Genomic DNA, 60,948 nt, shown 5'->3' with positions numbered 1-60,948 from the left:
GTTTTAAAAATTCATTTCTTTCCCTCACATACTAACAAACATAAGATCACTTTACCAAATAATATGGACAGAAACTGTGCTAGAAACTAAGAATGCTCAGTACAACGTGCGAAGGCAATCCCCTAACTACAGTGCCGTAAGAAGTGTGAGTTAAGACTTGGATGATCCATTTAAATGGATTTCACAGGTTAAAATAAAGGTTGGACAAGGAGCTGTTAGTGAAAAATTTATCGTGATATGGCAATTTATGATCTTGGTCTCTTTTCCCAACTCGGTACAAAGCCAATAAAGAAATGTGAGCTACTCTGACAACCTTGAAACAGACTCCAGGGGTGTTATCCAGAGCATGACCATTATGACCAAAGCCTAGGGTGAAACTCAGGAAATTCATATATACAAAGATACACAAATTGGTCTAGTTATCCAGTAGGAACTGTCTGTCTGAGCTCTACCAAACAATAAAAGGGAAAAACTCCACATATTTGAGGCATTGTGTTTCCTTCATGAAGTTTAGATTTTTGTCAGAATATCACTAACTAGTGTTTCACTATTTCCATATAAACACACAGAAACGTACTGATCGTGTAATACTACCCCTTTTCCCTTCAAACGGCACAAAACAAAAGCTCTTAATAAAATACCCACGTGCATTTATGCCGGAACTGGCTAAGTCGCTACCTGTAAGGCACTGTTTACTGTTCGGCAATGGGGTAAATCTGACAGGAGCAGTTTCATTTAGAGGACAGACTGTTTTTCGGATTTCAGCTGTGCCAATTGCTTGGGCAAACTATTTCTAAAATACTTAAGAGCTAGCTTTTTTTTTTTTTTAAAGATTGGCACCTCAGCTAACAACGGTTGCCAATCTTTTATTTTTCTGCTTTTTCTCCCTGAATCCCCCCAGTACATAGTTGTATATTCTAGTTGTGGGTCCTTCTAGTTGTGGCATGTGGGATGCTGCCTCAACGTGGCTTGATGAGTGGTGCCATGTCCACACTCAGGATCCGAACCAGCGAAACCCTGGGCCGCCAAAGTGGAGTGCGCGAACTTAACCACTCGGCCATGGGGCCGGCCCCAAGAAGGTTTTGGGCCTCTGACTTGTAAGATGAGGTGGCTAGACAAGGTTAGTAAGTGGGAGAAGCACTGGGGTGGCTATGTAAGGACCGCGTGAGAGCTTGTCAGCAGACAGATTGCTACTGAAATACCCTGAAGACTGTTTCCCAAAGGTCGGGAGTATCTGTAATCTAACAGATGCCTTAGGGAATTCTGACAGTCCCCAGATTTCAGAAACACAGGACTAAGGGATCTCCGGATTTTTTCTGCTCTAACCATTTCTGATTTGTTTGGGTTTTGCTAGGCAAATATAAGAGGTAACACAAATTAAACTACCCATTCACAATTTTTAACTTTTTAATTTATAAATAATTTGACTCATGAGAAGTTTCAAAAATAGTGTATAGTTTGTACATAAACCTTCACCCAGCATTCCCAAATAACATCTTTCATAACCAGAGTATATTTTCAAAACTAGGAAATTGACATTGGTACAACACTATTAACTGAACTACAGACCTTACTTGTATTTAACCAATTTTTATATGCGCCTTTTTTTGGTATATGGTACTATGAAATTCTGTCACAAGTATTGATTTGTGTAAACACCACCACAATCAGGACACAGAACTTTTCCATCACCACCGTGAAACTCCCGCGTGCTACCCTTTTATTATTAAGACTCTACCTCAAACCTTAATCTCTGGCAACCACTAATCTCTTCTCCATTGCTGTAATTGTCATTTCAAGGGTGTTCTATAAATGAAATCATACAGGATGTATGTAACCTTTTGAGACTGGCTTTTTGTACGTAGCATAATGCCATTGAGATCCATAGAAGTTGTTGTACATAACAATAGTTTCTTTTTATGGCTAATATTTATTTACGGATGTGCCAGTTTATCTGTTTGTCCCCTGAAGGACATTTAGGTAGCTCTTGGCTATCACAAATAAAGCTGCCATGAACACATGTGTACAGGTTTTTATGTGGGCATACCTTTCATTTCTGTATAACTACCCAGGAATGCAATTGCTGGATCATATGGTAAGTATATGTTTAACTCTATAAGAAACTGCCAAGCTTTTTCTGGGTGGCTACCATTTTATATTCCCACCACCAATTTATGAGGTATAGTTGCTCCAGCCTCACGAGTACTTGGTATTGTATTTTTAATTTTAGCCTTTCCGATGGGGGTATAGTGATATCTCATTGTGATTTTCATTTGTATTTTCCTAACGGCTAATGATGGTGATCATCTTTTCACGCGCTTTTTTGTCATCTCTCAGGCAAAGTCTGTTCATTTGCCCATTTTTTTTTTTTAAAGATTTTATTTTTTTCCTTTTTCTCCCTAAAGCCCCGCAGTACATAGTTGTATATTCTTCGTTGTGGGTCCTTCTAGTTGTGGCATGCGGGACGCTGCCTCAGCATGGTTTGATGAGCAGTGCCATGTCCGTGCCCAGGATCCGAACCAACGAAACACTGGGCCGCCTGCAGCAGAGCACGCGAACTTAACCACTTGGCCACAGGGCCAGCCCCTATTCATTTGCCCATTTTGTCATGGGATTTTTTCTTTTCTGACTTCTGAGTTTCAACAGTTCTTTATATATTTTGGATACAAGTGCTTTGTTGGGTGTGTGGATTTGCAAATATTTTCTCCCAGTCTGTGGTTTGTCTTTTTATTCTCTTAATGAGATCTTCTCAGAGCAAAAGTTAATTTTGATGAAGTGCAATTTATCCATTTTTTCTTTCATAGAACATGGTTTTGGTGAAGAATGGAAGGACTCTTCACCTAACTCATGCAGATGTTGTTTTCTTCTACAAATCTTACAGCTTTCCCTTTTACATTCTATGACCCATTTTGAGTTAATTTTTGTATAAGGTATGAGATTAGGTAAGGTGTAAGCTTAGGTTGAGGTTCATTTTTGCCAGTGGAAGTGCACAGTATTTATTGTAAAGACCAACTTTCCTTGAGTTGCTTTTGTATCTTTGTCAAAAATCAGTTGGTCATATCTGTATGTCTATTTATAGACTCAATTTCATTGATCTCTCTTTCCCTCTACTATCACACCATCTTGATTACTGTAGCTACTTCAGCCTTAAAACCAGGTTTTGTGATTCCTCTTTCTTCACCTTCAATATTGTTTGAGCTATTCTAGTTGTTCTGCCTTTCTATACATAAGAATTAGTTTTTCTGCATCTACAAAACAGCTCCTGGGATTTTGCTTAAATTTTGCACCCCAATTGAGCGCCTCATTCCTCACTCTAGGCACAACAGTGACAAGCGCACACTCCACGCTGGACCTACAAATGAATGGGTGTTAAGTCACCAGGTGTCAGGGGAGTAGGGGGCAGGGTAGGAGGAATGCACAGGAGGCAGAAGGAATGGAGATCAGTTTCAAACTCTTGGGTTTCAAGCGCTTGAGGTGGATTTATGGGCCAATCTGTCGCTCGGCCATAGGATGACAGGTGTCCCAGATGCACCCAGGAGACAAGTGCAGATCTTTGGTGCAGGGTGTCTCAACACCTTCTGGGCATGTTGGCCTTTATAGGTTTGGCAGAGGTCTGAACCCTCCCCTGCAAGCCATGCGGCCCTCCTGGCCTCTTCCTGTTCAGGCCCAGTCATCTCTGCAGAGGGCGGGTGAGTTAGAACCATCTGAAAGCATCAAACAGCCAGTGTCTCCACTCTTGTGGAAAGTCACACGATCACTTGCAGCAAGTGTGCAGGGAGTTTGGGATCGGTGAGGTCTGACGGGAGGAGCAAGAGGCGACAAGCAAGGCCCTCTAAACATGGGGAATGGAAGCGGGGAAGCTGGATGGAGAATGCAGGGACCAGACAGCACTCGGGGTCTCCTGTGCCACGGTAAGGAGCCTAATCATGACCCTGTGGGAAATGGGAAGCCAAAGAATTCTACTTTCCAAAGATCCTAAAGATAACCTAGGACTAGGCTTTGATCACAGCAAATTATACTTACTAACACAATCAACAGCAGCTTCTCAGACCGCAGATTTAAATGAGGAGGCTAAGAAGCCTCATTTTATACCAGACTTACCTTTTCTTTCCTAAGTTTTGCAACAAAATTTGTGGACGATGAACCCCCATGTACCCAACACCCAGTTTTAAGAATTATCAAAACACAAGTCATCCTGACATTTTCTAATCAATCTCTCCCATTACTTTGACTCTGGCTAGAACTGCAACACTGATTCTTTTACTCAAACATCAGAGCAGGGAGCAACCTGAGGGTGGTATTTATTATACTGGCTCCCAAGGGAGATGGACGCAAAAATGTACATCTCCAAAGGCTCCCAAGATGATTGCAGCCCTCTACACGGGAATACCGTACATTTATTCATTCCAGATTTACTTATTTTTAAGGGAAAACTTTGTCCTAGGTTATAAATCCCATTTACTCTAGAGAATCCCGAATTAACTCTGTTCTCCCAATCTCCTAAAATTGGTCAAGTGTACAATGCATTTCTGTGGTGAAGAAAAATAAGACACAGAACATAATTTTGGCATATGAAAATTTATTACTACCACGCTTTCACCATCCAAACTTATGATCTTGGTCTTTCCTTCTTGCCTTTGTATAAGGCCAAAAGAGAGACATTGGCTACTTTGACAACCTTAAAGCGGACTCCAGGAATGTCACCAACAGCATGACCTTTGCGACCAAATCCAGCAACCAGAACTTCGTCGTTTTCCTGGAATAGAATCAACAGTTTACTTCTGGTGTCGGTGGCAATCACTAAAAATACCCATTTGTAAAATAAAAACTAAGGAAACCATTCCAAGAACAGAAGCCACAACAGACTCACCTCAATGAAATTCAAGCAACCATCATTGGGCACAAAGGCTGTGATTTTTTTGCCGTTCTTGATCAGCTGCACCCTGACACACTTCCTGATGGCAGAATTTGGCTGTTTGGCTTCAACTCCTCTGAAACAAACAGCAGAGCAGAGTGAGCTGGCTTTCTGAAAAGGGTACATTTTAGTTCAGTAAGCATAGAACTCACTAGAAATTGTACGTTTCTACCTTTTCAATTTAATCTTAAATTGTAAAGTCCTGTGATTTCAACCCAGTTTTCCCTCAGCCTTAGTTTCATTAGCACAATGGGGGAAAACTTCCAGCCCCCTTACAGTTGTAAAAATTCCTCAAACAGTTAAGAATTAGAGCTAGAAAGTCTCGGTTCAAATCCTGACCGCCACTAAATTTGACTGGACCACATGAAACTACCATTTTGTAAAGTCGGAACAGCTGAGTAGTCGGCCTTCCGTTATCTGTGCACTGAAAGGCCTATGATGGTGTGTACTCAACACGTAGATTTTTTTTTCCCTGTCATTATGGCGTAACAACTATTTACATGACATTTCCATGGCATCAGGTATTATAAACAATCCAGATGATTTAAAGTATACGGGAGGATGCGCCTAAGTCTTCTGCAGCTACTACACCATTTTACATAAGATAAAGGAGCATCCCCGGATTGTGGGATGGGGGTGTCCTGGAACCAGTCCCCTGCAGACACGAGGAAGGACCGTACTAGCAAACTCACGTGCCTAATCTCAGCTGTCTAACCCCAGGCAAGACACTTCTCTTTACCTTAGTTTTCTCAAACACAAAAATGTGATTGCCAAGGTTTAATAGGTGGGAGGTGCCAACTGCTCAGAAGGGTTCGCACACAGTAAGCTCATCTATGCCCCTTACTTCACTATTGTTCCCATCTCCCCTCCAACGCCACTCCCCTCAATTCCTCCCAGGCTGACGTTAAGATGTTCGGAGATGAAAAACCTTTGATGTAATCCTCAAGTTACCAACTTTCAAACAAATACAGCTACACCAACACCCAGAATTCACATCACAACTTCTTCAAACGTGTTACTCTCGAGGGACCAGAGTAAAATAAACCTCGACGGGAGCAGCAGCAGACATTCACTTACACTTTTTCCAGCACAATTCCCTTCGCATGGGAAGCGCCTCCGAAAGGGTTGGCCTTCAGGGCTGTGCCCAGATGGGCTTTCTTGTACTGCTTATCGTGCCACTTCTGATCTCGTCGGTGGCTGCGGAGCTTCCGGGCCGTACGAAGACCGCGACACTTGCCTGAAAACCAGATCGCCTGAGTCCCCCCGCAGATACACCCCAGTGGTACTGGGCATCTCCTCCGACAGTGGCCCCACCTAGACTACAGGCCGGCGGGTTCTCGCATCACACCGCGGCAGGCGGGCCAGACCTTAGTTTCCCCGGAACCAGCTTAAGAGGTGGACGTCGACGCTCCAAAGGGGGCGTCGTCCAAAGGGAACGAGACCCCACGCCACCGCGGAAGGGCAACTCGGCCACCGGCGTCCCTCGGTGGCGAGCTCGGCGCCGCATGGACCCCTTCAGCGCTGGGCCATGTGCCTGCGAGCAGCGCCTCGCCGGGCTCCCCTTATCGGGTCCTCCCCACCGGTGGCGTCCTCCTACCGCTGTGCTCCCATTCGCCCACCAGGCCCCAAGACCCCAAATCCCGCTTTCCACCCCCTCCGCCAGGCCCGAGACAGCTCACCCATCCTGCCGGCGCCACGGGCCTGAGCAAAAGAGGGAAGCCCTACAGGAAGGAGCCACAAGCCACCGCGAGCAAGCCCCGCCCAGCCAAGGACCCCTGCGGCTGTCTGCGCCGCGCCTGATCCGCGGCTGGCGCCTCTCGTTTGAATACGACAAGTTTCCACTGCTTTTCAGAACCTACAAGCCAGAATCTGCGTTTTATTTAATTTGTATGAAATTCAGAGATATCTAATTTGCATTGTTCTTTCTTTTTACGTGAATGCCGGAGACAGAAGGAATGTGAACTACCAATCCCAGAACTCTTTGCACGAGACCCGCCACGGCGCAGGCGCTCTCGGCAAACCCCGGGGCGGGGCTTAGTGGAGCCGGTGTTAGGAAGGCGCGGCGCTCGTCTGGGCTTACGTGTGGCGGTGTCGGCTCCTGCTGGTGGTTTGGGAGGTTAGAGTTCCGAGTCGTTACTCCTGCTCACAAACAGCGGAGTAAATTGAAAAAATTGAAGTGAGGCAATGTGATGTAGTAATTAAAGACCCAGGCTTTGGAGGTAGACCAGGCCTTAAACCCCACAGCTGCCGTTTAGTGGTTGTGCGACCTTAGGGCGAGTCATTTAATTAACCCTTTAAACCTCAGTTTCTCCTGTAGAATGAAGCAAATATGAGAGTTTTCTAGGATGTTGGTTCATTCAACAACTATTTTAAAAAATACCTTCTCTATGCCAGGCACTGTTCTAGACACTGGGGATACAACAGTTAACAAGAGAGTCAAGTTTTCTGCTCTTAGAAAATTTATATTCTAGGTGTGAGGAGACAATTTATATATTTAAAAATAAAAAGGTAATTTTACATATTGGTAAGTGCTATAGAGAAAATACAGTTTGTATTGGTCGTAGCTTGGGGTTGGGGTGGCTAGCTTGGATAGGGTGGCTTAGGAGGGCATCTCTGGAGGTTACCTCAGAGATGAGATGCTAAAGAGAGGGAGCCAGTCAGACAAGGATGTGGGGTAGAGCCTTCCAGGAAAAGGGATGCTCAGTAAGTGGAATGGGCTGGTGCTTTTGAAGAACTGAAGGATCAGAGACCGGCAGCTCTGAGAGTGGGGAGTAGTGTGGCAGTAGATGAGGTCTGAGAGGTGCACGGGGACATGTGGCACCTGCAGACCATGGTGAGGACTTTGTTTACTCTTCAGGTGATTTAGTGCCGTTGGAAAGATTTGAGCAGAAGAGTAACAAGATAGGATTTATACCTTTACAGGATCGCTCTGGCTGTTGTGAGGAGAAAAAACTCTTAAGAGATGAGTCTGTGTGGCTAGTTGAAAGGGTGTTGTAATAGTCCAGTTGAGAGATGATGATGGCTTGGACTGTTAGTGGAGGTGGTAAAAAATGGTTGGATTAGGTATACTGTTTGACGCCAGAGCCATCAGGATTTGCTAAGGACTGTAGGATGTGCCAGAGGAGTTAAAATTACCGTTTTTGACTTGAGCAATTGGATGACTGTGGTGTTATTTACTGAGTAGGAAATACTGGGAGAGAAGCAGATTTTGAAGGAGAAAGTGAGAGTTCTGTTATGGCTGTGTTACGTTTGCGATGCCTGTTAGACATCCAGGTAGGGATGTGAAGTGGGTAGTTGCATATATGAGTATGGAGTTCAGAGGAGTCATCAGTGACTAGATAGCATTGAAAGCCATGACTGAGAGCGCATAGAGGATGACTGTGGGTAAACAGAGAAAGGTTAGATGGCCTGAGCCCTGGCACACCAAAGTTTAGTGATATGGAAGAGAGGACAGGAGAAACAAAATAGACTGAGAAGGAGTGGTCAATGCTATACTCTAACCAAGGTCAAGTGCAGAAGGTGGAAGTGAGCAAGTGTGAAAGGAGAGTCAGATGAGGACTTTTGGGTTTGGCAATGTGGAGGTTATTGGTGACTTTCTCAAGTGGGGATCCCATGGAGTGGTGAAGATGAAAGCTTGATTGGATTGGAGTCAAGAGAATATGGGAGAGGAGGAAGTGTAGACAGCAGCTATAGACAGTTTTGCAAGGAATTTTGCTATAATGTACAGAAAAAAGGGGCTATATTTGGGGAGGATGTGGAATCAGGATGGGTTTGTTTAAGATGGCAGATTTTATGACATTTTTGAGTGCTGATGGGATTGTTCCAGTGGAGAAGAAAAAATGGATAATTCATTAGGGAAAGGAGATAATTGCACTAGCAAGTCCTTGAGTAGACTCAAGGGGTGCCCAAGTGGAGGAATTGACCTTAGGAATAGTAACAATTTACCTATAGTAATAGAGAAGGCACAGTATAGGGGTACAACTGCAAGTGAATTGGAAGATTTGTTGATGGGAAGATGTGGAACTTCTCTTTTGACTGCTACTTCCTCAATGAAATAAGAAGCAAGGTCATCAGTGAGGACAAAGAGTAGGGAAAAGAGGTTTGAGGAGAGGGAAGGGTGTAAAGTCACCATCTAGGATAACAATACTAGCATTCACTAGTACTTCCTAGGGGCCACCGACTATTTTAGGTGGCTTACATTTATTAACTCATTTAATTCTGGTAACCCTGAAAGGTAAACACTTTTATTACCTCCGTTTTGCTGAGGGATAGTCTTAGTCCTTTCAGACTGCTATAACAAAATACCATAGTCTGGGTGGCTTATAAACAACAGAAATTTATTTCTCACATTTCTAGAGACTGGGAAGTCCAAGTCCAAGGTGCTGGCAGGTTCAGTGTCTGTTGAGAGCCCAATTCCTGATTCTTAGGCAGCTTTCTTTTTGCTATAGTTTCAAATGGCAGGAGGGCCAAGGCAGCTCTGGGGTCTCATATTTATTTTTTCTTTTGTTTTTTCTTGTCTGTTTGTTTTTTCCATTTTTATTGAGGTATAATTGACATATTGGGGTCTCTTTATAAGGGCACTGATCCCATTAATGAGGGCTCTACGCGCTTGATGTAATCATCTCCCAAAGGCCCTGCCTACTAATGGCCTGGTACTATCACACTGGGAATTAGGTTTCAGCGTAGGAGTTTGCCTCCTAATCTAGAAGTGGGAAGATAGATTGACAAGAGGATGTAGGATTGTTGAACAGTTCTGAGGGTCCATTTGGAACTGTAGTTATATGGTTGTAAAGTTACATCAGTCAGCATGGTTTTGTGTATTCTTCAGATTCATTCAGTGTAGTGACTGAGCAGGTGGTGAGTTGGGCTTTAACAGAGCCAGGGGTGGGATCTAGTCAGGTGAATGTGATGGAGGACGGGCAAGGGAGTTGAGAGTAATTGCAAGGAAAGGATTACAACAAACTGTGAGATTGAAGCTGGAGGAGTAAAGAGTGAGGAATAGCCAGAACCCTTCTGAAGGCCTGCCCTACCAGATAGGAGAAATTTCTATGAAGCTAAGTAAGATAGTGCAGTATTAGTGCATAAGGAAATAAATTGACCAATGAATGCATTAGAAAGCCCAGCAAGGGACTCATATGAGTATTAGTAAATGAGAGAATTCGATGTCAGTTCCGTGTATAAAGGAAGGGCTGTGAAACAGATGGAGCAGCACAAAAGTGGTTACCCAAATCAAATTGGATCACTGTCTCAGGCTGAAAACAAAAGTCAGCTTCAGACAGATTGAGGGCCTAAATGTCAACAACAAAATTTTAAAATTCTTAATAGAAAAGAAAGGTGAATGTCTTCTTGAATTTGAGAAAGGAAAATATTTCTAAACAAGATAAGAAAAGAATGATAAATGTGACCATATTAAGAACCTATGTTCAGCAAAAACACCTGAAAGAAAGCAAAAAGACAAGTTACAAACGGAGTTGCTATTCACAAGAAGTGTTTATATAAAATTGGGATGATTTGTTTTCTAAACTTTCAAGTTTAGTAAAACAGCCTGTAAAACCATCTTGGCCTGGTGTTTTTTTCGTGTGTGAAGATTATTAACCACACACTAAATCTCTTTAATAGTTACAGAACCATTCAAAGACCTGTGATTTCTTCTTGAGTCAGATCTGGAAAGTCATTTTTCTAAGAGTTTGGCGGTTTTATCTAAGTTTTCAAGATTGTTTCACAAAGCTGTTATGGCAGTCTGTTATGCATGAATGTATGTACGTTTATATATATTTGTATGTTTGTTGTTGGAAGGTTTTTAACTATGAATTCAGTTTCTTTAGTAAATGTCGTCCTGTATAGGTTATTTATTTCTCCTTGAGGGAGGTTTGGTAATGTGTGCCTTTCAAGGAATTTGTCTGTTTTGTATAAGTTGTCAAATTTATAGACATAAAGATGTTTGTAATATTCCTTTATAATATTCTTAATATCTGTAGATTTATAGCAATGTCTCCTCTTCCACCCCTGATATTGGTAAGTTGTGTCTTCTCTCTCTTTTTTTCTCTTGGTCAACTAGAAGTTTGTTAATTTTACCGTTCTGTTCAAAACACCACCTTTTGGTTTCACTGATTTTCTCTATTATTTTTCTGTTTTCAATTTCACTGATTTCTGGTTGTATCTTTATTATTTACTTTTTTCTTCTTGTTTTTAAATTTGATTTAAATGTGTTCTTCTTTTTCTATTTTCTTCAAGTGGAAGCTTAGGTCATTGATTTTGTTCTTTTCTAGTATATTTAATGGTATAAATGTCCCCCTGAGCACTGCTTGAGCTGCGTGCCATGAGGTCTGCATGTTAAATTTTAGTTTTAATTCAATTCAAAACATTTACTAATTTCCTGTTTGTTTGCCTTTTTGACCCATGGATTATTTAGAATTGCATTAATTTCCAAATATTTGGGGATTTTCCAAATATCTATGTTATTCATTTCTAGTTTAATTCCATTGCATTCTAAGAACATGCTTTTTTAATTTCAATTTTTAAAAAATTTGTTGAGGTTTGCATTATGGCCAGAATATAGTCATTCTTTTTTAAAAAGAGAGTATATTCTTCTGATGTTGGGAAGAATGTTCTATAAATGTTAATTAGCCCAAGGTGGTTGATAGTGCTGTTCAGGTTTTCTGTGTCCTGTATTCAGGATGGTAGTGACATTAGGTGGTGATCATAGTTGGATGGTAGGTTATGGTTTACTTTAGGTAGTGGGTTTAATTAGTGTGTTATGAACCAAGGACTTTGATTACTATAACTAAGAAAACGGAGAAGAAAGTACTTAATTTTTGTTTTTAGAGCTTTGAGTTTTTCACTTCCTAATGAGGAACTAACTACTTAATTTGGAGCCTGAAAGAAGAAGGAATTTTCTTGACCTTGGGCCCTAAGTTTCCTAAAAGGGCCGGTAAACAAGAGTGAGCTTGAGGAGTTAGAGGAAAAGAAAAAAAGTTGCCATGGCTGAAGGGTAGTGAGCCAGAGGGAAAATAGAGGAAGGTGAAGTTAGAGAGGTGGGCAGGGCCTGCTCATGTCCAACCTGTAGGCCAGGATAAGGAGTTTGGATTTTATTCTGAGTGTCATAGGAAGCCATCAGAGAGCTTTGAGTAAGAGAGTGACAAGATCTAACCTACATTTTTAAAAAATCACTGTGCCTGCGATGGAAGGGCACTATAGATGGGCAAGAGAGGACTTGGGTTAGCCAAGGAGCGGTTGTTGCAATAATACAGATAAGGGATTGTAAGTAGTTACATTCGAGGTGGAGAGATGTCTTAAGATTCAGGGTATAATTTGGAGTTAGACTGTGAAAGAGAGAGCAAAATCATTGACATCGCCATCATCACCACCACCACTGTCTCTAACTGGTGTTGAGTCCTATTTAGGTGCCAGGAGTAGGACTTCACATGCATAATTTCTTTTAATGCCCCAACAACTCCTATGTGGTAGGTGCTATTATTAGCCTCATTTTGCAGAAAGGAAATTGAGACTTAAAGAAGTTAACTTGCTTAACCAGAACATGTTTGTTGGTTTTCAGATTAGTTATAAGGCAGAATTTTGATTTTTAATGAGTTTAGAAAAGCTTTTAATGAATGTTAAGTAAATAAGGTACTTATTGAATGAAAGTAATTTTCTAGACAGCAAAACACCAGGAAAACTAAGAGATGTCGTTGCTAAGATTAAGGTGTTCTTGCTGTAAGTTGTAACCTGATATCCATGGGTTACTAGAGATATATGAAAACATAGATACTTTGTCACAGAAGAATCCTATTTGGTCATTATTGAAATGTTGGGGGAGTGGAGGCAGGAAGGAGAACAGGTTTTCCTCTTTCTTAGTAATTCCTTCCAAGAAAAAGGAGTTAAATTAGTGTAACTCCTTGTTTCTCTGCCAATTTACTCTTTCCAGGCCAGGTGAGGAGGGGTGACATCTGTGGCAAATTTGGGAAAAATGGTCTAGGCATGTTCAGCTCTTCGTTCTTTCCTTTGTCAACTGAAATAAGCAGTCTAGTTAAAGGTTAAATGAAGGAATTTATTCGATAATCAAAGTGAGGAACTCAAGTCCCAGGAAACAGTCCAACAGAGTATTCTGAGGAACTGCTCTGAGGTCTACAGTTTTGTGGGGTTTTTCTACTTGAGGAAGATTAGCCCTGAGTTAACATCTGTGTCAATCCTCCTCTATTTTTTTTCGTGTGGGACACCTCCACAGCATGGCTGGTAAACGGAGTAGGTCTGTGCCCAGGATCCAAATTTGTGAACCTGGGATCCCGAAGTGGAGCACGCAGAACGTTAACCACTCAGCCACCAGGCCAGGCCCTGACGTCTACAGATTTGAGTGCAGTTTGTATACTTTTTAACGAAGCAGTGTTCGTGCAAGAATTGGCTTACACACCTAATAGCCATCTACTTCTAGGATAACAAGAACTTTTGATTATACATCAAACAAGGCTTGTAATGTTGGTGTTATTTGTGTATGGAGGGAGGCAAGGACCAGGGTCCTTACTTTTTCCTTCAAACTCTAAGAAATGTTGCTGGGAAGTGTGAGCGAGTTACCCTTTATCTTGTCTGGTTGTGGATCCATCCAGCTGGGGGCTTCAGTCATGAGGTGAGGGGTTGCAGAGTCATTCTAACACAAGCTTATGAGGCCTGCATGACTGCTTCACAGTACGGAATGGATTTTTATTGTACCAACTTTAAGCCTATACAGCTTGCTCGCTAGATTTGCCTGTTAGACCAGGGAGAGGGGTCTCGAAAGTTTGTTCACCCGTTTTTGGGACCCAGCCTGCCCACAGAGCCTGCATTTCCCCCTATTTCTCCTGGGACAGGACTCTCTTCCCTATTGAGAGCCCAGGGCTGCCATGATAGGCTGCCATGTCTGTTTTCTGGGGACAGGGGTTCAATTACAATACATTTTGCTCCTGCACTAAGCTTTGTCCTCCATCCTGGCCTTTCTCAGTAATAAAGGTGTTATTTGGGCCTACATTTGTCCACTCCGATGATGCAGAAAGGTGGTATTATTTGACTTCTCTCAGAGCCCCCCAACTAGGAAGAAAGATTGGTCTTCATAAATTAGATCAGTTATCAAAGAGATTTAGATCAAGGGTGGTGCTGATTCTTTGCACGGTATCGGGGAGAAGTTAGCTTTTGGGGAGGAACAGCCAACGGTTTCAACAATGTTGACAACTGATATTGGAGCATTTAGAAGGGTTAGAAATGATTCCTAGTGCTTTAGCTATAAAAATTGAGGCATTAGTTGCTATGGAAATGTGACAAGTTAAAATAACAGCTTTAAGTGAGAAAGAAGCAGCAGTAAGAGTCAGACTGGTGATTGCATGCTCTGTATAACTACTACTGATGAATGCTGAGTGCTTCATTTTACCTGATTAAATTATTTAACACAATTTTTCCTTTATCTAAAATGAATGAGATTGGTTATCCTCTCAGTATAGCTACCTTTTGGTGTAGTGATTATTTCTTCTCATATCTGTTCCAAGGTGGAACTAAAGAAATATGCGTGTATTGCCATATAATCTTACTAATATTCAGGACTGTTGTTTAAAATCTTTGTTATTGTAATTAAACCTCTGTGTAGGATCTAGGGGGAATTGACAATGCTGTTCTTTGATGCCCTTTGTGAAGTTCCCGGAAGGGAGTTGTCATTTTAATATGCATATTAAAAGTTATTCTCCAGGTGTTCTCTCACTTGGCTGAGAACCAAACAGAAAATAGGCTTCTCTTTCAGCAGGGACCTTTGAGTTATAAGAAATGAAAGATAATTTTTCTCACTAGGAAAAGAAAGATAATTTTCTTCACTCAATGGAAAAATAAGTTTTAGAATTTCATTCCCTGGAGAGGTTTGTGAATCTGGTGGATGGGCCAGACCTGTGCTGTCTGTGGGTTCAGTGGAGACCAGTTGATCTTTTGTGGTGGGCAGTGGCTGGGGGCCACTCTTTAAGCCTGTGCATTCCACAGTAAAATGAAGATTTACCAGGATGACTTATAGATTATTTAAATGTAATAACTTGTAAATTATTATAACATATAAATGTAAAAGCTCCTATAAAAGTAGATGTGCAAAATTGTGATTATTTTATATTACTAAGACTTTATTTCTTAAAGGACTTTAAATAAGGTAAAATGAATTTTTTTCCTTACATTGAAAGAAAAAAGAACAAGAGAGAAAAAGGAGTGAGAAAATGGAGGAGAAGAAGAAGAAAAGAAGAAGTCAAGGGTTCTTGGATAATATAGCTACACAAAGGACAGGAGTAATCTTTCCATTGATTTAAAACATTACTTTTTGATCCTGTTGGTTCCATTAGTCATTACTGATTATCAAGATTACTCAAATGAATGGATCTGTTACCAGTTCATAGGTATGGTGATTTTTCTTACTATGGAATAATGTGCTCATTGATGCAGGATCGGTGAGCCAAGGAGTCGAAAGAAAGATTTCTTGGACTCTCGAGATCTGGCAGTAGTGCTCTTTTATTTAGAGAATAGTGTGGAATAGCATGGGGACAGGGCCCATGGGCAGTCAGAGCTGCTGCTGCCCTGAGTTGAGGGTTAGGGCTAATTTTATAAGGCATAGGTATGTGAGTTATCTCTTTACAAGACAAAGGAAAGAATATGAAAAAGTTAAAATGGTATCAGTGCAGGTGGGGTCTGGTTATTGGGTGATCCCATGACTTATAGATAAGAATCAAATCGGATTAAGTAAAAGTCAGAAGCCACCACCCTAAATCAGTTACATGAGATTGCCAACTTAAGTTCTTGCCTTTGGCATTGATTAAGAGTTTTGAGAGATAAGGCCATCCCCCCTTCCTCCTGGTGCAGAGAGGGAGGCATGGAGATTTCCTTCACAAATGCAAATGTCTCTCCAAGGGCAAGCAAATTCCAGTCCTCGGAGCCTGCTTCTCATCTGCAGTTTTCCTCATCACTCATGTGCCAATGAATTTTTATGTTTACTTAGGTTTTAAGTTAAAATTTCCAAATTTATGTTAATTGTTTAGCAAACAGCATCTTGGATTTTTGCCAAGTAGTTGTATAAAATGCTTCCTTTGAAACTAAGTGTGCTGATTAATTTTTGTCCAAAGAATCCATTTTGCTCTTCTTATAAATGAGCGTGTAAAGTATAGGGCAACATCAAATAGCACATATTCTCGATATGAGTTTTATTTTAGTGAATTAAAACTCTGGGTCCTGTCTCTGTTGAGGTGGGGACCCTGCAGGTGCCCAGTGAGAGCATTTTTAAGAGTAGCGGAGGCCCTTTCCTCCCCAGGACCCAGGTCTGTTAGGTTCTCCCTGACCCTCAAACCTCTCTTGCTAGTCCAGGCCTCTATTGTTCCACTAAATTTGTTATTGAGCAGACCTTTCCAATAAAGCTTCTTTTGCACTACAAGTAACAGAAACCCATTTCAAACTGTGTTAAGAACAAAAGCCAAGTTATTGGAAGGACACCGGGGTAATTCACAAACCCCAGCAACAAGAGATGTACACTGACCTCATGAGGGAATGGAATCAAGACCTAGAAAGCTGCTTCAACTCTTCAAAAGTTATTTATGTCACATTTCTTGTCTTTTTATCTATTATATACCTGCCTCTCTCTCCCCTTCATCTAATCAGCCATTGCTTGGAGTGGAGGTGGGGCCAATGTCAGCGGAGGTCACTGGTTTGCTGGGTGAATCATCCCCAAGGTGTTTACTCCAGGAATTATGTGTTCACATTTCTACACATCACTGGACTGGGAACTTCTTCAGGGCAAAGACTGGGTCTTTCCTACTTTGTGTTCTCGGCATTTCACATATGACAATCAATGTTAGACTGATGGGCAAATTTATGAAAGAGCTGGCCTCTGTCTCAGTTTAGTTTGAAAACCAAAAACGTAAATATGTGCCACTAATCTGGTACATTATCCATGTTCCAAGAAGTCAAAAGGGAACCTAAAGTAAGAAACATTAACATTTAAATCAAAAGCACTTATAAGTATTTCATTTACTAACCTGATTCTAATCAACTCAGAAGTTGATTTGATGAAAATTGGTGGAAATTATGGCAGCAATTAGGCTCTGAACTTGATAGAGTCTGTATTAGTCTGGATTCTCCACAGAGAAAGAACCAATAGGAGATATATCTATATCTATACATATATACACATATGTACATATATATATACACACAATTGTACATATGTATTTATCTATCTATAGATATATACATATATACAATTTATTATAGGAATTGGCTCATGCATTTCTGGAGGCTGAGAAGTCCCAAGATCTGCATTTAGCAAGCTGGAGACCCAGGAAAGCTGATAGTATCATTCCAGACCTAGTCTGAATCCGAAGGCAGAAGAAGATTGATGTCCTGCTCCAAGACAGGTAGAGAAAGTGAAATCTCCTTTACTCTGCCTTTTTGTGCTCTTCAGACCTTCATTAGATTGGATGGGGCCCGCTCACGTTAGGGAGGGCCTTCTCCTTTGCTCAATCTACTCATTCAAATACTAATCTCATTAAAACACCTCAGAGACACACCCAGAATAATGTTTAACCAATTATCTGGGCACCTCATGGCCCAGTCAGCTTGACACATGTTAGACATCACAGAGTCATACCCCTCCACAAGGAGCAAGAAGTATATACTATAGTATTTTGCTAATGAACTGATAGAACTTGGGTTTTGTCCGTTTGCATTTTCAAGTTACCGAATTCAATGAATTACTTGAATTAGTTGATTTCCTAGTTAGAATTATCTAAATATTCAGGCCCTGGGAGTCACAACCATGTGGCATGAAGTGGGAACTAGTTATGTGACATTTTTGGATAGGTTTATTCGTTATTCTGTACATTTTATTGAGCACCAACTTGGACCAGCAGCATCTTAGGCTCTAGATATATGTCAGTTAATTAGACATAGTCTCTGCCCTTATGGAGCAGGCCTTCTGGTGAGGAAATGCACCATGAATAAGTAACAAGAAAATAAATGTCTCATACACATTGTGATACATATTTTGATGTGAGTGAACAAAATGCAGGGAGAATTAGAGAGGTGTGAGGTGATCCCCACAGAGGGAACAATATGAGCAAAGTCACTGAGGTGCAAAAAAGCTTGGCACACGGAGGGTGTTGAGAAGCTGAGTGTGAGCCAGTGTGTTGGAGCCTGGTGGGGAGAAGGGCTGGCAGAAAGCGAGGTGAGAGAGACCAGCAGGGGCCAGGGCACGTGGGGCTTTGCAGGAGGTGGATGGATTTGGATTTTGAATCAGTGTGCAAAGACTGTTGTACTTGGCTTGAACATTCAACTAATGGGGTCTTCAGTCTGAGAGCATTTGGATGAATAGAGACTGCGGTCTGGCAAATGCTAGATGTTCCTTAAGGCACATGTTAGAATTAAATTAGATCCATTTGTTTCCCCGTGAGAATACAATTCCACATGGTCAGATATGATTATAGGAAGATAGATTTTTGATATTCAAATTTTCAGGTGACATTGTATTTAATGGTATACAGTAAATCGTAACGTGAAGCAAACCTTTCTTTCCTTTGAAAAGAAGGCAGCATGGATGTACAACTTCCTGTTCTCTAATGGAGACTATTAAGAGGATATGTCCCTCTGCATATTCTGTGTATCTTGTGAGTGAGTCACAAACTAGTTTTTGTTCTGGAATATCTTTAGGATATTTGTATAGTGAACAGTCTTTAAAGGTAGAAATAGTGTTTTCCTCTGTAGCAAAGGGCAGGGTGCCTATAGCCTTGGAAACTCAGGGTTTCTCTCCTGAAATGAAACCCACTGTGTGTACAAGCATCCATCTGGGCCCACCTGTCTTGCTTTATGGGCAAGGGGAACTGACGCAAAGATACTCATGCTCATGCTGCTTGCTGTGTGGTGAGTAATAAATAAAGTCCTTTGTCTCTGACCCAGGAGTCTTGTGTCTTTTGCTAGCATCCCTGAAACTGTGGCAGACTAACATGTTAGTTTACGAGTTGGGCAAAATCTCAGATGTTTCGCAGTTCTGGACAGAGACGCCCTCAGCCATCTGAGCAGGCAGGTACAGTGCCAGGCAGGTGATACCCAAGTGCTTTGCAGCCTGCAAGCTATCGTATTAGCATTTTTTGCCACTGCTTTTCTCCTCCAAAGTCACAAGATGAGCTATTCTCAGTCAATCACATCTTAAGTGTGACTTCTATTCTAAAATACATGTGTGAAACCTACTAGCTACTAATTATTCTGCCTTAAAAATTCTTAACCAAGTGGGAGAAAATTTCAACAGGAAGAATGCTATGTTAAAATTTTAGGATCATCAAGTCATAAAATATGTTGAAATGATACTTGATTTAAAATAAAAAGTTTTACATATGTGAGTGTGCCTGAAAATATAACCGAAGCATATGTCCATGAATGGTTGTCTGTGATAGGCACTAAGGGACTAACACTATGGTTTCTGAGTCTTCACAGATCCATTACTATCACAGTACAGAGTCATCCAGGGCTTGGGCTCTCGCCTCATCCTGACCAGGGATTTGAGGAGTGATGTGATCAGACACTGATGCTGCTGCCATGGGAGACTGTGACCTGTTGCTCTGGCAGCTGGAGATGTTCTGTGTTTGCTCTGTCCAATACAGTGGACATTAGCCGTATAAGCATTTGACATTTTGATTAGTCCAAATTGAGATGTGTGTAAGTGTAAATTATACACTGGATTCTAGACTTAGGGTAGAAAAGGAAGGTAAAATATCTCATTAATAATTTTTAAAAGTAATTATGTTTGAAATAATATTTTAGATATATTAGGTTAAATAAAATATATTAAAACCAACTTCACCTGTTTATTTTTACTTCTTTCAACGTGGCTACTAGAAAATTTTAAGTTCCATCTGTAGCTCTCATATTTCTGTTAAAAGATGCTGTTCCAGCTCCTTGCTTACTCACAGGGCTGTCCTCGGCAAGCGGCATCGGCATCATCTGGAAGCTTGTTAGAAACAACGGAGCTCATGTCCCACCCTAGACCAACTGAATCAGAATCTGCATTTTAACAGAATCTCCTGTGATTTGTATGCATGTTAAAGTTTCAGCAGCAGAGAGACCCTAACACTAGGATAGCCAGATTTAGCAAATAAAAATACAAGATGTCCAGTTAAATTTAGTTTTCAGATAAACAACAAATGATTTTTTAATATAGTATGTCCCAAAGATTGCATGGGGCATACTTATTATTAAAATTATTTGTTCTCTGAAATTCAAATGTAACTGGGTGTCCTGTATTTTATTTGGCAGCCTTGCTTGAGACTCAACTCCTGCTGTCCAGACCTGAGTTGCTACTTGAAGTTCCACAGAATTGGAAGGACAGAAAGGTAAAATGAGAGGCAAAGGGTGGAAGTTGGGTGAAATGAAAGAACAGGGAGAGGAAAAGGAAATATGCCGGAAAGTAGGAATAAGACAGGGCATGGAAAGGCCACAGTGATGGCAGTGTCCTTTTCTATTTTATAATTTCTATTAGCAACTTTCCTCCTTATTTCTGCATCCCCCCTTCCCCTAGTCGTTGTGCTTCAGTCTCCTCCTGTCCTTTTCTACAGGGCTCCCCAGAGCCGTGTTAGAAGGAGGTGTGTGTACAAAGTGGACAGTGAGGACGGGGAGTGTCTCCTCTGGGCGAGGCCCCACCTTCCCATAATCCATCATCTGTCACTTACAAATAGCCCTTTTCAGCGACCAGTACTTCGCCATTAAAGAGATCAAGGTTCTTAAGTACTAAAAACGCTGACACTTTCATTTTGGAGGATTTTCTTTATTGTGGCATTTTAGTTGTATTTTTTTAATGTGAAACAACTCTTAGGGATTTTGTTGTTTGTTTTGTTTTTTTGCATGCCTTTTGCAGGGGTGGGAGGGGGAGGCTAGCAGAGAAGGAGAAACATTAGATATTCTTTATTTAGCTAGGCATTGAAGTAAGGAAAGGATTTCATCTATGATATTTACTAAAATTTTTTTATTGTGGTGAGAACACTTAACATGAGATCTACCCTCTGAACAAATTTTTAAGTGTACAATACATCCATGTTGTCACATATTGCAGAATTTTATTTTTTTAAAGGCTGAATAATATTCCATTGTATGTGTATGCCATGTATATCTTTGTCTATGCATCCGTCAGCAGACAGTTACATTGTTTCTACACCTTGGCTATTGTGATTAATGCTGCAGTGAACGCAGGAGTGCGAATACCTCTTTGAGATCCTAATTTCAATTCTTTTGGGTAAATACCTGTAAGTGCAGTTGCTGGATTGTGTGGTAGTTCTATTTTTCAATTTTTTGAGGAATCTCCGTACTAATTTCCATAGCAACTTCACCATTTTATATTCCCACCGACAGTGTACAAGTGTTCCAATTTCTCTACATCCTTGCCAACACTTGTCTTTTGGATAATAGCCATCCTGACAGGAATGAGGTGATATCTCTTTGTGGATTTGATTTGCACTTCCCCAACAATTAGTGACATTGAGCACCTTTTCATATACATGTTGGCCATTTGTATGGCTTCTTTGGAGAAATGTCTATCCAAGCCTTTAGCCCATTTTTAAATTGTATTTTGTTTGTTTTTTTGCTATTGAATTGTAGGAGTTCTTTATATATTTTGCAAATTAACCCTTTATTAGATATATGTTTTGTAAATATTTTCTCCCATTCTCTGGGTTGCTTTTCTTCTGTGTTGATTATTTCCTTTGCTGGGCAGAAATTTTTTAGTTTGATGTAGTCCCACTTGCCTATTTTTCCTTCTATTGCCTGTGCTTTGGTGTCATATTCATGAAATCATTGCCAAGACCAATGTCATGAAGCTTTCCCCCTCTGCTTTCTTCTAGGTTTTAAGTTTTAATCTATTTTGAGTTGATTTTTGTGTGTGGTGTGAAATAAGGGTTCAGTTTCATTCTTTTGCATGTGGATATCCAGTTTTCCCAGCACCATTTGTTGAAGAGACAATCCTTTCTCCATTATGTATTCTTGGCACCGTTGTTGCAGATCAGTTAACTGTACATACATGGCCTTATTTCTAGGTTCTCTATTCTGTTCTATTGGTCTGTGTGTCTGTCTTTATGCCAGTACTGTACTGTTTTAATTACTGTAGGTTTGTAATGTATTTTGAAATCAGTAAGTGTGATGCCTGCAGCTTTGTTCTTTCTCAAGATGGGTTTGGCTATTTAGGGCATCATTTAATGAGTTAAATACTTTTGTCCCCACTCTGCAGATGAGGAAACTAGGCTCAGGAGGAAAAATAACTTGCCTAATATCAGATAGTTGGAAGAGCTGGCACTGGGAATGCTCTTGAGTGCTGTCTGACTCGGAAGTCGGTGTTCTTTACCATTATGTTCCATGCCTCTCAGCAAATGGAGTCATGAATTCAACAGGAAACTCTGAACTAGGACACGTATGTAAAAGTAGCTAAGTTCCAGAGATTTTTACTCTTATTCACCTGAAAAATGCACGTAATAATGTATACTTCATAGATTTTGAGAATTTAATAGCTTCCTGAAAAGCAGTGTGAGATTTTTATTGTTATATGAGTATTAAAACAATACCAATTTTTCTCTAAAAATCTGCTCCCTAATAACCTTTCATTATAAATAATCAAACAACTTAAATAGACCCATGGTTTCACTCTATGCTCTAATTTGAGCAGTATCAGGCCCCTCCTTCTGCCCTCTCCCACACGTAATACATCCTGGGAAAGCTGTCCTCTGATTGGTTGACTATGTTGTCAGTCACATGGCGTGAAACTACTGCCTCTGCTCTGTTTGCATTTATGAATTAACAGATGTGCTTTGTTTGAAGAAACTGATTCATTTCTTGATGGGAAGAAAAATCTTGTTCAGTTTTTCACTTATTTTTTTATGTATGGGATTATCACTAACTTTGGACCAGATACTTGCCAGGAAGAATGTAAGGTGAGTAATTGCACATCTTTTAATACAGTACATCTGTGCACTTCAGTGCAAATGTGAAATTATGTGGTTCTGTAATTTCTTTATATTGCTGCATGCTACATTTGTTTATAATTAAAAATGGATATATGAGATTAGATCATTTTGTAGCTACTAAAATAATTGAACTAGAGTTTATAAATAAGAGATACAAATATAGTCCTTATTATAAGAGGGAAGAGTTATTTGTTCAAAATACTCAAGAAACATTTGTATTATGTATCAAAGTATGTATCTATGAGAAAATGACTCCTTAAATCAGTGTTCAGGTTTCTTTTACGCTTATAGGTAAATGTTAATTTCACAGTTTCTCCTGCTGTTATTATGTGAGAAAGAGAGAGAGGAAAAAATTTAAAACCTGTCCCCCAAAGAAAATATGTTAGATTATTTTAACTGGTAAAAGACAGTAATTGTGTGGAGCACAGACTATTTAAAAATAACAAGCAAAATTTTGATTTCTATTTCCTTTGTCCTTTTGGTTTCTTTCTATGCCATATGAGGGAAAATATAGAGATTTATCTATAAGGAAGAGTAATCAAATATGCGTAGCATTTAATTTATGTCATATCCCCCAGTTACGCATTATGTGCCATGTCAACGAATGCCTCAGCGGATTTAGTGTGAACGAAAGGACGGCAGCAAGCAGGATGATCTCTAAAAACTTGTGCTAAAGAATCCTTAAGACACCAACTGATAAAAACTATAAGTGTAGGCATTTTTAATTTGTTTTCCCTCATTGTTTCCAAATCACTTAATGCTTTCCTTAAGATTCACTTTCAAATAATAAGTGACCTATACTCCTTAGGTTGTTAAACCTTAGTAATATTTCCTTACCTGATTTATACAGAAATGACTGATTTGTGTATTACAGTGGTAAAGTGCACACCAAGAACTATAAAAATTCCAATTCTGTTTTTGAAGCAAGGTTGATGGGTTTACATAATCTTAGCTTCAGAAGGGACCTTAGAAATCACTTAAGTCAATGATCATGTGAATCTAATATGGCACATTAATTTGTTGTGAAGGAAACAACAATTTCTGTTTTGTAGATGTTGTTTCAAATACGGATCTGAAATTAAAAATATCTTTCAACTCTATGGGGCAGTTCGAGGTTCTTAAGTCTCTAGAAGGATGATTGTATTTTAAACTTGGTACATGTTTCCTCAGCTTAGAGAGGGTAGGGGACCCCACTCTTCCTTTACATATTCCTTCTCCAGATTGGATTTATGCTGAAACCAGGTGGAAATCTTTTCCCTCTTGGACAGCATCCTGTGTGGTCTCCCATTTTCCACTTCCCTTTCAGAGTTTGTTTGTTCATTAATCTGTTCCTTCATACATGTAACACATTTTTTTAATGCTGGGTACTTTTAAATGGGTAGGCAGTGAGCTAGGTGCTGGGTCTACAATGGTGAGCAAATCAGGTAGAGTCCCTGCCCTCATGGAGCTGTAAGTCTAGTAGGGGAGATGCTCATTAATCAAAGGATAGATATTACAAGTAAACTTTGAAATGTGCTGTGAAAGAAAAGTATAGGAGGTGATGAGCACATACAATAGGGGGATCTGAGCTAGTCTGAGAAGTTAGGGACAGTGTTCCTGAGGAAGGGATATTTGAAGCTGTGATCTGGAGGATATAGGAAATAACTAGGAGGTCGGGGGAGGGGAGAATGGAGAGCATTCCAGGTGGAGGGAGCAGCAGGTGCTAAGACTCTTGGGAGAGAGGAAGGGAACATGAAACATTCAGGGACCTGAACTGAAGAACGCTGTTGTAGCTGGAGCAGAGAGAAAGGGGAAGAGGTGAAATGGGATGAGCACGGTTAGCAGGCTGATGTCTTTCAGGGCTTGGTAGGCTGTGGTGGGAGTGTGGTCTTCATCCTGGGTAGGACCATGAGGGAGCTGCTCCACCCTCACCTTCATGATGGCATGCTTGGGAGACTTCTGATGGAAAATCTGGTAAATCAAAAGTCTGTCACCAGCCACTATAAGTATAAGGCTCTAGATTGCTTTTGAGGTATTAAAGAGATCCCTTTTACTGAAAAGGGGTCTGAGTATTTTACTGACAATATAGGTTTAATATTTTTAAGCCAGTGTTTCTTAGTTTGTTCACTCAGATAATTTTAACGAGATAATTCTTTAGTTACTACTTTAGTTCAGAGATTACGCAGTGTGGAGAAAATGCGTGTTTATTTTGTCTTTGGTTGTGGTTATGGCTTCCCATAAAACCTCATTAGGTCAGGCTTATGGGTGTGGGCAAAGTCTATCTAAATTACAGCTTATTTTATTTTATTTTTATTTTTTGGTGAGGAAGATTAGCCCTAAGCTAACATCTGTTGTCATTCTTCCTCTTTTTTTTTGTTTGTTTGAGGAAGATTAGCCCTGAGATAACATCTGTGCCAGTCTTCCTCCACTTTATATGCGGGTCGCAGCCACAGCATGGCTGATGAGTGGTGTAGGTCCATGCCCGGGATCTAGACCTGCAAACCCAGGCTGCCGAAGTGGAGCTCACTGAACTTAACCACTAAGCCATGGGGCCAGCCCCAATTACAGCTTATTTTAAAAAGAAGTATAACAGTGTTATTGGTATGTTCATGATCATATTCACTGAAATGAAAATAAGCCTATATTGTCTACCAGAAGCTTTTCATTAGTGAACATATGGAAATTTTTACTTAGTAGAATGAAGTCTCAAGCCAAGCATGTTAAGGATATGGTAACTCATTCATTCATTTATATACTTTTGTTCAATAAACATTTATTAAACTCCCCTCCTGACTAGATATTTCTAAATGATATGATACATTTTTATGTGATTTGGATAAAATGTCTCTCATAATTTTCTGTTTTTGTTCAATAAGACATTTTAAAATTGAATACTTAACCCTGTATCATGAAATATTATTTTGAATAAATAAAATTTAAATTAAAAAAATGTAAAAGATCTGCTTGTATACAGGTGCTTTTTAGAAAGCTTGAAGCCTTTCAAGAAGTATTCTCTGGGTATTAGTCTTTCTGTCTTATATTCAGTTACTTTTTAACTTGCACTCCAGAGTTTGGAGTTTAGGTAGACAGAGATCTTTTGGCTAAAGCATATCTCTATTGTAGTTACATGATTACTTTGATTGCAGTCTCACTTTTGCTGTTCAGAAAATTAAATTTCTTCATTCTCCTAGATGTGGTTGAGGTCAGAGGACTGATTCATGCTAACCCTACTCACAGGAGACTTAGTATAAATCAGAATGCAAGCACCAGTTAGACTATACATATATTGTTCAATGACAAGCCAGTTAGTGTACTATAATTGTTCCTTTTTTCTCTTTGTACAACGCTTTCCTTTTCTCTTGAGTTAAAAATTGCCCTTTTTCATTTGCAATTTAAAAAATATGCATGTCCTTAACTTTTTTCACACATCCCTTCATCTAACAAGTAGCGAAGACTCTCAAATCCCCCTTTTACCTAGAAATTTCCCTTTAGTCTCCCTCCTTTAGGACCCTTTTGTCCTCTTGCTCCAATCTGGATAGATTCTCTCTCTGTCTGATGTGCAACAGTCATCCTTAGGTTTCTCTTCATCACTGTTCTGATTTAGATCCACTATTTATTAGAGTCCTATGCTTTCCTCTTTCTTTGTTTTCTCCTTTACTTTGCTGGAGCACATCCTCCACTAGCTTCCTGTGAAAGGGTGTGAGAGAGAGATTTTCTGAATCATTGCATGTTTCTTGCTTTTTATTTCTGGAAGCTAATAGGATATTTTCTTTATCTCAGGCTCCACCATGTTACAGGTACCTTATTCACAAGTATCAACTCAAAATGGATCACAGACCTAAATGCAAAAGTTAAAACTTTAAAACTTCTAGATAAAACACAAGAGAAAATCTTTATGACCTTCTGTTAGGAAAATATTTCTTTTAGATACAAAAAACGTAGACCATAAAAGAAAAAAACTGAATACATTAGACATTATGAAAGTTAAAACTTTTGCTTTTTGAAAGCCACAATTAAGAAAATGAAAAAGCAAAACATATAATGGAGGAAATATTTTCAATGCATATATCTGACATAAGACTTTTATCCAGAACATACAACGAACTCTTCCAACTCGGTAATTAGAGGAAAATGAATTTAACTTAAAAAATTGGCAAAAGATTTAAAGACACACTTCACAAAAGAAAATATATGAATGGTCACTAGGTACAAGAAAAGATGCTGTGTATCACTAGTCATCAGGGAAATGGAAATTAAAACTACAATGAGATTGCAACACACACCCATCAGAATGGCTAAAATTAAGCAGACTGACAGTACCAAATGTTAGCAAGAAGGTGGAGCCACAGGAAAGCTCCTATGCTGAAATTGATTGGCAATTTCTTAACAAGTTAAACTCCTAATATCTGACTTAGCCACTCTGCTTTTGGGTATTTATCCAAGAGAAACCAAAACATATTCTACATAACCCGTGTACATGAATGTTCTTTTCTCTTTATTTGTAGTAGCCCCAAATTGGAAACACCCTAAATGTCCGTCAATAGGTGCATACACCAACAAATGTGGTATACATACAATGAAATATTTCTCAGTAATAAAAGGAAAGAAAGATTGATACATATAACAACACCAATGAATTTCCATCATTATGTTAAGACTGAAAGAAGCCAAACACTAAGGACTATATGTTAAATGACTCTATTTATATATAATTCTATAAAATGCAGGCTAAAGTGACAGAAAGCAAGTTTGTAGTTGCCTGTGGCTGAGGGTGGAGGAAACATCCTCTCCACTGGAAAAGTACATGGGAAAACTCTTGTGGGATGTAAATATTCCATATGTTTATTGTGGCGGTGGTGTCATGGGTATATCCATATGCCAAAACTCATCGAATTTACAAAATGAATGGATGCAGTTTATTGTTCTTAAATTATACTTCAGTGAAGTTGATAAGAATGAATGAATAATTGCATACATGCATGAATTTATTAATAACAACTAGTAGACATCACAGTCACCAATTTGTCATCTTCAGAAATTCTTAGATAATAGAGATTGTATTACAAAGAGAGTGGTGCACTTACTTTGTAATAGACTCCATGTAATTAATTCTAAGCCATTTTACCATGATGTGTGCTTAGTAACTCTTTAGCTAAAATTATGTTTTGCATAAAGATCATGATAAGTAATTTATATATTTCTCTAATTGTAGAAATGTGTAGAGTTTGTATGATAGTTATACCTACAGGTATTGGATAGGAATCTGTAAGTATAGAGTTTGATCTGTGTTCTCATACACACAAGTACAACCTATTAAAAATTTAAAATATGCGATAAACTGTAAAAATTTTTATGACAATTAGAGATTTAAATGGGCATGATATTTAATGTGAAAGAATTACTAATATTTTCTAGATGTAATTGGGCTCTTATTTTAAAAAGTCCTTATCTTTTAGAAATATATACTTAAATGATATAATTTCTGAGGTTTTCTTCAAAATAATACCAGAGAGGGAAAGTGGGTGTGCTTATTGCTGAAACAAGATTGCTTATAACTTGACAATTACTAAAGCTGGCTGTGGGTACAGGTACATGGTGCGGGCTTATATTTTCCTGTTTATATTTATGTATGCTTACAATATTCCATGATAAAAAGATGTGTATATCTTCTAACTTAGCAGTGTCACTTCTAGGAATTTATCTTAAGGAACTTCTCAGGGGTATGAACAAGCAATCCACAATAATGTTCAATGTAGTATTGTTTATTAATTGAAACAACTTAAATACTTAATAGGAATTTGGTTAAATAAATTGATACATTTGTATGATGTAATAGCACATGGAACTCAAAATTATGTTAGAAAAATATGTAATAACATGGAAAAATATTTATGATATATTTTTAAGTGAAAAAAAAATTGTAGGCTCCAAAACAGAATGTTTACAAAAATTTGTTCTTAAATTGTACAAAAAGTAAATTATATGTGTGTGTGTGTATGTGTAGAGAGAGAAACGCTGGGAGGATGTATATTATAATTACATAATTTATATCCTCATAATTTTTAGAAACACCTTTTTGGCAATAGAGTCTGTCTTTTTTTTAATAAAAAAGGTTGAATATTTTCACATTAATATGTTAACAGTACCATGTAGTATAACATTTCACTTTAAAATATTTTATTATGTTTTATTATTTGGTTATTTGGTTATTATTTGTTTTTGGTTAAACCTCAGAGTCTAGCACACTGCTTGACTCATTCTAGGCACTCAATATTATTCAATCAATAGGGATTAGGGTTGATATTTAAAATTTTTTTCTTTAAATTTTTTGGCATTTTTCTTATTTTCTTTGAAGAACATATGTTGCTTTTTTAAGTCAGAAATTCACTATTAAAAAGTGGACAGTTTTGACAGGCTAAAGTTCTGCTCCTCTACTCTGAGATGTAATAAACCAAAATATGTCCTCCTTAAAACTTCATATAAAGTCTGAAATGTAGATATTTGTTCAGCATCTTTTTATTCTGTTTTTTCTAGTTTCAGCTCTCAAACATCTTCAGATAAAGAAGTGGTTGTCAACAGTGGTAAGACCTCTAATTGCCCTTGTGATTCCTTGGGGGGCTGAGGAAGGCTTTAGTGTGTGATGGGCTTTCCTGAACACTGGTGCTTGACCAGGAGTCTCGCATGTGAATAGCCCTTAAACTAGTTTATTCTAAATTATGAGCCAGAAGAGGCTCAAGCCTGATATATTTTACAGTGCTTAGCATATTATTGTCACTCAATTACATTAATAAGACAATGACATTTAGCCTTTGTACTCACCTTTTTTATTTGACAGATCAACAGAATAATGGAGATATGAAACCAATTCAGAATTTCACAGCAATACCAATGACACAGGTATGGATATGTTAGGAAAGTAGATTGTATCTTAAAAAAAAATTTAAACACATTTCAATCAGGTCAGAGACACTATGAAAATATAAATAGTAATTCTATTAATAACTAACATTCTTGCTTGAACTTTGGGTGGGGAAATGTGTTATGGTAATTTTATAGTTCAGGAAAAACTAAAGGTTCACTTGCTGTCATATATATTCATTACAATATTCAGTCTCACTTTTGTTGCTTTCCAGATAGAATCACTATGGTAACAGTTTATCTTTGGTTACTGGTAAATTTGGATTGCTGCTGCCTGTTTATTTTCTCTTAATCTGTACTACACTGGAGTAATTGGTATGGAACAGTTGACCTCGATAAGTGGATCTTGTTTCAGATATAGACCTGTCTTTGTGACCTCCAGAGTCAGGTACTGAAGTGCATCGTCTTGGGTTTCCTAGAAATCACAAAGGATTCATAAGATGTAGAACAATGTTAGAATACTTTGTTAGTTTATGTATATTAAATGTTCTGAGCCGCTCTGTCCAAGACAGTAGCCACTAGCCACTTGTGGCTATCTAAATTTAAATTCAAATGAAATAATATTAATTAAAATGAAAAATTAAGGTCCCCCGTTGCACTGGCCACATTTTCAGTGCATAATAATAGCCACATGTAGCCAGTGGTTACTGAGCTGAAGAGAGCAGATATAGAACATATCCAATAAGGCAGAATGTTGTATTGGACATTAATGGTCTGGAGAATGAAGCTTGATTTCTAGAAACCTTTTGTTTTCTTTAACATGTTAATTTCTTTATTTAAAGTCCTGCATTATTTGGGTTCTTGTGACATTTTCTGAAGAGATTACTGTCATTAGTTTCATGGCATGGTGAAATTTTATTTATTTATTTATTTTTTATTAAGATTATGATAGATTACAACCTTGTGAGATTTCAGTTGTACATTATTGTTAGTAATGTTGTGGGTACACCACTTCACCCTTTGTGCCCTCCCCCCACCTCCCCTTTTCCCTGGTAACCACTGATCAGTTCTCCTTGTCTATATGTTAACTTCCACCTATAAGTGGAGTCATATAGAGTTTGTCTTTCTCTATCTGGCTTATTTCGCTTAACATAATACCCTCAAGGTCCATCCATGTTGATGCGAATGGAACAATTTGGTCCTTTTTTATGGCTGAGTAGTATTCCATTGTGTATATATACCATATCTTCTTTATCCAGTCATCAGTTTCTGGGCATTTGGGTTGGTTCCACGTCTTGGCTATTGTAAATAATGCTGCGATGAACATAGGGGTGCATGCGACTCTTGGGGTTGCTGATTTCAGGTTCTTAGGATAGATACCCAGTAGTGGGATGGCTGGGTCATAGGGTATTTCTATTTTTAACTTTCTGAGAAATCTCCATACTGTTGTCCATAGTGGCTGCACTAGTTTGCATTCCCACCAACAGTGTATGAGGGTTCCTTTTTCTCCACAATCTCTCCAACATTTGTCACTCTTGGTTTTGGATATTTTTGCCAATCTAACGGGTGTAAGGTGATATCTTAGTGTAGTTTTGATTTGCATTTCCCTGATGATTAGTGATGATGAACATCTTTTCATGTGTCTATTGGCCATACTTATATCTTCTTTGGAGAAATGTCTGTTCATGTCCTCTGCCCAATTTTTGATCAGGTTGTTTGTTTTTTTGTTGTTAAGCTGTGTGAGTTCTTTGTATATTATGGAGATTAATCCTTTGTCGGATAAGTAGCTTGTAAATATTTTTTCCCAATTAGTGGGCTGTTTTTTTGTTTCAATCCTGTTTTCCCTTGCCTTGAAGAAACTCTTTAGTCTGATGAAGTCCCATTTGTTTATTCTTTCTATTGTTTCCCTCATCTGAGGAGTTATAGTGTCCGAAAAGATTCTTTTGAAACTGATGTCAAAGAGTGTACTGCCTATATTCTCTTCCAGAAGACTTATTGTTTCAGGCCTAATCTTTAGGTCTTTGATCCATTTTGAGTTTATTTTTGTGAATGGTGAGAAAGAATGGTCAATTTTCATTCTTTTACATGTGGCTGTCCAGTTTTTCCAGCACCATTTGTTGAAGAGACTTTCTTTTCTCCATTGTAGGCCCTCAGCTCCTTTGTCAAAGATTAGCTGTCGATAGATGTGTGGTTTTATTTCTGGGCTTTCAATTCTGTTCCATTGATCTGTGCACCTGTTTTTGTACCAGTACCATGCTGTTTTGATCACTGTAGCTTTGTAGTATGTGTTGAAATCGGGGATTGTGATGCCTCCAGCTTTGTTTTTCTTACTCAGGATTGCTTTAGCAATTCACGGTCTTTTGCTGCCCCACATGAATTTTAGGATTCTTTGTTCAATTTCTGTAAAGAATGTCCTTGGGATTCTGATTGGGATAGCATTGAATCTGTAGATTCCTTTAGGTAGTATGGACATTTTAACTATGTTTATTCTTCCAATCCATGTGCATGGAATATCTTTCCATCTCTTTATGTCGTTGTCAGTTTCTTTCAAGAAAGTCTTGTAGTTTTCATTGTATAAATCTTTCACTTCCTTGGTTAAATTTATCCCAAGGTATTTTATTCTTTTCATTGCGATTGTGAATGGGATTGAGTTCTTGAGTTCTTTTTCTGTTGGTTCATTGTTAGTGTATAGAAGTGCTACTGATTTATGTGTGTTGATTTTATACCCTGCAACTTTGCTGTAGCTGCTGATTGTTTCTAATAGTTTTCCTATGGATTCTTTGGGGTTTCCTATATATAAGATCATGTCGTCTGCAAACAGCGAGAGTTTTACTTCTTCGTTGCCTATTTGGATTCCTTTTATTTCTTTTTCCTGCCGAATTGCTCTGGCCAACACCTCCAGTACTATGTTGAATAGGAGTGGTGAAAGTGGGCACCCTTGTCTTGTTCCTGTTCTCAGAGGGATGGCTTTCAGGTTTTGTCTGTTGAGTATGATGTTGGCTGTGGGTTTGTCATATATGGCCTTTATTATGTTGAGGTACTTTCCTTCTATACCCATTTTATTGAGGGTTTTTATCATAAATGGGTGTTGGATCTTGTCGAATGCTTTCTCTGTGTCTATTGAGATGATCATGTGGTTTTTGTTTCTCATTTTGTTAATGTAGTGTATCACGTTGATTGACTTGCAGATGTTGAACCATCCCTGTGTCCCTGGTATAAATCCCACTTGATCATGGTGTATAATCTTTTTGATGTATTGCTGTATTCGGTTTGCCAGAATTTTGTTGAGGATTTTTGCATCTATGTTCATCAGTGATATCGGCCTGTAGTTCTCCTTCTTTGTGTTGTCCTTGTCAGGTTTGGGGATCAGAGTGATGTTGGCTTCATAGAATGTGTTAGGGAGTACTCCATCTTCCTCAATTTTCTGGAATAGTTTGAGAAGGATAGGTATTAAATCTTCTTTGAATGTTTGGTAGAATTCTCCAGAGAAGCCGTCTGGTCCTGGACTCTTATTTTTGGGGAGGTTTTTGATTACTGTTTCTATTTCTTTACTTGTGATTGGCCTATTCAGATTCTCCATTTCTTCCTGGTTCAGTTTGAGGAGGTTGTAAGAGTCCAGGAATTTGTCCATTTCTTCTAGGTTGTTCAATTTGTTCGCATATAGTTTTTCATAGTATTCTCTTATGATCCCTTGTATTTCTTTGGTATCTGTTGTGATTTCTCCTCTCTCATTCCTAATTTTATTTATTTGAGGTTTCTCTCTTCTTTTCTTGGTGAGTCTGGCTAAGGGTTTGTTGATTTTGTTAATTTTTTCGAAGAACCAACTCTTTATTTCATTGATCCTTTCTACTGTCTTTTTTGTTTCAATATCGTTTATTTCTGCTCTTATTTTTATTATTTCCCTCCTTCTACTGACTCTGGGCTTTGTTTGTTCTTCTTTTTCTACTTCTGTTAGGTGTCATTTGAGGTTGCTTATGTGAGCTTTTTCTTGTTTAGTGAGGTGAGCCTGTATTGCAATCAATTTCCCTCTTAGGACTGCTTTTGCTGCATCCCAAATGATTTATTATGACGTATTCTCATTTTCATTTGTCTCCAGATAATACTTGATTTCTTCTTTAATTTCTTCAATAATCCATTGTTTGTTCAGTAGCATGTTGTTTAGTCTCCACATTTTTGCACCTTTCTCTGCTTTATTCTTGTAGTTGATTTCTAGTTTCATAGCATTATGATCAGAAAAGATGCTTGATATTATTTCAACTCTCTTGTATTTATTGATGCTTACTTTGTTTCCCAAAATATGGTCTATTCTTGAGAATGTTCCATGCGCACTTGAGAAGAATGTGCAGCCTGCTGTTTTTGGATGAAATGTTCTAGATATATCTATTAAGTCCATCTGGTCTAATTTTTCATTTAATTCTATAATTTCCTTGTTGATTTTCTGTCTGGATGTTCTATCCATTGGTGTTAATGGGGTGTTGAGGTCCCCTACTATTATTGTACTGTTGTTGATGTCTTCTTTTAGTTCTGTTAAGAGTTGCTTTACAAATTTTGGTGCTCCTGTGTTGGGTGCATATATATTTATAAGTGTTATGTCTTCTTGGTGGAGAGTCCCTTTGATCATTATATACTGTCCCTCTTTGTCTTTCTTTATCTGTTTTGCTTTGAAGTCTACTTTGTTTGATATTAGTATAGTGACATCTGCTTTCTTTTGTTCATTATTAGCTTGGAGTACTGTCTTCCATCCCTTCACTCTGAGTCTGTGTTTGTCTTTGGGGCTGAGGTGTGTTTCCTGGAGGCAGCATATTGTTGGGTCTTGTTCTTTGATCCATCCTGCCACTCTGTGTCTTTTGATTGGAGAGTTCAATCCATTTACATTTAGAGTGATTATTGAAATGTGGGGGCCTACTGCTGCCATTTTATGTCTTGTTTTCTGGTTTTCTTCAATTTCCTTTGTTTCTCGTCCCATGGTTTAATCTGTTCTGATGGAGAGCTGCTACTCTCTGTTGTTGTCCTTCTACTTATCTCCTTTGCTCTTGGTTTTGTAGCCCCTTTCCTTTTTTTGATTTTTCGGGAATGAGGGTTTTCCTGAGCATTTCTTGAAGAGGAGGTTTTGTGGGAATGAACTCCCTTAATTTTTGTTTATCTGGGAAAGTTTTTATTTCTCCATCGTATTTGAAGGATATTTTCGCTGGGTAGAGAATTCTTGGCTGCAGGTTTTTGTCCTGCAGATTTTTGAATATATCATTCCACTCTCTTCTAGCCTGTAAAGTTTCTGCTGAGAAATCTGCTGATAGCCTGATGGGGGTTCCTTTGTAGGTTAGTGTCTTCTGCCTGGCTGCCCTTAGTATTCTCGCCTTGTCATTGACTTTTGCTAGCTTCCCTACTATATGCCTTGGGGTTGGTCTACTTGCATTGATAAAGTTTGGAGATCTATTGACTTCTGTCACATGAAGTTCCATCTCTTTCCCCAGGTTTGGGAGGTTCTCAGCCATTATTTCTTTGAATAGGCTTTCTGCCCCCTTCTCCCACTCTTCTCCCTCTGGTATACCTATAATCCTTACGTTGCATCTCCTAATTGCATCAGATAATTCTCGGAGAGTTTATTCATTTCTTTTTAGTCTTAGTTCTCTCTCCTCCTCTGTCTGCAGCATTTCTATATTCCTATCTTCCAAATTGCTAATTCTTTCCTCCATATTATCGGCCCTACTGTTCAGTGCGTCTAGATTTTTCTTAATCTCCTCTATTGTGTTCTTCATTTCCAATATTTCTGTTTGGTTCTTCTTTATAGTATCGAACTTTTTTGTGACATAACTCCTGAGCTCGTTGAGTTGTCTATCTGAATTCTCTTTGAACTCATTGAGTTTTTTAATGATGGCTGTTTTGAAGTCATCAACATTTAGGTTATATATTTCATTGTCTTTGGAATTGTTTTCTGTGTGTTTGTCATTTTCCTTCTGTTCTGGAGATTTAATATATTTTTTCGTATTGCTTGATGGTGTAGATTTGTGCCTCCACATAGAGATACAGTTTAGTTACTGCTTCCACTTGTTTCTACTGGTGTGGTGGGGGGACAGCTGTTTATACTGCACCAACCAGGAACCCTATCAGCTGTTGCTAACTGGGCTGGGCCCCTCCTCGCAGTCACAGTGATCCTGTGGGTTCCCTCTTCAGCTGTGGGGGCCGTCACAAGGGGGCTTCAGGCTGCTGGTGCCTACTGTTGCAGACAACCTAGACGTGCTCCCTCCTTAGGGTCTGCAGCGGTGTTATGGGCTTTCCCAGCTGCCAGGGGCAGGATCACTTATATTTGCAGCTCTGTCACTGTCGGTGCCCACAAAATCTCACTTGTCCACAATGGGTCACAGCAGAGATATGGGCATCTTCTGCAGTCTGTGGTTAGCTCACCTAGCTGTGCTACTTTTGTCCCAGGGTCTTCCAGCCTTGTGGTTGCTCTCTACTAGTGCTGTGCAGATGCTATCACTGAGGCTGCTGTGAGACTGTAGAGTTTCCCCCTGGGCCATGGAGCTGGGTCGTTGGAACTCCACCCAGCCCCAGTCCTCTCCCCTAGGATCTTGGGGAGCCCCTTGCCCTGTCTGGGGGATAGCCGGAGACCTTGAGTTCAGTGGCAGCTGGCCGGCTGCTGCGCTGCCTGGGATTCTCCTCTTCGGGACCCTCCCGGCATTGTGGATGCTGGGCGGAGCCTCTCCACTAATGGCAGGCAGAGACTTTGCCTGCTGCCTGGACGGAACTCTGGAGTTTCCCCCCCGGGCCGCGGAGCCAGCCACTGGAGCTCCACCCAGCCCCAGTCCTCTCCCAGGAGATCTCCGGTAGTCCCAAGCCCCTCCCGGGTGAAAGCCCGGTCAGTGGAGCCGGCGGCAGCAGCTGGTGGGCTGCCACACCGTTTGGGATTCTCTCTGGGAGCCTCCCAGCGTTGTGGATGCTGGGAGGGGCCTCTCCACTAATGGGGGGTAGGGGTTTTCCCCGCCGCCTCTGGTGTGTAACTCTGGAGCTTCCCTCTGGGCTTAGGTGTAATTGCGGGGGGCTTAGGTAGGGCTCTGGTTACCTGTTTCCACCGTCACTCCTCTGGTGTGCACTCCCTCCTGCCCTTGGTGTGTGGCGATGTTCTGGGGGCATCCGCTGGAAGAAAGCCGCTTGCAGGTACTAGGCTGTTCGGGGGTCGGGGTCGGAGAGTTTTCACCTATCTCCACCTCTTCCCGGAGGGAAGTCCATCTGCCTTCCGATGTATAGCAGCGTGGGTCTCTCAGGCGTCCTGAGATGCTATATGAATATCCTTTGTTAAGCGATGAATGTCCAATTAGTTGTAGACTCAAAAGGGGAGAGACAAAGAAGACTACTCATGCCGCCATCTTGGATCTTCTCTGGAATTTTATTTTTTAATAATAGACTTTATTTTTCTTTTGGGTGGTTTTAGGTTTACAGAAAAAATTGAAAAAAAGTACAGAAGGTTCCCACATAACCCCTCTATCCCTTCCTCCAATTTCCCCTATATTTAACATCTTGCATTAGTGTGATACGTTTGTGAAAATTGATGAACCAATATTGATACATTATTATTAACTGAAGTCCACAGTTTACATTAGGATTCACTCTCTGTGTTGTACATGTTATGGGTTTTAGCAAATGTATAATGATATCTATCTACCATTACACAGAATAACAGTTTCACGGCCCCAAAATCTGCTGTGCTCCTCCTATTCATCCCTTCTTCCTCCCCCAGCATGATAACTTTTAAACTCTATATTGCTAATATTATTATTTGCAATTTTTGTTTGTTTGTTTTCTTACAAGTTACTTCTTTCCATTTTTGGTTCTTTGTGGAATGGGGTTCATGTACCTCTCAGGTATAACTATCATTTTGGGCTTGTTATGATCTAGTCTGTCCATCTCCTTTGCTCCACAGTAGCATGGACTCTGGAGCTGAGAGATCAGAGTTTTAGCAGGTTGTAAACTAACCCTTTTATTAATAACCCTTTTATTAATTATTTAATAATCTAATAATTTAATTAATTTAAAACAAATTCGTATCTTGAATTTCATTTATTTGGTGAATTAGGCTCTCAACTACAATCTGAGCAGACAAGGACATTTAGAGAAAGAACATTGGAATGCATTCAGCCGTCATAGCCCAGTGAACATCTCCATGGATGGAGTTCCCTGCATTCTCTTCTGGGCCAAAAGAATAACAATTAAATTTAAGAATCAGACTCAGCTGGACCTTATGGATGAAGCTTTTGGCCAGAAGGCAACAGTGGATGCTGGCAACTCAAATTGCAGAGAAGAAAGTGCCACGTAAGTTGACTGCTTTGTGGGAGGAAGCCCTTGGGGTGACTGTAGTCTATTAACTGGGCATCCAGTTTTCTGAGATTTCAGAAAAAAGAAGTAGGCTCTTTTGGACATGACTCTGACACACATCTTTGGGGAAATGTTTAATGTCTAAAATGGAAGAACCAGTTATTGATTAATTTTAAAAAATTTGTTATTTTTTTCCCAGCAATTTTCATCTGAACTCTTTTAGCTGATTGTTACGAAAGCTTGTGGAAAATCAGGGTTCTGAAAATGAAGGTTCCCAAACTCACTCTGGAAAAGGGAAAAGGATTCCAGGTGTGGTGTCAACTCCACATGCGAGGTGTCAACTACTTTTGTCCCACCAGGGAGGACGTTACATACCACAGAGCACCGTCAGATGTATTACAGTGGGTGAGACAGAGAAGGTGACTCTAGTCAGGGCAGATGTCTGATTGCAGGGAGTCTTCTGAAGTTGCGGAGCGTTGCCTCTTTGTAAGTGCGCAAGGGTACCTTTGAAGGGCCAAATTTCAGAGAATTCTTTAAGATTCATAATGATTAGAATAATTACTTTTGATTTGAGATAAGCAGATTAAACAAATATCCCTTTCAAAGAAGTCAATTTCCAGTGCCTTTCTCCGGTTTTCACTCATCCAAGCAAAAATGTTTGCCTGTATTTGTTTTGGTCCAGGGGTAGGAAGTCTGGCGTGTCCCACTTGCTTTCTATAAACCTCCTTGCTTTCAACATTTGCTGGTATAATGGAGACTTTTGGAAGATTTTCTGCATTTGTTCTGGCCTGGTTTAGAAGGGCAGAATGCTTTGTATAAACCATAACCTAAAGTGTGTGTGTGTGTGTGTGTATTCTTTTTATATACTTTGGCTGGAAATACTTTTTTATTCCTGAACTTATCATTTAAAAATTATTGATGATGGGTAAAAGTGGATTATATTAATATACACCTGCAAGTTATATTACGAGTCTTAGTAAGTATCTCGCTATTCAGAACCACCGTCTCTTATTAGGGAATTGTAAGCATAAGCATCCAGAGTCCTCCCAGATCTCTTTATTCTGTTTCAGCACGACTACCGAAGAGACTCAGCCCTGCTGAGAGCTCAGGACTTTTTCCTCAGGCTCTAATTAATTCCCTACAGGGCTCTTTATTTGTGGTCAGCTGTGCGGAGAGAGGCCGATGCCTGGGGATCATCTTGCCTGTCCATGGCTGACTGGCCCTCCTGGATTCCATTTGTCCTGACCCCAGGTATTTGCGGGGAAGATCAGGGCACCACAGCATTTTGCTGTGCTTTAGAAACCTTATTGATCACTGGGAACCCAGAAACAGAAAGAATGAAAATTTGGCTTCTAGGCCCAGTTCTGCCAGAGAGCTCTGTGACTTTACAAACAGGAACCACCATAGGATCATCGTCTGTGAGACGGAGCTGATGGCATCTATCTAAAAGGCCTTGAACACTTACCATGAGCCAGATACCGTGTGAGGACTTCACAGGCACATCTATTATTCCTCATAATACTATTGCGAATAAGTCCCCGAGTTACAGGTACTATTATGATCCATGTTTCAGGTGAGGAAGTCAAGGCTCGTAGATGTTAGGATACTTGCCAAGATCATACAGCTTGTATGGTGATAGACTGGGGTCTAAAATGTCTTTAGCAATGAGATTTTACCTCCTCTCTTGGCCCGACAGCATAGAGTTGTGAAAATCATATGAGGAAATGTATGCATGAGAACTTTGAGAGCTTGTCAAGTGCCGCTCACAGTAGTAGTATTACCTTCCTAGCTTCCTGATGATAACTAGAGTAAATAAAGTAGTGTCTAGTGACCTGGTGGAGAGGCCCAGGGAAGCTATGGTTTTCACAGCGCACACATGAATGATTGGGCAGGGCCTGACTTTTTCTTCCTGTCACCACCCTAAAATGCTAGCCGGGGCGAGTCCTGAGTGTGCAGCAGCCACCTCTTAGAGTCGTGCTCGGGCGAGCGTGCAGGCTTCCTGGAGAGCCCACCCAAGGGGATGAGTGGGAGGCTTCCTGGGACATGAGGTGTTCAAGGACCAGCTGCAGAGACTTAGTGTTCCTGATTCCGGAGAATCACACAGATTAGTGAGGTTCGTTTGCTGTGCTGGCAAGGAAATCCTGTGTTCTCAAGAACCAGAAAGGGAGTTGCCGAAAGAACAAACCCAAGCAAAGACATAACCATGTAGGGTCAAAAGCACAGATTTAAAAAAGATGACCATGTTTTAGCGCTTGGAAACAAAATGTTCAGGGAAAGGCAAGCTGTTGGCAGACAGATTTGCTATAGAAGTCTTTTCAAATAGCGAAAGCCCTACAAAGAGAGCATAATCCCAGCATCTGTGTGTATTTTGAATTTAGACAATTATAATCTGAAGAATTCAAAATCCATCTTAAGCGTGGGAGAGTAGGGTGCTGGGAAGAGTAAAAGAAGCTCCTTTCTGAGTGACTGGTGAGGCTGTAACTCTCCCGTGTGTTCCCAGGTTATGGCACGGTGCCTGGCACTGGAAAGATTCTCCCTGAAGGATCGTTGAATTTGCTTTGTTGAACTCAGGCCTCATGCTGTGTACTCAGCAGCACAGCATGTTATCGAGCTTTCACTGAAACCAGGACTGCTGGAGAAGGATTGTGGAGGGTCAGAAGTGTGGAGGCCACTGAGCTGCTCCATCAGGAGACGGGGACGGAGGTTAGGGTGGGCTCAGCATGGCTTTGCTTTGAAGTTTAGTTTGTTAGCTGTAGAGCCAGTTTATGGGTAACTAAGCTATTCTGATTCCTTGGAAGAACTAGAGAAATTCTGTTAGAATAAGTGACCAATCAAATTTATAAAGTGTTATTCAAGAAATGCATTTTACTTCTTTAAAGTATTTTCAGTAATTTGTAACAGAGTGTGGGAGTATTGTTAGAGAAAGGTCCTATTGAAGGCTTGCCCTGTTGTGTAAATTAGCTACAAAGTGTTTGCTAATGAGTGCCTCTAAGGCGTCTAAATTTATGACGTTAGGAAATAAAGCTATTTCTCTTAGCAATCTTATTTTATGGTTTGTTTTGTAAGTACCCCTTCCCTTTTCCCTGTAAATGGTATGAAGATAAACTTCAGCTCAATTGCTGACATTCTTACTTCTTGATAAGTGGGACCAAGTTAATGAGATTATATTTATGTGATTTGTTTTTCAAGCTTGTAATTGGACATTTTATAACTATCTACTTTCACTTTTTTGGTTTTATAATGTATATTGAGGTGTTATAACTTCTAGACATTATAACATCACATAGCAGTGTCATACTTTGTGTATTTAAATTCCTCACCTTTTCCCATTTCAATTATTTACTTAACTTTTTGCCATTCCTATTTTTCAACCTCATTGAAATATAAGTGAAATACACTAAACTACATATCTTTAAAGCAGACAATTTGATCAGTTTTGACATATGTGTTTACCCATGAAACCATCACCACAATCAAGATAGCAAACATTTACTTCACTCACAAAAGTTTCCTTGTGCCCTTTTGTAACATCCCTCTTGCCACTCCCACCTCTCTACGTAAACACTGATCTTCTTTCTATCATTATAGATTGGTTTGCATTTTCTAGAATTTTATATAAGTGTAATTGTATAGTGTACATTCTTTTCTAGTCTGGCTTCTTTCACTTGCGTAACGATTTTGAAATTCTCATATATTGTTGCATGTATCAAAGGTATGTTCCTTTCCATGGCTAAGTAGTAAGTGCTCCATTGGATGGATATAGCACAACTTATTTATCCCTCCACCTCTTGATGGAGATTTGTTTTTTCCTCCAGTTTTTAGATAACTTTCTAAATGAAGTTGCTATAAGCATTCATGTACAAGTTTTTGTAGGAGCATATATTTTCGTTTCTTTTGGGTAAATACCCAGGAGTGGAATGGCTGGATCATATGGTAGGTGTATGTTTAGCTTTTTAAGAAACTGCCAAACTGTGTTGAAAGTGGTGGTGCCGTTTGCCTTTCTAGCAGCGTTGTGTAAGAGCTCCAGCTGCCTCACATCCTCACCAACTCTTGGTATGGTTAGTGTGGGACTGTAGAGAAAATATTTTTGTGTTCTTGCATGGTGAGTAATTTTTGAACAAATTTTACTGGAACCTGGGTTAAAAGATAAGTCTTGGAGTTGATAAGAGATTTATCTTCTCAGAGGGGTGTGTTTACATGTCAAGGAGTAATGAAACTCAGCCATGCAGACGTTCCGGGGCTTGGCAACCCAGAGAGGCTTCTTATCTTCCCCTTGGAGACATTTATTTACATACATGGGTTAGACCTGCAGCCATTTGTCTCCTTTATGGTGAGCTGTTTGCCCCCATCCAAAGGCTAACAAAACTCATCAGAGGTACCTTCTGAGCTAGGAACCCAGGATCCTTCCCTTGTCTCTTCCCAAGGAAAATTTTTGACACTAAGGAGGCAGATGTTTCTCTCCCTTTCTCAGGAGGTGAAGGGGGACCACTGTCTCTCTCCAGATAAACTCCCAGGTTCATAATTCTGGTGTTCCTCACCTGTGTGACAAATTCTAGTACATACAGGATGGTATCTGGCTCTCTTCATGTTGCCCGTGAGGAAGAATTGGGTTAAAAGGGGAACCAATGTGGTTGTTGCTATGAGTTAGTAATAATCTGTCTCTGCTCCAGGAAATCTCATATTAACTTTCAGAAAAATGGGGATAAATATAGGTATTAAAAGCTTCCAAGTAGATTTTTTTAAAAAGTTTTAGTCATTCTGATTACTGTACCATGTTATCTTGTAGCATTATTTTATATTTTCCTAATGACTAATGATGTGAGCATCTTTTCACATATTAATTGGCTGTTTGTATATCTTCCTTCGTGAAGTGCCTATCTTTTGACCATTTTAAGTTGAGTTGTCTTCTTGTTATTGAGTTGTTAGTGTTATTTATTATAGTACAGATAGAAGTTCTTTGTCTATATGTGCTGTGAATATTTTCTTCCACTCTATGGCTTGTCTTTTTTGTTTTCTTAATAGTATCTTTTGAACAGCAAAAGTTTTTGAATTTAATAAAGTTCAATTATCAATTTTTTTTCTTTTATAGTTTGTACTTTTGTATTTTTTCAAGAAACCATTGGCTGTCCCAAGATTGCACAAATATTATTCTATAAGTTTATAGTTTTGGTTTTTACATTTAGGTCTATGAACATTTTGAGGTAATTTCTGAGTGCAGTGTGAAGTAAGGGTTGTTCCTGTTTAGATGGACTGTGTTGTTTCTGTTTTCTCAGGTTGTCTCTGAAGTTTGATGATGCTCAAAATCCCAAAGGTCTTGATGTAAGGTAGGTATGGGTACCACTTTGGAGTATCATAGGTTCAGTGTTTCAGATTAGCTCCATATAATTTATTGATTCAACATGCTAGTATCAAGGACCTGCTGTGTGCTAAGCACTGACGTGTGAAATGTCACCTCTACCTAATTACACTGAAAAGTCAGTGGTGTTATGTGATGGGATCCTATCGTAATGCTTCCTTTAGTTTCTACCAAAGCATCTATAGTTTCCTCAGTTAGGGACCTTGAGAACACACGAACACATGAATGTGAGAATGTGATACCCTTTTCCTCTGAGCAAAAAATATACTTAAAGCTCCAAGGGCTGGGGCTCTGATTTAAAGTTTCTTTCTATATAGCTCCTTACAGTGAATCACACTTATCATTTAAGGATAATGAAAAATTCTCCGTTAGCTGACTTCCCCAGCAGATAAGCAACACAGGCCTGCGTTTTTGTCTTTATGTATGGAAGGATGCATCTGCCGACAGTGGTTTGTCCAAGTAGTTAGGAACTGCTCTGGGGAAGGGTGGGGCGTGCCAATTTGGACACATTACATTTTTTTTTTCTTATCGAAATATGTTTCCCTTCCTATAGGATCAAGCTTTTAGTGAAGATAGGAGCTGTGTCTTTAACATTACTTGAAAAACCAGCAGGATGTGTTTGGGCAGTCTTTCCCAAGCTGTGTTCTGTGAAACACTTCTGCTCTATGAAAATATTTATAAGAGTCCCCATAAAAGGTATTCTGTGGTCAAATGTGTTTGAGAAACACTACCCACCCTGTGTTCCTTTTGGAGCGTCACCGTGTAAACTTGTATATGAAGGTTTCTGTGAAGACGCGTCTTAAGGAAGATGTTGCACCTGGTAGCTTTGATTAACCCAGTGTTTCCTGGTATCACCCTGGAAAGCTCTCTCGTCAGAACACTTTCCTGCATATCATGGGACACTAGTGTTTCACTGGTCGTAATTTAGAAAATGCATGTCATTACCTTCCAGAGAAACTTTAAAAGGAAAATAGAAACCCAGAAGGTAACCAAACATATACACATAGCTGTTTGATATACGATTGAGGAATATTTTTGATTCAAATAGCACTTTTTTTCCCCAAAAGGAAAATAGCTCTATGATTATTATTTTTCTGAGATAAAGGTATGTGGCAGACACTGTCAGTACCCCATCTATACCCCCTTGGGCATTTCCATTGCAGCCACTACAGTCCACCAGCTCAACTTTCACTGCTAGCCCTTCTTTGCCTAAAAGTTTCCTCTGGCCAAAGGGGCCCACTGCCTCCTGTGCCTGCCCCAGCAGCCCTCAACCAGTGAGTGAAGCGAGGGTATAAATGCCCCAGCTCTCTCAGCCTCAGGCGAGAGAACTCAGAGGCAGGCATTCTACTCGGGCTCCAGGGTTCCTCATGGGCATTAAGCCCCACTTACCACAGTGGAAACTTGCTTAATCATGTGTTGTTTTTGACTGTCTTCCATTCCTCTGTTGTTTCTCTTCTCTCCATACTACATATTTTGAATGGCCAAATTCCCCAATACCTTTGGGGTCACCTCCCAAAAATACTTTTTGTATCCACATCTTTGTCTCAGGGTCTGCTTCTGTAGAACCCCAAGCTAACACAAGGTAATACATGTCCATTGAAAACAGAAAAATCAGAAAATATCGAGCTATAAAAAGAAAAAAATGAAAATCATTCATAATCCAACCACCATTTGTAATGACTAATTAGCATTTTGATGTCTACCCTTCCAGAATTTTTTTTTATGCAGTCACACATATTTTTTTAGTGAACAAAAAGGTCATGGCCTATGTACATTATAATGTTTTTATGGCTGGAGAATAGTCCATTCCAAAATGGCTAAGAATAAGGGCTCTCGTCTCAGGTTGGATTCAAAGCCCAGCTCCAATGCTTACTCTCTCAGTGAACTTGCAGAAATGATTTACTTAACTCTTCTGTGTCTTATTCCTCGTCTAGGAGATGAGGACGGTAATATTATCTGTCTCATGGCGTTGTGGTAGAGAGTGAATAAAATACACATAAAGAACACAGAAAGGTGCTTCACACGTAGTCAGAACTATTCCTATTATTTTTGAACATTCTTTATTTAGCTAATTCTATATTGATGTCCATTCAAGTTGTTCTCAAGTTTTTGGCAATAATATCGAGTGTTGATTCTAAAAAATAAAAAAGCCGAGTTTTTTGTAAGAGTTTGTGTTGCTTACTTTTCAGGGCCCTGTCATTTGCTTTCATTCCAAACCGGAAACGTAAAAGCCTCTCTTGAGGCAGTTCTACTACCTGACAACAGAGGGCGCGATTGTACCGTTCATAGACGATGTCCTGTGTCAGCAAATGTAGAAGAGCTTTGGGGGTAATACTGTTTCATAATCATTTTCAGATTCACCCTTATCAATTACAACAAGTTGTCCATCCAGGGCTGGTTTAGTTTGCACCGAGTCGAGATTATTTTCAATAATTCCATCCAAGCAACCTTCAATGCAACTGGCATATATGCTCCGTCACGTTATTCCTACCACTGCCAGCGCGTCAGCAGCCTGCAGCGGTACGATGCCCTCTTGGTGCCCAGCGACACGGATGATACGTCAAGCCTGTGGGAGGTCACTTTTGTTGATTTCCAGGTAATAAACTAAAACATAGGCTCAGTGCACCTGTGTATTTGGAGCCAAAGAAACTCGGTAAAACTGAAACATGTGTTTAAGGAAAAGAGAGGAGTGGATACTTTAAAAATAATATCGGTATTGTTTTTCTGTATCTTCTAGGGTATGAAGTGGACTAGGATATTTTCTCTCCCTGCACAGCCCTCCCCGCTCCCCCTTCCTTTACAGTCAGGTTTATCCAGCCACTAATAACTATCAGTGAGGAATGCCAGCAATCTAAGCCGGGGAGAAGCTGTGGCCTGAAGCCCAGTGACTGACACTTCCTGGAGTGAGAGGCCCTTCTGGGCAGAGGAATTGTTGGACAATTATTGTACTTCCTTCAGGGAGTGAGCAGTGATCCTATCAGGGCAGATAAGAAGTACATCTGTAGCGTGAGTGACAGCTTTGGCAGGTAGCATAGGAAGGGAACTGTCAGCCAGGGAGTCAAAAATATCCCAAAGCTCCTCTTGAAAGTCTTTGGGGAGGGGGCGGGAGCACAAGAGGTTCCTTTTCACCAGCTGAGTCTCAGGCTGGGAGACGTCTGTCAAGTTCCTCCGTCCTGTTTACCTGTGAAAAAAGCTTCTCTTGTTCTTCCGAGTCACTGAAATAGGCAGGGTTTTGCACATCCCTTTTAGGGGCACTTTCCAATTTTACATACGTATATATCCACAGAACCCTCCCTCCCCAGGCTGGAGCAGTGTGTGGGGGGGAGGGCGCTGAGGAGAGGTGGTTTGGGGGAGGGAAGGAACTTGCCTCTCTGAGTCTGAAAGACCTGGGTTCAAATTACTTCTCAAACTACACCTTCTCAATTTCTGACCTATCCTTATGAACATAAATAATTCATGGCCCAATATGTGTGGCGACACCCAGGACTGTGTCAGCATGGAAGCAATAGCTGCTGCTTGTGAGTCCCGTCTGTGTTGACACTGTTGTGGTTATTGCACGTTGTTTGTCTTCAAAAAGCTTATAATGCTGTAAGGTAGCTGTTATTATCCCTGTGTTACAAGTGAGATGACTGAAGCTCTGATACTTACATAATTTTTCAAAATGATATAACTGGTAAATAGGAGAGGCAGAATCTGAATTCTGGACTGTCTGGTTCCAAAGACACTTATATATATATATTACATATATATATACACATTATATATATATACACACACACACACATACATACATACATATATACACACACATATATACATATAAGTTATATGTCTATATACATATATAAATTATATATTATAAATTATATGTATAACAAATTATATGTATTTATGTCTTCATAAATATATAAATTATATGTAGATATATATACATACATACATACATATATGTACGTACATATATACATATAAATTGCATATACATATATATGTATATGTATATATGTATATGTAATTTCTCTCTCTTGATATTTCAAAACAGCAGCAGGCAGAAAGGGCAATGAGAAAGTAATAATGAAAACAAGGAATAATGCACACATACCCTAATTAGAAAGGAGGAATTGACTGATTTATGCCTCCACCTGTTCCAGACATGACTTAAGGGGACTTACAGAAATACTACAAGAAAAATCACTTTGAAAAATGAGCAAACCACTTCATCCCCATTAGGATGGCTGTTATTAAGAAAAAAGGGCAAACAGAAAACAATAAGTGTGGGCAAGGATGTGGGGAATTAGAACCTTTGTACCTTGCTGGTGGGAATGTAAAATGGTGCAGTTGCTGTGGAAAACAGTATGGCGGTTCCTCAAAGAGTAAGCATAGAATTACCATGTGATTCAGCAATTCCACTTCAGGGACTATACCTAAAAGAATTAAAAGGAGGGATTGAACAGACATTTGTACACCCGTGTTTATTTCAGCATTATTCACAATAGCCAAAAAGTGGAAACAAACCAAATGTCCATTGATGAATGATGAAAAACAACATCTAGTATATACATACAATGGAATCTTATTCAGCTTTAGAGAGGAAGAAAATTCAGGTACGTGCAACAATATGAATGAACCTTGCGGGTGTTATGCTAAGTGAAATAAATCACACAGAAAAGGACAAATATTTGTATGATTCACTCATATGAGGTATCTAGGGTAGTCAAATTTGGAGACAGAAAGTAGAATGGTGGTTGCTTGGGGCTAGGGAAGAGGGGAATGAGGAATTCGTGTTTAATGGGTACAGTTTCAGTTTTGCAAGATGAAAAGAGTTCTGGAGATGGATAGTGGTGATGACTGCACAACGATGTGAGTGTGCTTAATGCCACTGAACCGTACACCTAAAAATGGTTAAGATGGTAGATATTATATTATGTATATATTTTGTAATAAAAAAATGTAAAACAAAAACATGGGCAAAAACATAGGGGTTAATAAAAACAAAGGAAGAAAAGATCAGTTACAGCCTCTGGTGAGGTTGGTACACAAAATCACAAGACCATTTGTCAGCCCTGGCTAGAAGCGGCACAGTAATTTGGCTCCGAAGCTTGGGAGCAGCCAGCATAAGAAGGAGTCAGCCAGTTACGTGTTCAGGGGGTTCATGAGACTACTGCAAATGTACTTGTGAGGGGCACACCCATCCCTTGTGTTGTGCGACACGTGCCAGCATCCTCAACAGCAGCCTTATAGTGAACACAGCACTGGGTGTTGGAGGCAGGCCTTGTTAAAACACCCTTACTGTAGACAGATGGCAGAATGCAGGCTCGGTCCAGGCAAGAGGTGCCGGGGGTGCTGGTTAAGGTACATGTACAGAAGGCTGCAGTCCCTGTATGCAGCTTTGCTGCTCTGCTCGTTCTCAGAGTAAAGTGTAGAGTGGTGTCACATGCATGGCAAACTCAGATGCCTTGGGGGAAAACTCGGATGCCAATACCTCAGGTGGACCAGTGGGGGACTGTGGCAAAGTGTAGCTGGAATCACAAGGGGGCATATTTATTTAGCTCCAGCTAATTTTTGCTTTCTGGGAATGCAGACTCAGTGTTGCTAGATCTCCTGACTTTTCAGGAGAAGCTAGAAATCCAGATTCTTATGGGAAATTGTTCAGAACTCTGGGCCAAGCAAAACTCACCTGTGGGCTGGATACAGTGTTTGCAACCTCTAGTCCGGACAATGGATGGACGACATGTCCTTCCAGGCATTCTCCAGATACTGTTCTCAGCCAAGTCTTGTCAAGAATGAAGTGGCAGTCAATGTGAGGATGTTCTCTTTGGCTGGAGTTGCAGAATCAAATGAGGCCATCTTTTGTCATTGAGGAGCTTGACTCTTCAGACACTAGTCTGAAGAGAAGGCCCCTTTGCCTCTTCATAGAGGGGCAGGCCAAGGATCCCAGAAACCAGGCCAAGAGTTTTCTTCAGAAGCTGTTTTGGATTTGGCCTAGAGCACACAATTGGGTGAGCAAGGCCCCTGAGGTCTGCGGCAGCATGGTAATTTTAGCATGGAAAGATGCTAAAGCGCCCACCTAAGTCGTAACAATGAGTTCTCAGTAAAGCGTTCATGGATAATTCAGTTTCCTGATGTGCCCTTTTAAACATATTAGGTGACTGAATGAGGTGACACTGTGTTGGGTTGTATTCTAAAAGCCAGCTAAACGTGGGGGCTGCCTTCACAAGTGATTGCTGTCACTCGGGGCAGCTCCTCTGTAGCCCCGTTTCTTTCCGTGTGACAGTATTTAGATATCGCAGCCAGTTGTGGATTTGAACCTCTCCTAGTTCCAAGTAGTTAAACCACTTCATTTGCACATATGAGAAAACTTTCCTTTCTATTCTCTGGGCAGGGGGCAAGGGGGGGGGCTGGTATACAGCAATTCCAAAAAGAGTACCAAGTTGGTAGGGTACAACTGGTAAGAGGGAGAGGTAGTGACAGGAGGAAGAAGAGACAGAGCACGTCAGGAGTTAGGGAGTAGTAAACTAACACGTGACTCTGAAGCCAGGCTGCCTGGGTTTGAATTACAGCTTCACTGCGCTTACAATGCTGTGTGACTCTAAGCAAGTCACTTAACTTTTCTGTGTCTCATCCATAAAATAGGGATAAATAGTAATTTACAGGCTATTGTGAGTATTAAATGAGTTAAGGCTGTGTCTGGTACATAAAAAAACCTTCACTGAGTGTTAGCTTTTATTATTGTCTATGTTTCACCTCATTAGGAATCATAATATCTTCCCTTAAAAGACTCTTCCTGGTCTAACTCCTGTCAACAGAATCGAAGGCAGAGGAACTGAGACCTAAAATCCTTGGTGAAATTTATACCAACACTTATAAAATGTTGCGAGTGCTTTGAATTTTAGAGACACCGCAGCAGTTGTGGTTTTAGATGAAGGGGATATCCCTGAGGGTCAGATTAAAAGAGGTTTTATTGCAGAGCCTTGAATTTCAAGAGCCTTTTAATTATGACAAACATACATCCCAGAGTTTCTGGGTCAGTCTTGATTTAAAATGGTTTCTCTGTCCACGTAACACACTCACATTTGTTAGATCGTGTGTTTGAGTTATTCAGCAAACATGGCCCCAGTATCTTAAATGTGGCCAATTAGGGGTCCAGAACCCCCAGCCCAAGTGGGAAGTAGATCTTAGGAGAGAAAGAACGTGTCCCTTCTTTTCGTCCTCCTGACAGATCCAAGGCTTTACCATCAAGGGGGGACAGTTTGCCAAGGCCCGAGACTGCGCCTCTGCCCTCTCCCCAGCCATTCTGATGGGCCTGGCGGTGTCGCTGATCCTGCTGCTGGTGCTGGCCTACGCCCTGCACATGCTCGTCTACCTGCGGTATCTGGAGCGGCACTACGACGTCATCGCGTCTCCGGCCCACCTCCCCCGGCTGCGAGCCCGAGACGCAGCAGAAGAGAAGGAGCTGCTGCGGAGCCAGGCAGTCGAGCGCTGCGAACTGAGGAGCCAGCAGATCGGCAAAATTTACGTCTAACAGCGCGGGCCCCTCCCTCATAAAGTCCCTGGTGGGCTCGGAAAGGAGTTGTTTCTGTTCTGTGCTGTTTGACTTGTGGTATAAGGTTTTCACGGAATGGTTTGATTAAAAAAAAATTAAAGAAAGGAAAATACGTAATGAATCACTTTTGAAGCCTCTGCTGCCCTATTTAGATAGACTTGGGGCAATGAAAAACGTATCTCAGGAATCCCACCGAGGTAAATCTGATGGTTGCCCCAAAGCTACGTTGAACGCAGAGGGATGTTTCAAGTTAGGGGGACAAAAAAAAAGAACAACGCAATATAGAGAAGAGAAAACTCACTTGGTCCTCCTTGCCTGTACCAGTTTGGGTGTGATAAGTATAGAAATAATAAATCCAAGGTTAACAGGAAGTTCAGGATTCAAAATATTTTGTACCATAGTTTACATTTTTTCAGAAATTATGCCCCAATTTGGTTTTAAAAATAGTCTTTTTTTTTCTCTTTCGCAGAACTGTTTAGGGAAGACTCCTGTCAATATGCTGGAACCCTTTTATTAAGGGCTTTCTTATTATTTACTTTGCTATTGAGAGGCAGCCCAATTCAATATGTGAAGTTAGGGCAATAGTCTTGGTATCTTACCTTTGCCATCTGGTTGTGCTGCCAAAGTTTGTCTCATTTGTCTGATTTGGACCTCCATTAGCTCTCCTAGGTACCACTTGAAATAGACAACTGAGTTGGGTAAGAGCAGTGTGCTTGCTATGCAAACACAGCTTCAAGGCAGATCCTTGAATCCCCCTTCCAACGAGACAGTGTCCCCCAAACTCTTCTGTGATAGGAAGTCTGGAGCCACTACTGATCTTTCCACCACTTTCTTCCATATGGATTTTCCCATAATCCTTTTCAGTTCTTGGCAGATTGGCTCACTGTGCATCCTCATCAAAGCTTCTCTACTGTCTTCTGTGTTAAAGAGATCTGAAGTGTAAAAAGTACATTGCATTTTCCTTACTATGGTTCCACATATGACCATGGTTCTACTAAGAAGATACCACTGCACAAAACTTAGAATGCAGATGGGAAAAATGTAGGGTAGGGGTTTATGCACAGAGAAATTGGATCTTTTGGGCAGCTGTGATGATGGCTCTACAATCTAGTCCCATTTGATGTCAAGTAGTGGATGACAGTGACTGTGGGATTTCTGATAGAACGGTCTCATGTTGGACATTTCTTCTGGTTGCATTATTCTTGGTTGTGACTTTAGGTTTGGTTCCAGCCCTCTCAGTATTCTGTAAGCTCCTAATACTCTATACTGAATTTCTTTCTGTTTTAACACCTGGAGTAGATTCTGTAGTCTGCAACTAAGAATCTTGATCTATGTACTTATTAGTACCAAAGATGGTTAAAGAGAACAGACCTTCAAGATAATGGGATCTAGGATTGATTCTCTGATTCTGTTTGGCTTAAAACCAGTGGGGACTCTGTTAGCATTAGAGAATGGAAACCTAATAGCCCACATCCTTCTGTAATGAAACAGTTAGAATTCCATTGTGGTTGCCGTGAGTGTCCATTGGTGGTATAAATGGGTTTTGTGATAGGCTATGGGTACATGAAGGGTAGGCATAATTTCTTGATCAAACTGGGACACTTGAAAGTGAAAGGGAGTGTCATTAGCAATTCTAAGGTACCAGACATAAACAGGATGCTGCCAGGCAAATTGGGATATATACTTACCCTAGGTGTGGGGTGACACCCTGTAGTGTAGGCTGGCTCTTTCTAACTGTGCTGGAGGGCTTACAGAAAGCAAATGATAACTCAAGGTTCTAAATTCACAGCTCAAGGCATGGTCAAAGATCTGGGGTGTTTCTAAGACTAATCTAAAAGGACCTCTTACCTCTTGTCAAAGGGCTGACAGTTGAAAATCAGACACAAGTCTGATCCTGCACACTGGTAAACTGCATTGCAGGTGGAATTCACATCCTTGCCAGGTCTCTTACATGAACGTGAGAACATTGATTACAAAATAGAGGAACTTTGAAATAGGAATGGTAACTTTTGGAGAATTTAGATGATTTTAAGAATATTGAACCCTCAAATTCTACTCAATTTTTCTTGCTAGAAGAAGCAACCCCTATGAAGTGAGGTTGTTCTTGCCTTTCTCGAAGTCCCTGTGACGACCTCACCAGAGAGAGTTACCTTGCCAGCAGGTGCCAATTTCTCTAAATGCCTCTAAGTAGTTAGGGTCACATTCTAGCATATCCTAGGAAACCAGTTGCAAAGGCAAATCTGGGAAAATAAAATTGCAAGGTTTTGATAATTTATACAATAAAAGACTTGGGGGAATATATGTGGGACTGGATTCTGGAGGTGCTAGCTCTGAGGGGGAGGTGTAGACTGGGCTGAATTTTTTGATATAGGTTCTTTTACCGGGTTTTGGATTAAATGTGCTGGTTTGAGCAGCTCGGAGTATTTCTACCAGTTTTTGCAGTTGGTTAATTAAAATCTGGAATCAACAGTGGCATACACTAAACGAGACAGAGAGATCAGAATTTCCTTGATGCAACATAGAGGAAGAACTTTAATAACTTAGAGAATTGGGAAGTAGGAATGGATTTATCACGTATGACCTGCTCTCCCTTCCCATAAATATTTTCCTCTATGAAGGAATGATGACACTCCTTTTGTCACAGCACTGAGAAATACGTTAGGAACATAGTATCAGCATTTTTGAAAAGTGCTCTAGTGGATTTCCTCTGCAGGCTATGGATGAAGGTGGGAGATGCTGTCTTTGAACTGGAATCCTTAGTCTCAATAGGGATGCCGGGACCCTGGAGGGGCAGAGGTCGAGGAGCAGCACAGCAGCCTTAAAGGGTTGAGGGGCTGGAGTGTTAATTAGATTACATTATGTTTGTTAATGATGAAGTCACCTATGACAAATGTGGCTGGGCAGTCCTCTGAAGTATTTGTTCGCCTGAATAATAATAATAATAATAATAATAATAATAATAATAATAAAATCTAGTTCTGGTATAAAAGGACCTTACTTGAGCCATTGTGGTGGATTCCCAGAGCTGACGCTGTTCATAACTCAGATCCCTTGAATGAAGATGAGACCTCTTTAAAAAGGGTCTTTGGTCTTCATATGTAATGTTGAGCATTATCATGAACAATTTTATACTTGTCCATCCACTATCTGTTTTTTTGCATTACTTCTGGTATGTTCTGATCTTCAGGTAAAGAATTTACACTATTCCCCTGGATACCTTCATTATTAACCCAACAGATATGTGATTATTGCCCTGTAATTGTTAGCGCTGCAGGAGCATATCCTATGAGATGTCTGTCTTCCTGGGAGATCTGGAACAATATGGCAAAGAAAGTCATATTTGACATGAGTAGGAGTTGACCAGGTAGGTGATGTGGAGAAGGACAAACATAGCAGAAGAAAACATATATGGAGACTGGACTTTATCATCTGTGTGGAGAACTCTGAATACACATATATGTGCGAGTGCATAGACTGTGTTTTGAGTAGTGAAGAGAGACGAAGCTGGAATGAAGGGAGAGAACAGATCATTGCTAAAGACTTAGAATCTTCATTTTGTTAATGTGGTGTATCATATTCATTTATTTGTGGATGTTGAACCATCCCTGGAATAAATCCCACTTGATCGTGGTGTACAATCCTTTTAATGTATTGCTGTATTCGGTTTGCCAATATTTTGTTGAGGATTTTTGCATCTAAGTTCATCAGTAATATTGGCCTGTAGTTCTCCTTCTTTGTGTTGTCCTTGTGTAGTTTTGGTATCAGGGTAATGTTAGCTTCATGGAATGTGCTAGGAAGTGTTCCATCTTCTTCAATTTTTCAGAATAGTTTGAGAAGGATAGGTACTAAATCTTCTTTGAATGTTCGGTAGAATTCTCCAGAGAAGCCATCTAGTAACCATAGCCAAGATGTGGAAGCAACCCAAGCATCCTTCTACGGATGAATAGATAAAGAAGATGTGGTATATATACAATGGAATACCGCTCAGCCATAAAAAAAGACAAAATTCTCCCACTTGAAACAACATGGATGGACCTTGAGGGTATGATGTTAAGCAAAATAAGCCAGAGAAAGAAAGACAAATACTACATAGTTTCACTCATATGTAGAAGATAACAAATACATGGATAAAGAGAACAGATTAGTGGTTACCAGAGGGGAAGGGAGTTGGAGGTGAGTGAAAGGGACAAAGGGGCACATATGTATGGTGATGAATAAAAATTAGACTACTGGGGGTGAGCATGATGAAATGTATTTAGGAATTGATAAACAATAATGTACACCTGAAATTACACAATGTTATAAGTCATTATAATCCCAATTAAAAAAAAACTTAGAATCTTGACTGGAGAAGCCCTTGAGAGGATTTTGAGGAAGATGTTTACATGGTGTGTGAGTGTAGTAGAATAGAGACAGAAATGCCAATTAGGAGATGATTGCAATAATTCAGCCAAAAAATAATAGGACCTGTGCTAAGGCACTGGGGTGGGAGGAAGGAGATAGAAGAGGTACGTAAGGAGGTTGGTTCAATAATACTTGGCAACCAATTTGCAAATCAAAAATGACTGGGAGCTATCTTATTTCAGGTGCTGGTGGATGGAGATGCCAGTCCCTGTAATCAGAAATTGATGAGGGTAGGAGTGGGAGTACAGGATTCCTGTAGGCATGTCCTGTGATACAGGTCCAAGTAGGCAGTTGGCTGTATGCATCTTGTGCAAAAGATAGAGAGATCTGGTCTAGAAATAGAAATTTGGAAATGTAGCCGATGCTGTCAGTGTCCCACACATATTCTTTTGCACCTTACCTTTTTGTGCATCTAGCCCATCTTTCCATTGCCAGTCACTGCCCTCTGAGGCTGCTGTACCTGTGTACATGGCAGGCTGGAAGTACTGAGGAATTAATGTCCCCTGAGAGTAGCCCTCATTCAGTGACTCTCAGGATTTGGGTATAAATACCCCAGGTCACTTATCCCTTGAGTGGAATACTTCTAGAGTGTGTTTTACACCATTTCCTGGAGCTCCCCAGCAAGACTAAGCTTTTGCCCATTGTGGTATCTTGCTTGATAATGTTCATTTTATTGACTCCTTCTCTGCCCTGCCTTATTTCCCTGCTCCTCTGATGATGTTTCTTGGCATCACCTCCAAAACAAACTACTTGCATTCAAGACCTTGTCTCAAAATCTCCTTCTGAGGAAACCCACACTAAGACAAGCAGTAACGGGCATATGGGAAAGTTGGAAATGAGTGGGTAGTGGTGATGGAGAAGTGAATGAGATCACCCAAGGAGAAAGCATAGGCTACAATAGACCCCTGGGGAAGACTGTCATTATGGGGTAGGATGAGAAAGAGAAATCTGTGAAGGAGCTAGAGTAAGAGCAGATCAGAGAAGGAGGAAGGCAAATCTAGAAAAGAATAGTGTGACACGAATCAAAAGGTGGAAGGGAGCGGTCAGTCATTTCAAACGCTGGAGAGAGATCAAGTAAGAGAAGAACTGGGAAGTGTTTATTCCTTGGGTTTGGCCAGTAAGAGGTCATTGATGAACATGGTACTCCATGGAAAAGAGGAAGTAGAGATAGCTCAGAGTATTTATTCCTCTGGTTTTCTCCCAGAAGGGATATGTTGGGCTGGTTACCATCCCTTCTCTGAAGGTCACTGTTTCTCTCAAGACAGCCTCCTCTATGTGACTCTGTCCCTCTGGGTTTCAGTAACTTCTTCTCTTGTCCCTTTGGGCTCAGAGATGGAAACAACTCCATTGCTACTAGCCCCAGATTACTGCACTGTCTTTTGTGGGTCTCCTATACCATACTGGGACCTTCATAAATGGTCCCTTTGTAAATAAACTCTCCTTAAATTATCCTAATTTGAGGTGCGTCCTTCCTATTGGGAATCAGACTTATATAGAGTCTTAGAAAAATTAATATTTGTTGCTTTGTTTGTTTTATATCTGGCATTTTTTGAGAAAGGATTTAAAACAGCTATTTTAATAAGGTGGGAGAAACTTGAACATGTTGTAGGGTGAGGCAGCACTTCTGAGGTTGTGGCGGGTTTTTTTTGCCTGCTGTGACATTATGAACAACACTGTTCACATGTGTGATATGTGCCCATAGCCACACCCACATTTTGTTACCCCTTGCCCCAATTTTAAGGGCTCCAGAGCCAGATAGTCCTTTGAGGTCCCTGCTGCACAAAGGCCACTGGATAGCTGAGATAGGTAACTGCAGGCTACGGACAATTCCTAGGTAAAAAACTGGGGCTTCCTCACTCAAAAAAGCATCTCAGGATGTGAGAGTGTGGTTATTATCGGGCAGCCCTGCAAAATTCTCTCATTTATCTAAACGGTATAAAAATCATTGCTAACAAGCTGCATGGGCACCCCACCAAGATGATTGCCTCTGCAGTTGAGAGCCCCTGGGCTAGAGGGAGGAACCAGGGTCTAGAGAAAGGTTAAAAAATAAATACTCCAGAAAAGGGAGAAAATCAGTGGAACAAGGTCTTCGGAGAACGCATAGTGTTTCAGATTTCCTTCTTGTCTCCCTTCTTCAACAGAGACGCATAGAAAGGACACAGACTTCTGGGACATTGACTATAGCTGTCTCTTCTGCCTCTGTCCATGCCTGTGCCTTCCACGCCCTCACACCTCAAGAGGTGTAAAGATAGTTAACGAAATGAACCCACTAGCTTTTCTCTGTGACTCTTTGAGACAACCTGCCTTTATTTCAGATATCTCTCTGTATAATAGAACTTGTAATGTTTGCTGTTTGATGGTTTCAATTACTGAGATCAACAACGTTTTACAAGGACAAAATGATATGAGAACAAAACCTCTAGTTCTCAATAAATGGAATTTAAAATGTGGTTTGGACCTTCTGATATTTTATGAAGGAAAAGTAGGACAAATATAGATAGTCAAATTTAGTTGTTATAAAGGTTATTATTTTGCAACATGTGTGAATCTAATGCTGACCACCTGGGTGTCCTCAAATCCTCTGGCCTCTGCAGTCAACTTTTTTTACTCTCCTAATAAAGCAGCTTGAGTTCCCTTAATGTGAGAAATGAATCTGCCCCCCAAGATAGCTGAGAATTCAGCAGGAGGATGGATTGGTGGCATGAGCAGTGGTGACTTCTATTCTTGCTTCTTCTAGTTCTGATGTCCTGCCTCTGTTGATTTTCAGTCCCTCTTCTGGTGGCCTCACCTTCTCCCATTTCTCCCAGTTCCTCGAGCTGCTGTCTGACCTTGACATGAGTATCGCAGACTTTTACTGAAGGTTAGGGAATAGTAAGATAAATACAGCCTAGGGCAGGGAATAATTTCAAATTCTCTCTTTGTGGAAGCTTAATGCTTATTCCCTGTCACAGGGAATTTCTCACTCGCCGTCTTCCTTTTTTTTTACCCTGAACTTTCACCGTTTTGGGGGCTTCACCTTATCTTCCCCCAAATGTTCTATGTATCTTCCCACTCTCAGGGCCTACAGACTGTTCTCTTCTCAACCCACAATGAGACACTGCAAATTTCTCTTTCTTTATCATGTAGAACAATTTAATTCTTCTTTGTTGGAGTCTTATGGAAGTTGGGCCCTAAAAACCTTACCTTTCATAACCGATGTGCTCAGTATGGTGTTGCTCTTAAAGAAAAGAGCCTTTCTCCCTCATCAGAGTTCTTTCTTCTTAATCTGCCTAGGTAAAACTATAGCCAGGTTTAAAATAACAGCTCTTCATTCATCTATTGATCTCTCTCTTTGTCTTCAGCCATCCATCCACCTCTCCGTTCTGTTACATATATAAGATGAATGTGGGTTTGCAATGTTAAAAAACTTGAAGAATGTTTAAAGTCTATATGTTTAGGCCATGAAAGATGCAAAATAGCTCTGCAGTTTAAAAGTCATCATAGAAAAGTTTAGGAAGATGAAGAAATTTTTTTGTTCTTAGCAAAATACTTGACTGTAGATGCATATTATTACAGTTTTTGGTTAAGAAGCTAAATTTTATTTCCAACTATATTATGATGATAGTCTGTTTCCCAAAGTGTTCATTTTTATCCAGCAGTTGCATCATTCTTACAAAAAACTCATTTCTGGCCTTAAGAGTTTGTTGTCACATTTATGTGAGGTATTGGACTTAGAAACCTACTCAGTAGTCTCAAATTCTTTTCCTTTAACAAGACATATTCTTGTTCCCACCTCAATGAATCATTCCAATGAGAGCTGAAAATCTCTTTGTGTGTTGATATTAATTTTTCTGCTCTTTGGGAAGGTCCAGGGTCCAGGAAAGTATGCTTGTGGAGATCTGGATAAATGTTCTAACCTTAATTCATCTTCCCCTCCGTGCCTTGGCTCCCGTGCCCTCCACTCCATCTCTCTTCTTGTTGAGGATGTGTGTATTCCAAACAGAGATGATTTGCCAGTACAACTCTCCTTCTGACAGTGATATTTGCCTTAATGTAAACTACACTGAAGACTGAATTGGCTGAATTCACTTCATGTTGGAATGCCTTGTGGTTAGAACTCGGGACTTGCCGACCTTCTCCGTTTGCTTGCAGTTTGCATCTATTTCATCCTGCACCTGCAAAAGGGTTTTCCAGCTGTTTTCTGGGAAATCAACTCAGAAATGACCTCAGGTCCAGGAACCTCTGTGGTGACAGACATGGATTCTGAAGTACCTGCTATTTAGAAGACCCTCTTTAGGAAAATGAATATAAAATTACAAATATAAATTGGGCATGAAGGTGATTATTTAGAGAGCAAAAACAAATCATAACTAAAAATTTAAAAAGTTGACTGTTTGAAATAGCTTATTTTTACAACCTTCACAAAAAAATACAATCATGAGAACACAATGCTAGGGACCCTTCCAGGGCCGTGGAAGAGACCCGTATAAATGTGTGTGTATTTGTGTGTGTGTATGTGTATATATATATACACGCACGTGTTTTTGCAGACTCTTGACCTTACTTATGCACAAACTTGGAAGCTGGTTGAATAGTTTCTGTGAACTTGTCTTCACGTCTGATGATAAAACTTGAAGTCTGCATAGCAGGCAATCGGGAAGGGAAGATGGATATAAAGTGGGGAAGAGCAAGGACAAGCTGGAATCCATGAAGAGGAGCTAGGACCCTGAGAATGAACTGGGACCTGTGCCAGTTTTCACTGCCTCCAACCTTGATGAAGTAACAGAGTTAAACACATGGCCCAAGAGTTGAAGATGTTGAAGGAGGAGCCAGGAGAAGGCAGAGTAGCTGCAGGCCTGGGTGCTACCCTGTGCCAACGAGGTGAGCCAGCAGATAAATGACAATGTACCTGAGCTACAAATGCACCTGACTCTACCTTTTGAAGGTTAAAAACAATATGGCTGCTGCTTCACTTTCACTTTCTAAATCTCACGCAAATAGATCTCTCAAATATGGTCCACCTTAACCAGAAACATACAGGGAAGTGAATTCAGAAACACAGTTCAGCCTAGCTATATGGACATATTACACAACCACCACAGCCTACTGATTTTCAACTAGGCACCCAAATACATCTCCGCAAAACATGCTTATTTTAAAAATAAATACATTAACAAAGTCATACTTCTGCCCAACATGATACAACTACCTTGAGTACAACTGAAAATATTCTAATCCTTTCTCCAAAAGTGACTACTAATTCCTTCTTGTGTTTTTGGTCATGTTCATTCTTCTATTAGGTTATTCAACCTCTTCCTCTGAAACCCTGCAACTTCAATTCTGAGATATAAGGTTAACAACTATCGACACATCTTGTGTTAGATGATAGGGCAATGGGGAAGGGAAAGAAAATAAAAATATTTGGTTAATATGAATATGGAAAGATGCTCATATCAAAATAAGGAAGGAATACTCATAACTACCATACTCCTCATTTCTGCAATTAGTCACATGGTCTAGCTGGTATTTATAATTGCCTTCTTCTGCCAGTTGGAGTTTTTGCCTGGTGGGGTAACCTAAACATTTATTCCTTAAGTTTCTGGGCCATTAGCCATTTTGCCTGAATTGACTT

General features: G+C 40.0%; 2 protein-coding genes across 13 annotated transcripts; one reads left to right on the top strand and one right to left on the bottom strand.

Moving 5' to 3' along the window:
- Positions 1 to 4,559: 4,559 nt before the first annotated feature.
- Positions 4,560 to 6,879, bottom strand: RPS23 (ribosomal protein S23). Its single transcript, XM_008530659.2, has 4 exons — positions 6,595 to 6,879; positions 5,993 to 6,152; positions 4,871 to 4,991; positions 4,560 to 4,756 (listed from the first exon to the last, which is right to left on the bottom strand). Exons 1-4 carry the CDS (start codon positions 6,596 to 6,598, stop codon positions 4,610 to 4,612), a joined length of 432 nt encoding a protein of 143 aa, XP_008528881.1. The 5' UTR covers positions 6,599 to 6,879; the 3' UTR covers positions 4,560 to 4,609.
- Positions 6,880 to 6,917: 38 nt separating this feature from the next.
- Positions 6,918 to 51,054, top strand: LOC103557911 (V-type proton ATPase subunit S1-like protein). Of its 12 annotated transcripts, XM_070569775.1 has the most exons (13): positions 6,940 to 7,031; positions 15,094 to 15,303; positions 17,165 to 17,307; positions 18,726 to 18,808; positions 20,198 to 20,274; positions 22,158 to 22,337; positions 22,832 to 22,854; positions 29,401 to 29,447; positions 29,702 to 29,763; positions 37,796 to 38,031; positions 43,308 to 43,358; positions 45,746 to 45,986; positions 50,610 to 51,054. In XM_070569775.1, the coding sequence occupies exons 6-13, from the start codon at positions 22,305 to 22,307 to the stop codon at positions 50,910 to 50,912; spliced, it is 996 nt and encodes a 331-aa protein (XP_070425876.1). In that variant the 5' UTR covers positions 6,940 to 7,031; positions 15,094 to 15,303; positions 17,165 to 17,307; positions 18,726 to 18,808; positions 20,198 to 20,274; positions 22,158 to 22,304; the 3' UTR covers positions 50,913 to 51,054. The 12 variants fall into 12 exon arrangements, with proteins under 12 accessions (XP_008528886.2, XP_008528882.2, XP_070425879.1 ...); XM_008530664.2 differs by lacking the exons at positions 15,094 to 15,303; positions 17,165 to 17,307; positions 18,726 to 18,808 and having other exon boundaries at positions 6,918 to 7,031; XM_008530660.2 differs by lacking the exons at positions 15,094 to 15,303; positions 17,165 to 17,307; positions 18,726 to 18,808 and having other exon boundaries at positions 6,937 to 7,031; positions 22,725 to 22,854.
- Positions 51,055 to 60,948: the final 9,894 nt, after the last annotated feature.

Source organism: Equus przewalskii, chromosome 13 (assembly GCF_037783145.1).
Source record: "Equus przewalskii isolate Varuska chromosome 13, EquPr2, whole genome shotgun sequence".
Taxonomy (NCBI): Eukaryota; Metazoa; Chordata; class Mammalia; order Perissodactyla; family Equidae; genus Equus; species Equus przewalskii.
The sequence above is the reverse complement of the archived record's forward strand: the minus strand, read 5'-3'. Positions and strand labels throughout refer to the sequence as shown.

Excerpts from the sequence above, each read along its gene's own strand:
- LOC103557911 (XM_008530660.2), top strand. The coding sequence starts at position 22,760 with ATGGGAAGAAAAATCTTGTTCAGTTTTTCACTTATTTTTTTATGTATG. Across the intron at positions 38,032-43,307 it reads TGCAGAGAAGAAAGTGCCAC|GTTGTCTCTGAAGTTTGATG; the intron begins GTAAGTTGACTG and ends CTGTTTTCTCAG. Across the intron at positions 43,359-45,745 it reads CCCAAAGGTCTTGATGTAAG|ATTCACCCTTATCAATTACA; the intron begins GTAGGTATGGGT and ends AATCATTTTCAG.
- RPS23 (XM_008530659.2), bottom strand. Across the intron at positions 4,992-5,992 it reads GGAATTGTGCTGGAAAAAGT|AGGAGTTGAAGCCAAACAGC; the intron begins GTAAGTGAATGT and ends TGTTTGTTTCAG. Across the intron at positions 4,757-4,870 it reads GTTGCTTGAATTTCATTGAG|GAAAACGACGAAGTTCTGGT; the intron begins GTGAGTCTGTTG and ends ATTCTATTCCAG.